A 72,089-nucleotide genomic window follows, 5' to 3' on the forward strand; every position below is an offset into this window, starting at 1 on the left:
ATAGTATCTATTGTTTTATAAGATAAAAGGAAGAGTATCTTACGGAGATTAAGCAAGCAGACGACTGCTAGTGCTAATTTATTACTTAATAAAGGCAAAAGGCCGAAGGCTTAAGGTTCTTAAGATGAAATAAGAGACGACTAAGATTCTTAAGATAAGATAAGGTATACCTAAGGACCTATAATAGATAAAAACCGATAGAGTAGGGCAATAGCTTAGTTTAAAGATATATAAATAAGCTTGGGACAGAGTTTCCTATAGGCATAAGATTCTTAAGAAGAGATAAGTAAGATTTAAGACTCTTAAGATAGGATAAGAATACCTAAGCCTAGTTAGACTAAGGTAGGAGTAAAGCTTAAGATAGAAGCAAGCTTAGAATTAAGAATCCTATAGAACTAAGACTTTGAGACATAAATAAGGACTATTAACAAGATTAAGAAGTAAGAAGGCTTTAAGGATCTACTTATAAGACGCGAAAAGAAAGAAACCATAGAGGAATTTAGAGCAAGAATTACCTTATAGCAAGATTAGAAACTAAATAAAAGATTTAGTATACTAAGCCGTATAAGGGATAGAGCACCCATATAAAGAATTACTAATAGGCCTAGGATAGGTATATTATAAGCTAAATAGCTTACTAAACTGGAATAAGAAGAGGATCTAGGGATTTTAACTAGATTTAAGGAATGATATATAAAGGGCTATTACAATATAGTAATAAAAGGTTACTTCCTTACGGACAAGCCGTATACACTTAAGGGGTTATACTAAAAGTGGTATAGACAACGATATAACAACGAGTAGGAAGATTTCTATATATAGTTAGATAAAAAAAGTTGTCTAAAACCACCCAATTATAGAGAAGGCCATAAGTTATATTAAAGGAGCCTTAATTATAACATTAAAGGATTTAGAGGAGTAATTAGAGGACTAGAGGAGCGAAAGGCAAATTTTAGTATCTGCAAATAAAGTCGTAACACTTAGATTAATATAAGAACGGTTTAAACTTAAGGATAAAGACGAACTAAGAGTTAACCTAAAACACTAAGTATATTACATATTAGTATAGATTGCGTATGTAAATAATATATATAATATATATAGAGCACTAAAAGATAAAAACCGGAAGTACCTAATAAGGATATATTAGGCACTAGATAAGGCAAAGTACAAAAACGCTAAGTATATATAGTAGTAAGTTCTTTAATTAACGTCTGATACGGATCCTATCTAGGCCCACGCAGACTACTCCGTACACAAGGGAAACTTATAAATTGACAAGAAGAAAACCCTTGTTGATGTAGGGGACGGAAAAACCCTATGAGCCACCTCAGTAGGATGAAAAACCCCTGTTTTGCCATGTCCGTCCGTAGCGGCGGCCCTGCGGGCCAACGGCTACGTCCTGTCCTCCTTAGATGTTCGAACTCCTTGGGAACCACTGCTTCCTTCTCTAGCTTATCCAAAGCTAAGGTTCACTACGTCCTAGCTAGGCCTTGCTATTCGATTGCTGTACTGTTGTTTCCCATATCTTGACCACCCCCTGTGTACTATCTCTTGTTGACCATTGCCATATACGCCTTGCCTCCCCCCCCCCCTAAGGCCTATCGAAGGCGTAAGGGGGATTCATCCGTTCTACCATTCTAATACTAAAAACAAAAGCGGGATGTGTGTGTGTGTGTATCTGGGTATCGCTAAGTATATATATAGTTAGCACCTAGTAGAAGTATAAAGCCTAGGGGACTTAATACTTTATCTAGGAAGATTCCTTACGGAAGAATACCTAGATAGATAATAGTAATAGGAATGCCTAGAGAATACGTGTCTATAGTATATTAAAGATAAAAAGTAAACTAAGTATTAGCTAAAGATGGACTAAGTATAAATAGGATTAAGCAGCTAATAATTAGGAAAAGTAGAGGCCTATAGGACTAGAGGGAACTAGTAGTAGAGCCTTAAACCCTTAAAGGAATTTAAGGATAACACTTAAACCTATAAGTTAAGTAGTAAGATTAATAGTTTAAAGCATTAATAGATAGTAGAGCAATAAGGAACTATATATTACTAATAGCAGTTAAAAGAATGGGATTACCGTATAGGAAAAAGGAGTACTTTTACCTATTAGTAATAATTTTAGGAGACCCGATAGCCTATAGAGGAGGCATTATTAATCTTAAAACAGGACCTATTTAACTAACTATTAAAGGGAGATAAATTAAGATGTCTTTTAATATATTACTATTGGGGAATAATAAGGCAGTATTAGAAATGCCTTAGTTACAGGAATATAATCTAAAGATTAATTAGATTATAGGTTAAGTTAATATTAGGGATACTTAATGGCGTAAGATATAATAATAAACCAAGTTAGTATAGTACTAAGTAGGAGCAACCTATAAAGAAACAGAAAAAGGACTAAGGTACGTACTAAAGAGATACTATAAGTATAGCAAAAGACTATAGTCACCAGAAAGTAAAAAGCTATTAAAATATATAATATGGGATTATAAAATAGAATTAAAACTAAGAATAAGTTTAAGGTTCTTTCCAATTTATAAACTTACTAAAGAAGAGGGTAGAGCGTTAAAAGAGTTTATCTAGGAAAACTTATAAAAGGGATATATTAGACTATCGCAGTTATTAGCGGGTTATCCAGTACTGTTTATACTAAAGAAGAATAGCAAACTAAGGCTGTGTATTAACTATAGATAGTTAAATAGCATTACTAAAAAGAATAGGTATTCTTTACCCTTAATTAGCGAAATCTAAGATAGGATAGGCAACGTATAAATCTTTACAAAGATAGATCTAAGATAGGCGTACCATTAAATTAGGATTAAGGAAGGCGATAAATAAAAGGCAGCCTTTAGGTTAAAGGAAGGACTATATAAACTATTAGTTATATAATTTAGGCTTATAAACGTACTAGCGACGTTCTAGAAGCGTATTAATAATATATTAGGAGAACACTTAGATAAATTTGTTATGGTATATCTTAATAATATTATTATCTACTTAATAACTAAGGGAGAGTACGGAGAACATATTAAATGGGTTTTAAAGAGACTATAAAAAGAATAGATGCTAGTAGCAATTAAGAAATACGAGTTCTTTACTAGGAAGACCAATTTCGTTAGATTTATTATTAAACTAGGCTATAGTAAATTGGCAAAAACTAGAGAACGTTATATAGTTAAGATTATTTTTAGGGTTTTGCAATTACTGCAGAAGGTTTATAGCGTAATGGTTAAAGGATATTAAACTATTTACGCAACTAACAAAGAAAGAAGAACTATGGGTATAGGGAGAAGAGTAAAAAGAGTTATTTAAAAAAGTTAAGGAATTATTTACCTAGGAGCTAGTTCTTAAAATCTATTAACTAGGACTAGAGATGGTTGTAAAAATAAATACATTAGACTATATACTAAGGGCGTGCTTTATGCAAAAATATTAGGATAAATAGCACCTAGTAATATACTATAGTTAGAAGATAATACTACTAAAGTTAAACTATAACATCTATAATAAGGAGTTGTTAGGTATAGTTATAGCACTAAAGAAATAAAAAGCGTTTTTATAAGGTATAGAAAAACTATTTATAGTTAAAACGGATTATAAAAACCTAATAGGATTTCTAATAATAAAGGAACTTAACTAAAGGTAGGTTAAATAGGCAGAGATGCTTACAGAATACTATTTTAAGATTTAGTATACTAAAGGTACAGACAATATATAAGCAGACGCTCTAAGTTAAAAGGCTAAACTATAGAACAATAAAAAGCTATTAGGGGCTTTACTGTAAAAAGACATAGATGGACTAATTAGGTATAATTATCTAAAAATTATAGTAACTTAAGAAGAACTAAACAAAGTTTATAAATTACTAGAAAGCTTTTAGGTACAAAGAATTCTAGAGGTATAACTAGAGGATCCGCAGATAAATATATACAAGAATTAAGAAATAAAGTATATCCTAAGAAGTATAGCAGAACACTTTATAGAAGATTTCTATAAGGGACTAACTTAAGGACATAATAGAGCCACGGGCTTAGTGTTAAGACTCTAAAAAGAGTATATTATTAACAAAACCTAGGGCTTAGCGCGAAAAGTCACTAAAGAATATTTAGATTGCTAGAGAAATAAACTAATAAGGTATAAGCTATATAGAGGGTTATAACCTATTAAGATACCAGAGAGACTATGGGAGGTTATATTATAGGACTTTATTATTAAGTTACTAGAGTTAAGAGACCCTATTACCGGATAAGATTATAACGCGATTTTAGTAATAGTAGATAAGCTTATAAAGTAGGGATACTTTATAGCATGCACAGAAGAAATATTAGTANAAGATGTTGCTAAAATCTATATTAAAGAAGTGTTTATAAGACACGGAGCACTAACTAAAATTATATTAGATAGAGATCTAAGATTTATAATAGTATTTTAGGAGGTATTCTTAGCAGAATAAGAAGTTAGAGCAGTAACTTTTACTATATATTATCTATAGACAGATAGTTAAATAGAAAGACTAAATTAGATACTAGAGTAGTATCTAAAACACTATATTAATTATGTATAAAACAATTAGGTATTACTGTTACTAGTTATATAGTTTATATATAATATAACACTACAAGAAGGAATAGGCACATTACTATTTAAGGCGAATTATGGATATAAGCTAAGGATATTACTATTACCACAATAAGTAAAGAAAACGAGTAGTATAGCTAAAGAAAGAATAAAGATATTAATGAATCTTTATACAGACCTTATAGAATTAGTAAAAAAGGTATAAGAAAGAATAAAGAAGTACTATAATATTAAGAGATCTAAGGGACTAGATCTTAAGAAGGGAGATAAAATGTAGCTACTATATAAAATTTTTAAGAGTTAATAACTAAGTAAGAAGTTAGACTACGTTAGACTAGGACCTTTTAAAATTAAGTAAAGGATTTTACTAGTTACGTTTAAGTTAAACCTATTAGCTAAAATAAAGATTTACTCTATATAGCACATCGCGATACGAGAGCCAGTATATAGGAATATTAAGCTACCGGTTTATAAAGCAGACACGTATAGAGGATAAGAAGAAGACAAATGGCAAGTTTTAAAGGTTATTAGCTATAAGGATATTGACGACGAAATATAGTATAAGGTTAAGCGGATAGGCTATAATAAAACTACCTAGGAGCTACTAGAGAACCTAGAAAATACTATAGGAAAGGTATAGGAGTATTAGAAGAAATTAGGTTAGGTAGTATTAATAAAAAAGGATTATAAAAAAATAAGTCACCTAAGGGGGACTTAAGAAGAGTAGTTGCCGAGCTACTTAGATCTATTTCCTTCTTAGCTAAAAGAGGATCCGTTCTTTTATTACTAAGTTCCTATAGACCCTATTTTATAAGTTTCTACTCCTTAAAACGGACCTTCTTATAAACCTTCTTAAGACAGAGCAATTAAGCAGACGCCGCGATACGGGCTTTAAGGGCTTTCTATTCTATATTACGAGAACGTTTTAATTTAGTAAGGGCTTAAGACAGTTTACTATCTAGCTATATAGTAGTAGATTAAACATAAGACCCTAAGATAAGTTAATTAAGGAACTAGACGACTATTAAGAGTAATAGGTCGCGTATATTTAGCATTAGAGATAAAGCGAACGTTATAGGATGAACAAATATTTGCTTTAGTGCACTCTAAGCAAAAGAACAGTTATCGCGAAGATAGGTTCGCCAGCGTAATACAAACTAACCCCTCTTTTAAATAGCGAGAATATAGAAATAGTATAATCTTACTAAGAGATAATATCGCAGCAATAGTATAAGCACGACGTTACGCCTATAAGGAAGAAGGAGCTTTAGGTATAATAAGTAATAATATTAACTAAATTAATTAGACGGATATTACACCTCTAGTAAATAATTTAGAGATATTAGGAATCTTTAAGGACAAAGATAGAGAGGAGGGAGATAGTGTTACGGACGCTTTAAGTATAATGTTATAACTACTAGGAGAAGAGTTAGAAGAAGCTAGTTAGTTAATATAAGCACGGTCTAGGATAGATCCGATAGAGCTATATAATAAGAAATAGTAACTAAGGTTATATAACGTTGTACGCAGTATACGGAGTATACGAAGGGAACGTACGTATAATACGTATAACACGTATATTACGTATAAGGAGGATTTTATAGGAGTACGGTTGTGTATTTAAGGACCCTTAGTCCCTACCTANATAGTTNCTTCCTTATAGTAATTCTTAGAATATAATTAGAGTTAATCTATTAGGCAACCACTCCACTAGTTATTATTACGTTGTTGACTTTAATTTACATTACCTACACACCTAGCCTAATAACGAGCCCATCGTAGTACCTGCTACAAAGTTCCGTTACACTAAGACACTAAGTATATTATATATTAGTATAGATTATATATATAGATAATACGTATAATATATATAGAGCACCTAAAGACAAGAACTAGAAGTACCTAATAAGGGTATATTAGGCACCAGATAAGGCGAAATATAGAAATGCTAAGTATATATATAATTAGCACCTAGTAGAAGTATAAAGCTAAAGGGACTTAATACTTTAGCTAGGAAGATTCCTTATAGAAGAATGCCTAGACGGATAATAGTAATAGGAATACCTAGAGAATATATATCTATAGTATATTAAAGATAAAAAGCGAACTAAGTATTAGCTAAAAAAGGACTAAGTATAAATAGGATTAAGTAGCTAATAATTAGGAAAAGTAGAGGCCTATAAAACTAGAGGGAACTAATAGCAGAGCCTTAGACCCTTAAAGGAATTTAAGGATAACACCTAAATTTATAAGTTAAGTAGCAAGATTAACAGTTTAAAGTATTAATAGATAGTGGAGTAATAAGGAACTATATCTCTCTAGTAGCGGTTAAAAGGATAGGATTACTATATAGGAAAAAGGAGCACCCTTACCTATTAGTAATAATTTTAGGAGATCTAATAGCCTACAGAGGAGGTATTATTAATCTTAAAATAGAACCTATTTAGTTAACCATTAAAGGGAGATAAATTAAGATATCTTTTAATATATTACCATTAGGAAATAATAAGGCAGTATTAAAAATACCTTAGTTACAGGAATATAATCTAAGGATTAATTAGATTACAGGTTAGGTTAATATTAGGGATACTTAATAATATAAAATGTAATAGTAAGCTAAGTTAGTATAATACTAAGTAAGAGCGACCTATAAGGAAACGGAAAAAGGATTAAGCTATATACTAAAGAGATACCACAAGTATGGCAAGAAACTATAGTCACTAAAAAGTAAGGAGCTATTAAAGTATATAGTATAGAACTATAAGATAGAATTAGAACTAAGAATAAGTCTAAGGTTCTTTTCAATTTATAAGCTTACTAAGGAAGAAGATAGAGCATTAACAGAGTTTATCTAGGAAAACTTACGAAAGGGATATATTAGACTATTACAGTTGTTAGTAGGTTATCTAGTACTATTTATACTAAAGAAGAATAATAAACTAAGGCTATATATCGACTATAGACAGTTAAATAGCATCACTAAAAAAGATAGGTATCTTTTACCCTTAATTAGCGAAATCTAAGATAGGATAGGTAATATATAAATCTTTATAAAGATAGATCTAAGATAAGTATACTATTAGATTAGAATTAAGGAAGGCAACAAATAAAAAATAGTCTTTAGGTTAAAGGAAGGACTATATAAACTATTAGTTATATAATTTGGGCTTATAAATGTACTAGCAACGTTTTAGAAGTGTATTAATAATATATTAGGAGAACATTTAGTTAAATTTGTTATTGTATATCTTAATAATATTATTATCTACTTAATAACTAAGGAAGAGTACGGAGAATATATTAAATAGGTCTTAAAGAAACTATAAGAGAAATAGATGCTAGTAATAATTAAGAAATATAAGTTCTTTACTAGGAAGACTAATTTTATTAAATTTATTATTAAACTAGGCTAACTTAGTATAGATTTAAAGAAGATTAAAGCTATAGTAAATTGGTAAGAACTAGAAAATGTTATATAGTTAAGATTATTCCTAGGGTTTTGCAATTACTGCAGAAGGTTTATAGCGTAATAGTTAAAGGATATTAAACTATTTACGCGACTAATAAAGAAAGAAGAACTATAGGTATAGGGGGAGGAATAGCAAAAATTATTTAAGAAAGTTAAAGAGTTGTTTACCTAGGAGCTAGTTCTTAAAATCTATTAACTAGAACTAGAAATGGTTATAAAAACAGATATATTAGACTTTATACTAAGGGTGTACTTTATATAAAAATATTAAGATAGATAGTACCTAGTAGTATACTATAGTTAAAAGATAACACTACTAGAGTTAAACTATAATATCTATAATAAGGAGTTATTAGGTATAGTTATANNANTAAAGNAATAGANAGNATTCTTATAAGGNATANANAAACTATTTATAGTTAAGANNGATTATAAGAACCTAATAGGATTCCTAATAATAAAGGAACTTAACTAAAAATAGGTTAGATAGGCAGAGATGCTTATAAAATATTATTTTAAGATTTAGTATATTAAGGGTATAGATAATATATAAGCAAATACTCTAAGTTAAAAGGCTTTACTATAAAATAACGAAAAGCCATTAGGGGCTTTACTATAAAAAGATATAGATAAACTAATTAGATATAATTATCTAAAAATTATAGCAACTTAAGAAGAATTAGATAGAGTTTATAAGTTACTAGAAAGCTTTTAAGTATAAAGGATCTTTAAAGTATAGCTAGAAGAATAGTTAGAGTATCTAGGAGAAGAAATACTATATAAGTATAAAGAGGTAAAGTATATCCTAAGAAGCATAGCGGAGCATTTTATAGAAGATTTCTATAAGGGAATAACTTAAGGATATAATGGAGCTATAGGCTTAGTATTAAGACTTTAAGAGGAGTATATTATTGATAGAATTTAGGGCTTAACGCGAAAAGTTATAAAGGAATATTTAGATTGCTAAAGAAATAAACTAATAAGGTATAAGCCGTATAAACGGCTACAACCTATTAAAATACTAAAAAGACTATAGGAAGTTATATTATAGGACTTTATTATAAAGTTACTAAAATTAAGAAATCCTATTACCGGATAAGATTATAACGCGATTTTAATAATAGTGGATAAGCTTATAAAGTGGGGATACTTTATAGTATATATAGAAGAAATATCAGTAGAAGATATTGCTAGAATCTATATTAAAGAAGTATTTATAAAATATAGGGTACTAAGTAAGATTATATAAGATAGAGATCTAAGATTTATAGTAGTATTTTAGGAGGTATTCTTAGCGGAATAAGGAGTTAGAGTAGTAACTTTTACTATATATTATCCGCAGACAGACAGTTAAATAGAAAGATTAAATTAGACACTAGAATAGTATCTAAGATACTATATTAATTACGCATGAAATAATTAGGTATTATTATTACTAATTATATAGTTTATATATAATATAACACTATAAGAGGGAATAGGCATATTACTATTTAAGGCGAATTACAGGTATAAGCTAAGAATATTATTATTATTACTACAATAAGTAAAGAAAACGAGTGGTATAGCTAAAGAAAGGATAAAAACACTAATAAATCTTTATATAGACCTTATAGAATTAGTAAAAACAGTATAATAGAGAATAAAAAGGTACTATAATGCTAAGAGATCTAAGGGACTAGATTTTAAAGAGGGAGATAAAATGTAGCTACTATACAAAAATTTCAAGAGTCGACGACTAAGTAAAAAGTTAGACTATATTAAACTAGGACCTTTTAAAATTATATAGAGGATTTTACTAGTTAGATTTAAGTTAGATTTACTAGCTAGAATAAGAATCTACCCTATATAGTATATTGCAATGCTAAAGCTAGTATATAGGAATATTAAGCTATTAATTTATAAAGTAGACACGTATAGAGGATAAGAAGAGGATAAATAGTAAGTTTTAAGAATTATTAGTTATAAGAACGTTAATAACAAAATATAGTATAAAGTAAAGTAGATAGGCTATAATAAGACTACCTAGGAACTACTAAAGAACCTAAAAAACGCTATAGGAAAGGTATAGGAGTATTAAAAGAGATTAGGTTAGGTAATATTAATAAAAAAGAATTGCTAAAAAATAAGTTACCTAAAGGGGATTTAAGAGGAGTAGTTACTAAACTATTTAGATTTATTTCCTCCTTAAATAAAAGGGGGACCGTTCTTTTATTACTATTCCTATAGACCTTATTTTATAAGCTTTTACTCCTTAAAATAAACCTACTTATAACCCTTTTTAAGACGGAGTAACTAAGCGGACGCTATAATATAAGCCTTTAGGGCCTTCTGCTCTATATTATAAGAACGTTTTAACTTAATAAGGGCTTAAGATAGTTTACTATTTAGCTATATAGTAGTAGATTAAATATAAGACCTTAAAATTAATTAATTAGGGAACTAGATAACTATTAAGGATAATAGGCTATATATATTTAGTATTAGAGATAGAGTAAACGTTATAGGATGAACGAATATTTACTTTAGTGCACTTTAAGTAAGAGGACGGTTATTACGAAGATAGGTTCACCAATATAATATAAACTAACCCCTCTTTTAAATAGTAAGAACACTTGATAGCATAATCTCACTAAGAGATAATATTGCAGCAATAGTACGAGTATAACGTTACGCCTATGAAAAAGAAAGAGCTTTAGGTATAATAAGTAACAATATTAACTAAATTAATTAGATGGATATTACACCTCTAATAAACAACTTAAAGATATTTAAAATCTTTAAGGACGAAGATAAAGAGAAGGGAAATAGTGTTATAGACGCTTTAAGTATAATATTATAACTACTTAGGGAAGAGTTAGAAGAAGCTAATTAGTTAATTTAGATATAGTCTAAAATAGAGCCGGTAGAGCTATATAACAAAGAATAGTAACTAAGGTTATATAACGTTATATATAGTATACGCAGTATATAGAGAGAACGTACGTATAATACGTATAATATATACATTACGTACAAGAAGGATTTTATAGGAGTACGGTTGTGTATTTAAGGACCCTTAATCCCTACCTAGATAGTTCCTTCCTTATAGTAATTCTTAGAATATAATTAAAGTTAATCTGTTAGGCAACTACTCTACTAGTTATTATTACGTTGTTAACTTTAATTTTCATTACCTATACACCTAGCCCATTAATAAGCCTATTGTAGTACTTACTATAAGGTTCCGTTATAATCGTCAAATTGCTAAACGAGTGTTTAATTTCTTCCTTTAAGTTCTTACCTAAATCTACTACTTAGTTATGCCCCCTTTAGCTGCAATTATATCGCGTATATGTTGCCTTATAAATACAATAAGTTGGTATAGATCTTCTTCCGTAATCTTATCCTACTTCTTTTAAATTACCTATTGCATCTACTCCTCCGTATAAGGCTTATTACGACGCTAGGTAATTAATTTCTTTATTATCTTCTAAAGAGCTTTAATTGGGTTAAGATTAGGGCTATTTAGAGGCTAATTAAGTAGTTAGATTTAGTTAGCCGTAAATCTAGCTATAGTGGATTAAGCTCTATATATAGGTATGTTGTCTATTTATATAATAAATAGGGTAGGATTAAATAACTAGGGGGCGTTAATATATATATAATACTCCCTATTATAGTATTTATAGAAGTTTTTTAGGCTTAGGTAAATGTGATCTTAGAAGCCTTAAGCCATAATATTACCCCATTTCTGCTTATTTTAAAAGACTAGAGGCCCTTTCTTAACACCCGTAAAGTAAGCCTAAATTATTATATAAGGTATATTGTGGAGTCTTGGCTAAAGGTAGTGGGGGTAAAATTGTTTATAAGGCCATTAAGTTATAAAGATATACTGGTGGCCACTATGGTATATCATAGATTCGTCTGTCCATATAATTTTAAATTAGTCTTTAATTATTTATAAGCTTACCTAGTAGGTGAATATAAGTCGCTCTTAGCGCTGCCTTTAGGTTAGCTATGGCTTTAGGTAAGTAATATATTACCAAAAGCCTTCCTTTTTTAGTAATTGCCTAATTATAGAGTTAGAAGCGTAGAGTCCTATTTTAGCAGAGAGCTTAATATAGGTAGTAGTACGCGCCTAGTTATAAGATTTAATAAAGTTAACTAAGCGTTAGCGCGTAGGCGTGTTATACCTAAGGCGATTTCTAAAGTCACTATATCGCGGAGTTAATGGCTTGTTATAGATGGCGTGTATAGTTAATAGAGGCTCTTATAAAGTAGTCGCGATAGTAGTAAAAGGCATAGAGATAATGTTTTGGAAGGCCTTAATTACGTACTGTATTTTATATAGTATGGAGCTATATTAGCAAAGATCGCGTACCCGTATAATTACGCTTTGCTAATACTTATTAATATAGTGGTAGTGTTACTTAATCCTTTAGTCTTTATATTATAACTCTCTCTAGGCTTTATATAAGGTGTTCTAAATAATTTAATTATAAGCTTAGCGTTCCTAGTAATTAGGCGTTAAAGATGGAAATATTTAAGGAGAAGGAGATAACTAAGGGGAGGAAGAAAATGGTGCTGTAGATGCATCTAGCGAGGCTATATTGGGTATTGTAGTTATATTAAAAGTAGGTCTAGTAAAGGCCTAAAAAGGTAAAATTAAACGGAAGATAATATTGGAAAAGCTAAGTAGAGCTCTTTAATTTGGCTAAATATTGCGTTTAGTATATAAGGGAGGAAGGGTAGGAGAATATGTAGGGAGAGGCGTACTTAGGGGTTAATTTTCGTCTAAATTCTTATTAGAGGCTATATCTAAAGAAGTATATATAGATTAGTGTTGGAAATAATTAATTTTAGTATAAAAAGGACTAATTTTAATAAGAGTAATATACTGTCCTCTTTTATAACCTTAAGCTCGCTATACCTGCTAAAAGTTATTTTCTAAGTTGTCCTCTAAGTCGTCCCTCTAACCTAATTGCTTACCTAACTGCTTACCACTACCGTTACCACCTCTCTACTTGATTATAACCTTTACTATTACGGATAAGGCCGCTTAAAGAGGCGTATAAGTTATTCTATATAAAGAAACGCGTTAAGTATTATAAATATTAGTTAGTAATATAAAATTAAGAAGAGCCTTATTATAACCGTACTAGGAGAGCACCTCATTGTAGAGCTAAAGGAAATGAGTTAAAGGCGTTAAAGGCGTCGCGGTCGCATTACGAGTTGAGGTTGTTCGGATATTTCCATTTGATATCGGCGATCGATCTGCATACGGCTAGTAGGAGGCTTGATCGACACGCACTTACAACGAGATATAACAAGGTGGTGTAGTGTTTTAAGACATAATATTCCTTTTTAACTACTAGGATTTCTTTAACTTTCTATTCTTTATCCTCTATAATCTAGATTAGTAGTAGGGGGTTATTATACTGCCTAGGTAGTAGATTATCTATAGCCTTTTATAGTTAGTTTAGGGAGAAAACAGGGTAGATTCTTATTAACTCTAATAGCTTAACTTTAAAAAAGCGTCCTACTCTTTAAAGAATCTTATATAGGCTAGCCATCTAATAGTCTAGCTTATATCTTAACCTCTAGGTTTTCTAGTTCTTTATTAACACCTATACCTTATCTCCTACTTAGAAGTCTACCTTATAACAATATCGGCTTATATTAGACTTCTTCTTCTCTTACGCTTTTTTTTTAATAATTGTTTAAGCAGTCTTCTAGGCTCCGTATATTCTCTTAGTAAATACCTAGGCCTCTTTATATCTAAGGCGTTCGCGAGCTAGGGTAGGTTTAATAGGCCTATCCTAATTAAAGGACGTTTATAGTGCATACCTATAGAGTAGTTTAAATAATAATATCCCTATACTATTATAGGGGAGGATAAGCTGCGCGTAGTCTATTATAGGTAGTAGTTCTAACTAGTTATCCTAATAGTAGTCTATAAAGGGACCTAGTCGCTAGTTAAGGTACTACTTTATAATTTTAGTTTAGCTATTAGTCTAAGGGTAAAATATAGTAAAGAGCTTAATTTTAATCCTAAGGATATAGTAAATTTTGTTTTAAAAATCTAATATAAACTAGGGACTATAGTCGAAGATAATTAATTTAGAGGCGCCATAAAATTAATAGATGTTGTTAATATAGAGGCAGGTTATATCCTTTATATAATCGGTTAATTACTATAAAGGCCGTATTATAGCCGTAGGCGTTCTTTAGAAACGACTTAAAGTCCATTATAATATATTGCTAAGGGCGTTCTAGAACTAGTAACGGTTTTAGCCACCTAGAGGTGCGATCACTAGGGGTATCTACACGCCTATAGGCGTAATAGTTTCTTATAAATTAATTTATATCTAATAAAAGTCCTCGCCAGTAGTAATAGGGTATTAGTAGTTAGTGGGTCTTATCTTAACAAGAGTATGCTATTAAGACTTAACAGTGGGCTTTATAGATTCGCTCTATTTATAGGTTATTAATATCTATTATAAGTTATTCTTAGTATAGAAGTAGTCCTTCTTCTATTTCTAAATTAGGGTTACTTTTTATAGCTTAGTTACGGAGGGCCTTTAGAGAGTCAGCTGTGTAGTTTATAGTTAAAATATAATTAATTAGCCCTATTAGTTCGTCTAAGACTTCTTCTATGGGTGCTAAATTATTCTACTTAGAGTCTAGCTCCTTAAGGATCCGTAGGTTAAGCTATTTAGGGTAAAGGAGGGCGCGCGTCTAGTATTAGGCCTTTAGCTTATCCTAGAGTCCTATATCTTATTTCCTTTAGGTTAATATATTAGTCTTAAAGTTTTACTTATTAGAATAATATATAATTATAAAGAAGAATTAAGAGAGTATTTTAGCCTAGTAAGCTTATTATTTAGTAAGCTGCTTTATAGTTATAAAGTACTCTAAGGCTTTATAATCTATATATATCTTAATCTAGGAGTTTATACCTTTAAGCTCTATACGCTATTAGAATAGTAATTAAATAATAGCTAGCATTTCTTTATTATAAACTTTATAGTTACATTTAGCTAAATCTATTATTTTTAAAAAGAAGGCAATAAGGTACTATTTACCGTCTAGATATAACTGTAATAGGATTCCCGCTTTAACTTTATTAGAAGCGTCTATTTTTAGCATTAACTTAAGGTCCGAGTTATAATAATAAAGAATTAAAAAAGAGATAAGCCAATCTTTTAACTCTCTAAAGACTTTTATATAGTTATTATTAAAGATAAAAGGTGTATCTTTCTAGGTAAGTTATATAAGAGGCTTGACTATAACTTTATAGTTACAGATAAACCAGTAATAGAAATTATAAAAACTAAGAAAGGATTAGATCCCCTTTATAGTATAAAGGGGCTTCTAGTTATGGATTACTTTAACCTTTTTAGAGTTAACTTTAATTCTATCTATACTTATAATAAACCTAAAGTACTTTATACATTTAACCCTAAATTTATATTTCTTAATATCGGCTTATAAGCCCGCATTTTATAATATCTTTAAGACCTTCTTAACGTAAACCTGGTACTTAAGTTTATTATTTAAGTATATAAGAATAGTATCTAGGTATACTGTGCAGAATTAATTAAGGTAATTAAAAAGAACATTATTTATATACCTTTGGTATATAGCCGGTCTATTTATTAGTTTAAAGGGAAGAACTTTATACTTATAGAACCTATAACGGGTATAGAATATTATTAAGTCTTTAGATATAGGGTTTATTCTAATTTGGGAGAAAGCTTAGCGGATATTAAGTCTGGTAAAGATCTTTACCTAGCTTAAATATATAAAGGTCTTGTTAATTAAGGGAATAGATACTAATTCTTTTAAGTAATAGTGTTTAGCTTTTAATAGTTAATATAAAAATAAAGGCCATTATTAGGCGTTTTTATAAATAGAATAGGGGAGGTAAAAGGGGCTTAACTTAGCTTAATAAACCCTTTATTAAGGTTATTAATTAAGTACTACTTTATTGCCTTTAGATTACCTATTAACTATTATTAAAGAAGAGTATAGCCTAGTAAGTTATTATCTTTTAATTAAATCTTATAATTATATATCTAGTAAGGGGGTAATTTATCTAAAGCCGCCTTTAAGAATACGTCCTTATAATTTATATAGAAAGTAGGGGGAAGACGTTTAATTAGTTCCTTATTAGCTTCCTTAGCTAGCTTTTCCTCCCTATCCTTAATAATTTGGCTAATCTTATATAGGCTTATTATAAAGACTTTATTATCCTTCTAGTATATATTAAAGTAGAACACTATAGCGCTAATTACGGTAATATTTACTATAGGGGGGTACCTAATAATAGGGGCGTATATAACTTTAGGGACCTTTAGGGTATTAGCGTTATTGTTACTCCTTTTAACTCCTATTGCATTTTTTTTTAAAAGGTTATCCCTTATATCCTATTAGTACGTTCTTTTCTATACCAGTTAAGTCTATGCAATTTAAACGTTATCTATATTACTATCTATCCCACTTCTATATATAGAGTCCTCTTTAAATATAGCGCTTTAGGAGAGTATCTATATTAGTATAAAGTTCTCCCCAGCTCTATAATAGGCGTTTTTTTTTAGGTAAAGGCTAGGTTACGGGCCTAAATATCCTACTAGTAGGTAGGGTTAGCCTTTACGGCTAGTATTCTATAGTTGGTTTAGATTTCCCTAATATGGGGGGGGGGTATCTTTAGTCTATCCTTCGGCTAAATAAACTATCTTTATTATATATTTAGCTAAATATTAAAGTAGAACATCTATTTTTAGTTATAGATTATATTATAGGACCCTAAGTCTAGGATATAAAACGGGATACTATATTAGCGTTGTCTATTAAGAGAAATATATAACTTTAAAATATAGGTAACTAGTTAACCTACTTAGCTATTATAGCCCTTTACCTAAATAGGCTTCTTAAGTAGGGTAGCTTTTATATTTAGAAACTCAGTAATATTAATTATATAGGTAGTATTTATAAAGGCAAAGCTATTTGCTCTAGTGTTAATAAGGGTAGTTATATTAACTCTATATCTATTTTAAAATAATATATATAAAACCATAAAATGTCTTTTACCTATTAACTAACTAAGATTAATCTCCTTAAAATTAATAGGGTACCCTAGGGGGGAGTTTTTCCTTAAAGTTCTTCTTTCCCTAACTCGTTAGACGTTTCTCCTTCCTCTATTTCTTTAATATCGCCTATATTCTTTAGCTCTAGGCACAATAAGGTAAAGTAACCCTTCTTATTATAGTTATAGCACATAGCTAAGGTAGGGTTAATTAGGGTATTATAATAAGTACTAGTTAGGGGTGTAGTACATAGCTAATTAGGAGAGGCTTATTAGTATATAAATATAAGCGGTTATAGCCTATCTTCCTCTTCTAGCTCCTATAGGTATAGCTAATAAATTTAAATCACTACGGGGTTGCTTCTACCAATTAGGGTAGGTATTAATTCGCTTTAGTTCTAAATTTAATAATAGGTAATAAGTTGCGAGTTTATCATACGTTGGAAGGTTATTTAAGGTTATATCAATCTTCTCTTATAGCTGGATTATTAGCTTATTAAATAGGTCTAACTAGTAGTTCTTAAGGGGAACTTAGCCTTCTCCTATAAGGTATAGGAATTAAGTCTAAAATTTAGTAAAGAGTTAGTTTAGTTTTATTATTAGGCAATTATAGTTATACCAGGCATCCTATACTTTATTTAAGTTAATATAAATAACCGCTAGGTGCCGTATTATCTTATTAATAGATATACATTAGATAGGGAACTCGTTCTTAAACTTGGCTTAAAGGTGCTATTAAGTGTCCCTAGTGGTTTAACCAAAGAGGTAGAGCATTTTGGCTTCTTTAAAAAGGAAATGGTTGTAGTTAATATAGAGCTTTCCTTATACTTAAATCCTCTAATTCTTAAAGATAGGGTTTATCCTATTAGATAATAGTTAGAGATTAGGGAGCTTAACGGACTTTAATTGCTTTATTATTATATCTATACTCCCTAGTATATTACATTTAGCAAAGTAAATAGGTTAGCTAGGATATTGGAAAGGGGAAGCTAGGCTATTTTATAGAGTCTCTTATATATTCCTTAAATTAAAACAATTAGCTTTCTAGCTAGCTATAAGGGCGGAAATCTACTTACGTACGTCTATAACGTTATTATTGTCTTTAATTTCTAATCCTAATTAGATCTTAGGTCCCTCTTAGGTAAAAGCAGCTCTCTTAAATAAGCTAGCTTTAGGTACTATTATTAGCTTCCTAGGGTTTATTAATATTATACGCTTTAGTTTTAATTCCGGGGGTATAGGTCCAGTCCTATCTAGCTTATAAAGTAGGATATTACTAAGGCCTTCCCGGGTAATATAGAGTAACTTTAGTGTTTAAGTATAATGTGTTAACGCGTCGTTACAGACAAGGGTCTTCTTTTGGGGTAGGATATTATTAAGGCCTTCCTAGGCAATATAGGGAGAGCTTAATATAATATAATGGCTTATATAAATACCTCTAAACCAAAGCTTATAGATTGCTATCCAATAAAGATATTAAGCTAAAGAGAAGGATAGGGGGTCGCTAGGGCTGGTATAAATAAATAATTAGCGCGAGCCGCTAAGGCGCTAGTAGTAGGCAAGCTAACAGTAGAAAATAGTACTAGATAGTATGCGACAATATAAGACAATAGAATAAGTGGCAGAATTTGGCAGGTAACGCGTTCTATCATTGTTATAAGTAATATTATATCTAAGTAGATAAGGGGTAGTAAGTAGTAAGTTTTCTCCTCTATCTCCTTCCTTTTTATTACTACCTCCCTACTAATCTATTAACTCCTTATTAGAATATATTCTTTAATTCTTATAATAACTAGCTAACTAAGAAATCTCTAAGCTTAATTAAACTCCTCTTCTAACTCGCCTATAAGAAAAAACCCTCTATAATCTTTATTAATAAAATTAACTCCCTTTATAGTTCGCGCTCGTCTTCTACTATATCTGCCCTATACCTCTCCGGCTTTAAAACCGAGCTGCTTATCTAAATAGACGGCGTTAGTAATAATAACATTAGTATCCTTATTCTTAGTGCTATAAATCTCCCCTAGACGCTTAATCCTACTATTTAAGAGCGCTTTTAGAACAAGATATATATTTTATTACTAGATAATAAGGTTAGGAGATAGTTATTTAAGCGGGCGGTAGGGAAAGTAGGTTTAAAGGGGCTAGAAAAAAAGGATTTAAAGATTTTAGAATAGAAAATAAAAGGGTTTTTAGGGAGTAATTTAGCGGGTGTTATATAGGAGGCGTTAATAGTGCCTATTAGGAAGGTTAAGGCTACTATATATTATAAATAGGTAAATCTAATAGCAGTATCCCCCTCTTCCCTCTTTTTTACCCTATTACCTTAACTAACTAAACTAATAAAACCTACCTTATAGGTTAAAGCTAATAATAAAAAATACCTTACTTTATGCTCCTTAGCTAATTAAGGCGTAACAGGAATATCCTAGCGCAATGTACTAAGACATATACTTAAGGAACTAGATATATTAGTTAAAGACTTATATATTATATTAGTAGTAGTAGTAGTTCTTTGATTAACGTCTGATATAGATCCTATCTTGGCCCACGCAGACTACTCCGTCATAGGGGGGAAAACTTGTAATTTACATGAAGAAAACCCTGCAGTTGGGGGAGGAAAAACCCTATGAGCAGCCTCAGTAGGATAAAAAACCCCGATTTGCCATATTTGCACGTAGCAGCGGCCCTACGGGCCTACTGCACGTCCTCCTCCTTAGATGTTTTGAACTCCTTAGGAACCACTGCTTCCTTCTCTAGCTTATTAAAGCTAGGGTTTACTACGTCCTAGCTAGGCCTTGCTAATTAATTACTATATCTTATTATCTCTTTATATCCCATATCTTGCCTATCCCCTGTATGCTATCTCTTATGTAGACCACTGCCATATACGCCTTGCCTCCCCCCCCTAGAGTTATTGAAGGCGTAAGGGGGATTTATCCATTCTAACCACCGTAATACTGATAAGCGAGCGGGATATTATGTATTTGGGTATCTTTTGTGCCTAGGCCCCAGCTAGGCCCTCTCTAAGGGTCACTACTCTGTTAAAAGGAGATAGGGAAAACCGTGGGTCGCAATCCAAGCTGCTAGGTAGTATTTGGTAGTTAAAAACGGCAAGTGACCGCATGCTCCGCGGGCGACTGCCCTGGGGGTTAAAAGGGCAGGTAGTTATATATTAGCTAGTAATATAGTAGAGTTTAATATACCTACTTATCTAAGCCTCTACCCTAGTTTTCTAGTGCTTTAGTCCTAGTCTATAAGCAGTTGGCTACCACCACTACTCGTACAGGGAATTTCACCATTCTTTTAGATATCTTATAACGGGTTATTAGCCTAAGTACTAGTCTACCCCCCAGCAGTCTATATAAGAGTCTTCTTCTAGAGTTAGTACGCTTTTGTATAGCTTGGGAGCCTTCTATAGCCTCTAGTTTTACGCCTTTTCTATTATTTCCGCCGGCATAGGCATAAGCTGCCATTTCTAGGGGTCGTAACTCCCGTCTTACGCGCCTACTGGCGTAATCCTATAAAGGTATTGTGGCTGCATCCTATAATGTAGACTTAGGCGCACTTTTTATAGTTAGGCCTAGCTAAAACCTTCCTGCCTAAGTAACTCCTGTTTACTCCTTAAGTATATCTCACTGGCGTACCGCCCTAAAGACGGACGGTTCCGTCTATTAATATACTAATACGCGTATCCGTTCTCTTAAGCTATATAGTAGTCTCTCCGGCTAGGATATAATCCTACCTACCTACTAGGTGCACTAAGGGTTAGAGCTTAGCTAAGGGGTAAGGTCCTTAGAGCCAGCAGTGGCTACTACGTACTACGCCCCGCGGGAGGTTCCCGTTTCGCGTTGCCTATAAGAGTCTCCTTATAATAGGCTAACCGTGTCTTGTAGGAGAGGGGCCGTAAAGACACTAGGTCCCGCACCAGACGACCTACTCCCCCCTCTCCTACTAACTAAGCTTATGTCCCCCTCTTTTATAAGCTGGCCTGTGTCTTTAACTGTTAAGACCTTGTCTAACTAGCCTGTATTTCCCCTATAGCCTCCCCCATATATATGCATTAGGTTATATACACCACGCCTATTAAGACCCTCCTATAAGTTGCCTTATATATATACGCATTAGGTTACGTACACCACGCCTATTAAGACCCTCCTATAAGTCACCTGTAAGTCGACTAAGTCGTACGCCATAGGGCCGTTAAAGCTAGCCTGTGTTTCCGCTACCTAGAGCTTTACCCGTGTTTCCACCTCGTTAAGCCGTCTAGTCGCCGTTACGTCGCCATCGCGTCGCTGTCGCGTCGCTGTCGTCCAGGTCGCGCGCATTACGCCTATTAAGACCCTCTTTTAAGTCACCTGGGTATACTAGATACCAGATAGGCCCTTATAGAGGGGCCTTAATAAGTTCTCTAGGTAGGGCCTTAATAAGTTCTTTATAGTAGCCTTAGGGCCTTAATAAGTTTTATATAAAGTATCTACGACGCATTAACCTTAACAAGTTCTTATAAAAAGAGGTTCCCTACGCCCTCGCTATATCCTCTTGGTCTTAGAGCTAATGCAAGCCTAAGGGTATCCTGTTATACGCCTAGGGCGCGTTTATATTAACTAGCTAAATAAGGCTAGTTTTGGGCCTGGCTGCGAGCTAGGTAGTTATACGTTGGGCGGTTTTCATATCCCAGTTTCCCTTAATGGCCCCCCTAGATGGTATGGTAGGAGCCCTAAGTAGGGGCAGTAGGACTTCTGGTGTTGTTGAGGGTAATATATGCGTCGTAGGCTTAACACCACAGAGTCGCAACACTAGCGCGCTGCGCGCGCTGCGACGGCTCTCCTCTATCGCCTCTGCACTTAGCCATCATAGGGAATGATTTCCCGATGATGTTTCCACCCGCGGCGACGTAGACGCGTGCAGTAGGGCTTCGCGGGCTTATATATTATATTAGAGAAGGCGAAACCGTTAGTTATATAGGAGGATATTAATAAGTGTACTAAGTAGACGGAGAAGTTTAGGAGTAAGGGGGGGGAGGTAGGCGGAGAAATGGGAGAAGGGCTATTTATTAAAGCGATAGTATAAGGGGCTAAAAGGATAGGAGGGGTAAGTATAGAGAGAATAAGGGACCGATATATAGTTGTAATAATATATATTTATAAGTAGGCGTTACAGCCCTTAGTAAGGCACCTTGTATGCTAAAGTATTTACCCTTTTATAATATTAAGAAACCTAAAGTATTATATACAATTCCTAGAGATAAATAACTGCAGCTAGTCTAAGTTTTAAAAGCCCCTAGTATGGTAAATAATAGGTCCTAAGTCGACCCAGTAAATTTAATGCCGTAGTGGCGCATCTGGTTTAAATCCTTTTCTAACTATTTTCCCTACTTATTTAAAGCGCGCGGCTTTTTAAACGATAACAATTGGACAGAGCTATGGCTGATGCGACGGCGACCTGGTGGCGGGCCGTGGTAAGGGTAGTGGCAACCACACACGCCCTAAAACGATTTTGATGCCTTAACGTAAGACCTTAGGAAGCGAGATATCCCCCTCCCCAAGCGAGTCACTTAACCCCAGATGCATTTGTATTAATAATAAAATCAATAACACCTTTATATTAAATCTAAATGGCCCAAATTAAAGCGATTACACTTCTTATTATAAAAGAAAACGGCTTAGAAGTTTCCAAGTACGTTATAGGCGTAATTTTGCCCCTAACGTTAACTAATTAGATAGCTTACCACTATACTCTTTTAAGCCTCCCCTCTAAATTAACTCACTACCAAATTCCTTTACAGGCTAAGGATTATACTAAAAGACGTATATAAAGGTTGCCTAGTCTTAACTATATTTACTAGGATTTAATACAACTCTAGTGTATAAAGTAACGTTAAGCTTTAATAGAGAGGTCCCTTCCTTATACTCCTTTTAAGCTAACTTTTGGGCAGCAAGCTCCTATTTTTATAGATCCTCCAACTTTAATTAATTAACGTCTTCCTAGGTAAGGACTCTGCCCTTACTTAGAAGTCTCCTATTACTTTTCTTATCCATTTTATACTTCTAAAATTACTTATTCTCTTCTCTCTATATTTATATATTAGTAGTAAAGCCAATAGTAGCGTTAAATGGCTTTTTAACACGTTACTAAATAGGGGTTTTAAGCATACTATCTAGTTGCTTAGTAGTCAATTCGGTAATCTAATTTCGTAAAGACTTAAGGTCCTCTACCATTCTAAAGGTCTTTAGGGTTTAACAGTCTATAATCGCGATTAACTAGCTTATTTTAGGGCTTGCGGAGGCCTCTATATATAGTAGAGTCTTTAAGACAGCGGTAGGATTATATAGTAAAAGACCTATAGCTTTCTAGGCGCTACAAATCGTCTTATAAGTAAACGCCTTAATATGCGCTATAGGGTAGAGCTTTATAAAATACTCTTTGTTAATTTCTATATAGCTATAATAACAGAAGTTGTCTACCTCTACGCTATAGTAGTACTAAAGAGGTCCAAAACAGCTTACATCTAGTAGCTAAAGCTTATCCGTTAAATAAGGTAAAAGTATAACTAAAACAATCTTATGCGACAGCGCATATTTAATAAACTGCCAGGTAATGTGGCTTAAGTAATTATCCATTATAAGTATACGATAGCTTTAAATATCGCCCTTATCGTCCTCCATAAGATGTCGCGTATATATATTATAGTGTTTAATATAGTATAGGCTTAATAAGTTATCTAGCCTTTTATTAAGTTTACATAGGTATACCTATAAAGACGTTTATTCTACTTAGTAATTTAATACTAAGTCTTCTAGTATTATTACCCCTTCCAAATTATAAACGGAGGTAGGTAAGAGCTATTAGCGCTAATTATCTTAATTATAAAGACTAGCTCTCGTATTTCTGGTTATTAAATAGTCCAATTCTTTAACCTCTCCTTACTAATCTTGCTATCTACAATTACTTAGGCCAATGCTATAAGGCCTAGCATTACCCCTTATTTTATTAAAGTTATACATAAATTTAGAGTGCTTAATTAAGTGTTTATCTTATACGCTTTAAAAGAACTTAAACTAGTCGCGAATAATAACTAGATTATTATTCTAGGCTCTTTAGCAATCTAATTAACAGCTTATAATACTGTAGAGCTCATAGCGTTGCATAAATCTCTCCCTCTAATATTTACCTATAACTCTACCTTCTATTAAAAACAAGTTCGCAATTATAGAAAGCATATTAACTCTTCTTAGAAAGCCCCAGGACTAACATTTATATATCTATTTAACAATTTAATCCTCTTAATAAGTATACAGTAGGGTTTTATAGGCTAGGTATTAAGGGAGACGCCTAGTAAGACAATAGGCAACGGTAGAGGGTGGTAATACGCAAACGTTAAAGGCTTTGCAAATTAATAGCTCAACGCCTAATTTAACGTCTTGTATAGCTTTTTATATGGAGGCTTTAGCTTTATAAGAACTAAATTTAGGAAGGGACATAGTGATTTGTGCTAGAAATTTTCAATTTAGTTATAATTTAGCAGGGGAAGAAGAGGAGGAGGCATAGGCGTGAATGGCTCGCTAGGGGGGGAGTGTCTCGCTTCCTAGGGTCTCACGTTAATCTATTACGAAATGAATTAGAATCCTTAGCATACAGATCCCTAATTTTTACACCTAACCTAATGTGTAAAACCGTGATATAGCCTATTTCTACATTAAACGCGCTTTACCGTCGATATAACGTCTCTACTATTAGTTAGTAAGTTAAAGCCAACGTTACCCTACTATTTGCCCTATCTTAACGCGTTTCCTAATATGCCCGCGAAGAAGGCCTGTGACGGCTTAAACTATTATACAAATGCCTTGACGGAGGCTTAAATAAATACTTTAAAGGTGAAGCGAATAAATGCTGTATTACGAAGATATTAAGCTAAGGAGTAAGAGAAGGTGCTAAGGCCACGTCTATATACACACGCCAAGTCTTAAGCGAATCCCTGACTAGGTAACACGCTCTAGCGCCGTCATAAGGCCATAAAGCAGGCCTTAAAAGTTAACGCTATTAATAGCTCCTCTAGCTGGCAGCACTCGCTTTATTAGCAATTTGTCTATTATAAAATGTATTAGAATTCTTAATATATAGATCCCTAATTTTTATACCTAATCTTATATATAAAACTATAAGATAGCCTATTTCTATATTAAATACGCCTTATTATTAATATAACAATAATTAGTTAGTAAGCTAAAGTAGATATTACTATACTATCCGCCCTATCTTAACGCGTTTTCTAGTATTATAGTGCCTCCTATTAACCCTACTTATTATGCGGATATAGTTTATCTACTTAAATTAGTTTAATGGCTAGATGCTATTATAGAACAGCTATATATTAGTTAAGCTACTATATATAATATAGCTAGCCTATTAAGCCTTATATACAGAAGGCTAGTTATTAGCATTAATTAAAGCTAATAAAGAGGCTCTTTTAAACTTCTACTCTATAATAGTTAAAAATATCTAGATAAAATTTAGTACCAGCCCTATTATAAATGTAATCTTAACATTACTTATATTATAATCTACTATACCTTTTTTTTTTAAAAAAAAAAGAGTAGTTAAAGGAGGTAATTAGGTATATAGTATAGGGCCATTACTTATAGCTAATGGAGCTCTATTATAATAATATTAGGCGGTTTTTGGTAGGTATTATAGTATTTCTTAATAAGGCTATTTTTAATAAATAAAAAGCTATCTAGTAGATAAAAGGGCAAGCTCTAGTTAATAAGAAGTTATACTATTAAGGCGATTTTTAAAGAGGTAATACTTAGAGTATCTATATAGCTATAATAATTAATAGTTAGGTTTACTATTAAGCTTATAAGGGCTACTTTAATATTAATAACTTTATTAGGTAGTTATATAGCTATCTATTTTCTATACTTTATAAGCGATATTTAAATTAGACTATAGTAATTATAATAAATAACCTTAAGATTTACGTTAATATATAAGTTCTAGTTGCTATTAGAGAGAAGAGCTGTATTATTTGCTATCTACTACTATGCTTACTAAACTTTAATTTAATTAAGCTTATATAGGCCGTCTTAAAGGCGTAGATCTGTCGCGAGCACCTCTATACTTAAGAATTCTACTATAGTTATAGTAAGTTTCTTAAGCAAGCTATCTGTAAGAGTAGGTGCAATTTCTTTACCTAGTAGTAGTTTTAATATGCTGTAAAATAAATAGGCTAAGCTAGAGTATTTATATTATTAATTAGAGTAATTTAAGCGTAGTATTAAGGTTTAAGGGCTAAAGAGGTTAACTATAGAGAACACCTCGTTCTATCTAGTTTATATATCCTTTACTTATATATAAAGCCTTCTATAGGTCCATAAGGGCATTCGCTACTATAGTGGCCTTTTACTACCTATAATATACTTTAAACTTATATATCTAGCTAGCTATATTACTAGCAGTACGTATATAAGAGCGAGTACTGCTAGTAAAAGGAGCCGTTAATGGCGTTAATGTTACTAGCGTTAACTTTAAGGTCTACTTTACAGATCGGCTCTAGCTTACTAACTAATAAACGTTATATTAATAATAGGGCGCGTTTAACGTAGGAAATAGGCCATTTTACAGTTTTATTAATAAGGCTAGGTATAAAAATAGGGGATCCGCATACTAAGAATTCTAATATATTTCGTAATAGATAACTCTTATATATATATATTCTATTATAGCTATATACTATCTAACCTAGGTATAGGCTATTACTAAGCGTTAACTAGAGTAAACTAATATAAATTATACCTGCTTGTTACGGGACGAGGGCAGTAGCTATAGAGCGTATGTATTTAAGGAGTCTATAAGACATTACGCGGTCGATCGTAAGGGTTAAGGGCGTAAGGAGGTAATATACCTACGCGTAGCTAATATAAGCTATACGTAAGGTGTATATAAGAGCGCGGGGCTCTCCTATAGAGGCCCCTACGGTGGGGTTCCGTAACACTACCTCCCCTTCTATAGAGGTGGAGCTCTAGTAACGCTGTGGTTACTATATATATATAAAAAGGACACTTAAGGTATAAAAAAGAAGAAAGGAGGGTATTACTAAAGGCTTAAAACAACGTTATATAATAAGGCTTAGCATCTAAAAATCTAACTAATTAGACAACTTTAACCGTCGGTTAAAGTTCCTAGACATCTTAACGATATTCTAGTTATATAATTACATTTTGCCGCAATCTAACGGCAATTTAATAGCAATTTACCCTTATATAGTAATATATAACGGTTTAACTCTATAAGGGCTCCTATAGAGGATTGGGTATAAAATCTCTACTTAGGCCTAGTTTCTATAGGTTCGCGTAGTAAAAGTTGCTAATTAAATCCTTTGCATTTTTAAAGTCTTTCTATAGTTACTATTCTGGCTAATCTATATTAAATCCTATATATATAGCTCTGTAGTAGAGCTATTTTCCTTTACCTTTGCTAAAGTATTTAGAGTTAATAATTTGTTTAACGGTCTACTCCTTATAGTTCTTATCTTTATTCTTATCTTAGATTAGTACTAGTAGGGGGTTAGGCTATATCCTATAGGTGGCTAGAGTAGTCGGGAGTTCTAGCTTATATACGGCTCCCCTATTAATAACTTATTTAATTAAATAGGGGCTAAGGTTCTTATAATTAAGTAACTTTATAGGCCTCTGCGTAGAGATATTATATATATTTAGCTATACCTAGTCGCCAACACATATCTCTAGTAGTAGCGTTCTATAATAGTTAATAAAGTAGGCCTACTTTACTTAAGCCCAGGCCATTTCTCCCTTATAGTAGTTAAGTAGATTTTTTTATAGTTTATATACTGGTTAGTAAGTAGTATCTTAAGGCGTTTTCTATATAGCAGTTTTTTATTAATAGGTTCTAGTGGCTCTATGCCGGATTAGGGGTAATAACCCTTATTTACAAAGAACGGGGTAAGTCCTATAGTGGTTAAGACGTAGTTATTTACTGCGAATTTACCTAGTGGAGGTAATTTACCTAGTTATCTTAACTATAGGCGACTACCTATTGTAGGTACGCTTTTATACTAGCATTAGCGTTTTCTAGTTACCTAGTAGTTTTATAGTAGAAGGATATAGACATTTTAATAGAGATGCTAAGGCGTTAATAGATTCGTCTCTATATATCGGAGTTAAATTATATGCCTTAGTTAGACGTAATCGAGTTAGGTAACCTATATAGTTAGTATATTTTATAAAGGAAAGCGTTAGTAACGTCGCTAACGGCTACACCTTTAGTTAGGACATAGTGGCGCTCTTTTATAAGTCGGTATATTATTATAAGGATATTCTTATAGGTACGGCCATGTCATTTATAGGGTAATAGGTTAATAACGAAATCTATAGCGATATCTGCCTATTATTATATAGGTACTAATAGAGGGTATAGTAGTCCTTAGTACTTTGTATTAAAGGCCTTAGCGCGCTTATAACTATAGTAGGCGCCTATAAAGCGTTTAACTAAGTATATTATTTTTAGCTAAAAGTAGTATCGGCTAAGAAGCTTGTAGGTTCCTTCTTTACCTAAGTAGCCGCTTAATTAGAGGTTGTGGGCCATTTAGATTAGTTACTATTATAGATTTTCTAAGTTATGGATAAATAGGCGGCCTCTATAATAGAGCCTATTCTCTTTTACTTCTAAAGCTGCTATATTAATCTAACCTAAGCTTTAAAGGTTAGTAGGTAATATCTAAGCGCTAGCGGTCTTTACAGTAATAAGTTAATACAGTAATAGGTTAACAGAGGTATTATATACCGTAGTAATAAGCTTATTAATTTTGGGAGGTAATTTTAGTTCTATAGTATAAAGCTAAGGTATAATTAGCTCTATTATAGGTAGTATATCTAGGGCCAAATTTTATACTTTTAGGATTGTTTATTATTAGAACTAATTATAGGGGTTATTTTTAAACTAAGGAAGGTCTTATAAGCGGCGTATTAGGCTATTAGGTTTAGTACCTTATACTTCTAGTCTATATATAATTTTAAAGTTAAAACTAGAGAGGAACTTATTCTAATATACTTGGCGTTAGTTTAGCTACTTTATAGTTATAAAGTACTTAAGGTTACGATAGTCCGTAAGGACTTTAGTTAGCTAGTTAGGCTCTACTAAGGAGAGTTCTAGTTAGAATTCCTTAAACGCTTATATAATTGTAAGGAGTTCTTTATTATAGATTTTATAGTTATACTCTTATAGTATAAGCTTAGATAAGTAAAATTTAACTAGGTAAAGGAGACTATTATTACCTATTTAGGAGAAAATACTTACGTTAACGTAGTCTAAGGAGTTAGTTTTAAGATAGAGTTATTATCCTAGTGTAAAGTAAGCTAGGATAGGTACTTTAGTAAAGGTATTTTTAAGGTCTTAAAACGCCTTCTCGTATTTAGGCGTCTAGGTAAAGCGTAGGTATATTTTTCTTCCTTTTATAAAAAGGCCCTTTATTCGCATTATTGCTATAAGTGGTACTATTATACCTAAGAAGTTATATATAAATTTCTAATAGAAGTGAGCGAAACTAAAGAAGGCTTATACGTCCTTAATACAGTTAGGGGCTTACTATTTAGTAATTATATATACCTTCTTAGGGTTTATACGGATACCCTTAGTAGTAATAATTAGTTTAAGGTATTTTACTTCTATAACTAAGAATTCGCATTTCTTTAAATTAATATAAAGTCCTATGTCCCTAAGGTGCTATAGGACCTTTTAAACGTGTTTAGTATACTTAAAAGGGCTATTGCTATAAATAAGTATATCGTTTAGGTACGTAGAGTAGAAGTTATTAAGGTAGTCCCGTAAGGCGTTATTAATATAGCTTTAAAAGGTGCCTGGGCCGTTATATACGCTAAAGGGTATAATAGTATATTTAAATTGGCCGAGGCGCGATGCAAATACGGTTTTTTATTTATTACCTTCCTATATTTAAAGATAGTTAAAGGCGGCGATAATATTAAGCTTAGTATAAATTTTAGCTTAACTAAGCCGCTTAAGGGTCTTACGTATAAGCGGTACTAGGTATTAGTTTTTAATTATAATAGCGTTAAGTCCTCTATAGTTAATATAGAATTAAATACCTCCTCCTAGCTTTTTAGTAAGAAGGATAGGGGCAGCTGCTAGTAATATGCTAGGACAAATAAATCCTTTATTAAGGTGCTTATTAATATACTTTTTTATAACTAGAAGTTTGTCTTTTAATATTAGGTAGGGTCTTTTATAAAGTAGCATTTTTCCTTATTTAATATTAATGGCATAGTTATTAGTTTAATATAGAGGGAGTATATCTGCGCCCTTTTATAAGCATATATTAGTAAAGTTATAATACCTCTTAGAAAGGAGATTATAGAGTTCTTTATTAGTAAGTCCTTTTTTAAGCTTTATAAACTTTTTAAAGTCTAAAGGTAAAAGTCCATAAAGTTCTATAGGGGCGTTATCTTCTAAAAGGTTAATTATATCTATCCTATTACTATAGAGAATATAATCCTATTTTTTTATTAAGCTTATATAGTTATAATTAGGAAGCTATAGTAACGGTTTAGCCTTTTCTATATACTATATAGTAGAAGGCTAGGGTACTTATATAGTAGTAATTAGTTATAGGTAGAGTAATAAGGGGTTCCTTAGGTTAATATCCTAGGGAGTAAATAGAGGCGGCTAGGCTATACCCTAGGCAAGTCTTTTTGCAGTATTTTAAGTTAAAGGTTACTTCTCTCTTCTTCTAGTTAATAGCGGGGTTATATTATTTAAGCTAGTTTATTTTAAGGATAATAGAGTAGTTAGTAAGTGGTATAATATAGGCCTAGAGTTTTTTCTGGTGCCCATTTATATCTAGGTAGAGTTATACTATATAGGTAATCTTCTATATAGTATAACTACTATTGGCAAGTTATAGGGCGCGGGCTTTAGTAAGGGGTAAGGTAAATAGGTTATAAGTACGCACAAATTAGGTATTTATAAATTTATTAGTAGCTTTACAATTAATTATAGAACGGCTTTTATATTATTTTTTAGTAGCAGTTCCTATTATAGGTAAAACTATCTATTTCCGTCTATTTATCTTTACTAAGTTATTTATTAAGTAAGCTAATATATAGATTCCTCCGTTATTAGGGCGTTCTAACTTATAACTTAGAGCTAGGACTTAGCGTTTTCTACTTCCGTATCTAACTCTATTGCTATTACTGCGTTTTTATCTTATATAATAGTGGTATATAGCGACGTATTTAGTATTTAGGGTATTAGGTTAGGTATTAGGCGGCGGCTACTAAACCTAGCTATTAGGCAGTTTAGGTTATCGCGATAATAGCCTTCTTAATAGTATTTATAGCAGCGTCCTAATTTTTAAAGTAGCTTATACTCTCTATCTAGGAGTTTTTATAGAAAGGTTAGTATAGAGAAATTAATATTGGCTCTGGTAGTATTTAAGGTAGTTAGCGTTAGTAGCTTAGTATATATAGGTTTAGTAGGCCTAGAGGGCTTCTATAAAGAGGTTTTAGAGTAAAGGTTAGTAGTAGTAATCTAATTTAGTTATTATTTAATCTTCTATAGAGCTGCTACTATATTATAAACATTATTATAGTTATAGCTGGCGGCTACGTAACTAAGGCGATAAGTAACTTTTTTAAGGAGGTCCTCCTAGTTTTTAGTATTATCTTAGGTAAGGGCTCTAGTATATTTCTAGAATTTAATATAGAATTTATTAAATAATTTAGTAGGGCTTATCTTTAGGGTATATAGTTTAGCTTAGTTAGTGGCTAATAAGTCGTAGTTGCGGTATATTAAGTTAAGATTATTAAGGACTTTCTAGTAGGACTGCTACTTTTAGGGGCTATTAGTTTCCTATTAGACGAAGAGTCTATTAAATAGTATACCCTTTATTTACCCAATAATATAATTAATCTTAGTATCTTTTATAGGAAAAAGGTAGGCGCTCTAAGTTAGTTTTTTACGGATTTATATCTTTTAGTGGCTATATTCCTTGCGGTCTCTTTAAAAGATTAAAGGATTAGGGTAACGTGTATTAGACCCTATAGTAGCAGCTTAGGTTTAGTTATTATGGCTTTTATTATCGCTGCTTTAGTAGGGGTTTTTATTAGGTGAAGTTACTAGGGGCATAAAGACTTAGGTGGCGTTATATATAGTAAAGAGGTATCTAGCGTTATTATAAATATGCTCATTAAGCTAAGATTATAAGTGTTTAGTTATGCTATCGTTTTTAGTAACTATAGCAATAAGTATTATTTTAGCCTTCTTTAACTATTAGATATCGCGTTTAGATATATAGAGGTCGTCTTTAGTCTCTTAGCATATATTATTAGCGAGCGCCTTACAAGCTTATAGGTCTTAGATAGTATCGCAATTTTAGGTAGTATATATCTCAGCTTATATAGCTTTAGGTGGTAGTTCTATAGAAGGCGGTAGTATTTATTAGGTTCTCGTGCTACCATTTATATAAACACCTTAACGTCTTATATTTTAATTTTAATAAATAGTAGCCCTTTTATTTACTTATCTGTAGTTATATAATTAATAAAGGATAAGACATTATTAATGTCTACCTTATTAGGGTTATTATAATCTTTTAAGCCATTAGGCTTCCCCTTAGGGGTTAAGGCTAAGGCTAATAAATTAAATTCTCTTAGGGTTAATTGGCGGCGTAGGTTAAGTATAGGTATTAGATTATTCTTTAGGTTTAATATAGTAGCTAGTAAGGAATATTGTCTTACTATTATAGGTTCCTTAGAAGTATAGAGTAGAGTAATTTATAGATATACTATTCTTAGTAGCGCCTACAGTATTATAGAGACGTAGAATTAGTTATAGGCTAAGTGTTAGTAGTAAAAAGGCGCAACGTAATGTTATGGGACGAGGGTAGTGGCTATAGAGCGTATGTATTCGAGGAGTCTATAAGACGTTACGCGGTCGATCGTAAGGGTTAAGGGCGTAAGGAGGTAATATACCTACGTGTAGCTAATATAAGCTATACGCGAGGTATACGCGAGAGCACGGGGCTCTCCTATAGAGGCCCCTGTGGTGGGGTTCCGTAACACTACTCTAATTTAGTAACTAACTATAAGGGCCATTTCTCCTTCCTTTAGCGCTGTAATTAATATAAGAAATAAAAAGAGAGCGTATAAACCTAAGAGATAAAGAGCGCATATATATGTCGAAATTTTATCCTATAAACTGCCTATATCCGCCTATACCCTTAAAGAGCGCCTCTTTAGCCACTATTACCGATAACTGTAATAGCTGCTTCCCTTAGTAGCAGTTTACTAAGTTATATTATTTTTAAACGGCCTAATACTAATAAGTAGGTTAAAAGGGCGGCGGCAAATATATATTAAGGCAGGATCTACAATAAAATATAATAGAGGATAAGGATGGGGACCCAGTTACCTACACTACTAAATTATAAGATTTCTATCCTTCTTTATTCTATATACTAAGCACTTATAGTATAAGGCTTATTATAGGTCCTAGTAGTTTATACAGTATAGGTTTACTATTTTATACTAAAGATAACCTTCTTAGCTATATATATTGCACGTATTAGGTTATATATAGTCTCTAGCTCTATATTTAAAATATACCACTAAAGTGCATCGCTCTTTAAATAGCGATACTATAATCGTATCTCTACTAAATAATATACTATCTATTCTAAGAAGCTTCTCTATATCCTTCTTTATTACTACCTTAACTACTACTAACGTGTACTAGCTACTGGGCCTTAGTCTTCTAAGCTATCTTATTATATATACCTCTATCCTATTCTCCTTCCTAAACCGCTCTATAGCTAACTTACTTACTTTCCTACTATTTATATTTATTACTAAAGACCCTTTAACTTAGTCCGCTTTAACTATATACTACTTAGATCTAATAAGCTTAGCCTAATAAATATACGGTTTAAGCTATTATATAGCTATTTACTAGAATGTAGCCTCTTTATTCTTTTCTACTAAGAATTTAATAACGCTTATATTATTATTCGCTCACTATACTTAAAAGCCCTAAATTATAGCGCCTACTAGTCTCTTAATATTACTTATACCCTATATAATAGTTTGTTTTACTACCTCCGTATTTACTACCTTCTCTATTACTTCCTATCCTACTTAGCTTTTATTAATTACTAGTTAACTATTAGGCTCCTTATAGGGATTCCTAGTACTTATTATTTGCAAAAGAGTTATCCCTTATCTCGCTATACCTCTACTAGTTATAACTAATGCCTATAATTATATTAATGGAGATGATATTAAAAAATTATTAAGCTACGTTTAGAGAGAATAGATCTTCTCTTAGAGTTTGACCTATTAGCCCTTAAGGCTCTACTATTCTAATTTAATCTCTATACAGATATCGCTAATAAAAGTTCTTACACCTTCTTAATTAGGAAATTAAGCGACTACACACGCGCAATTACGAGTACGTAGCTATCAGACTACCCTACGTAAATTTAGATACGATCCCGCTACAAATGCGTAATTTTTAACACTGCTGCGCGGGCCGCAATACCGGCTGCGTAAATTATAGCACTAATAAATTTTAATAAATTTCAAGTTATAATAACTACTTTAATACTATTAATCACATAATATTGTTTATTTAGAATTTATATAAAGCCTATAAAATTATATATAAAAATATAAAAATATAAATTTATTAATATACTAAGAGAGTTAGCAAATCAATTTCCTAATTAGGAAGGTGCAAGAAATTTTATTAGCGATATCTATAAGGTCGGTTCTAACGCCTTTAATAATACTATTCTGGTTTATAATAACGCTACTCTACTATATTATAATTTCTTTTAGATTTATAATAAGCCTCGCGATTTCCCCTAGGTTAGTACTTCTTCCCTTATATTAGGTAAGATGGAGACGCTTACGGTAAGGAATAGGGGTAATCCATTCTGCGTTAATTATGCCGCGATTATTTGTGTTTTTAGCGACTACTAGGCCTCTAGCACCTTCGCGCTCAGTTTCCTTATACGTCTTCTTAGTAGAGCTACTAGCGTAGCTAGAGGTAGTATTACCAATACGCGTTTAGGAGTTAAAGCAACCATTAGGGCTTTAGGGCTTTATTTAGTGGGCTGTAAGAGCCGCCTTATAGCGGGAACTAGATAAATAAAAGACTAGGATTTGATTATAAGAATATCTAAGATATATATCCTCCTCTTTTAAAAGTTTTAATTTATCTCAAGTACATAACTCTTATATAAAGATATAGCCGGTACTGGTTGGCCATCCTCCCTACTAGCGGTAGTGACATTTACACTACGGTTATTACCGAAATAATATAGCTAACTAGGAAGCGAGTTACCCCACAAAGTGGGCCACATAAGGCAATACCTACCATTTTTTATTTTATAGCAAATTACACCGAAATTAAAAAGCCTTGGCATATTATACGATGCCAATTTAATCTTTACCCTTTTGTAAAGCCAAGACCACTATATAAAATATCACAGCCTATATAACCTCAAGTGTTCCCCCCCCCCTTAATATACGCAGCACAAACACCTAATTTCGCTACGTTTGCAGCTAAATTAGTATATAGAGCTAGCAGGAAGGGGTATAGTACGCGGCCAGGGCTTAAGCTAAGGCTTACCTTGATTTTAAAGCTATTCTAAACTCCTCTCCCTTGCTAAAAGTTATAATATCTGTTCTAGGTCGTAGTGTTATAAAGCTTCTTTCTCTTATTAATATAAGCTCTAAACGCCCTGCTTCTAACTCTACAGGTAGTCCCTCTAGTCGCCTACTTACTTAGTGATTCCGATTCTTACTAGTACTGCCTCCCTTAGCGATTGGTTATCTACCTCCTTTTATATAGAGCTTAAGTGTAAGTATGGTTATAAATCTTCCACCTATATATAGTAGCTAACTTAATACGCAGCTTAATTATAGTATTTAGCATATATTATAATAGGTTTCCTATTTTGCCGTAAACGAGCTTAATAAGATCCTAAGCAACTCGGTAGCTATTAAAGAGCATAATAATAAGGAAGTTTAACACTTTTATCTACTATAAAAACGGAATATAGTAAGAGCTCTATAGCGTATAAATATAGCTCCCCCTATACTACGAGGTTAACAGTATGCTAAAAGGCGTTAATTACTAGAGACTCTAATATCTAAAGTTTTGGTAAAGGAGAAGGAGAAGGAAAAGGCTTTAAGGCTTTAAATAGAGTAGGAGGAATATATAATATAGCCTTTAGGTAGAGGCTCCTTCTTTAAATATCGCCTACTTATATTAGTAAAGGTTGCGAAGCTAAGTCGCTTAACTTTTATATTGGCTTATATATTTCCTAAGGCTTACTTTAGCCTCTTAGTAATATATAATCGCGAAGTTCTTTATAGAATTAATAAGGCTTTATAGCAGAAGTTTGCTAGCTATACTTTTTAAAGGAAGTTATATAATTACTACTGTAAAGCTTACCAGGCGATTAAACTCTATTAAATCTACGTTCTAACTTAATCGAAGCTATATAATTAATTAGATTAATCTAAAAGAAGAACTCTTAAAAATAGCGAAAGGGTATTATAATAGCGATAACGGCTTAAATTTAAACTCGCTTTAGAACATATTAAGACAATTAAGCAGCAAGCTGCTTGTGCTCCTATCCGTTCTTCTATAGTATTATAATTAGCTCTATAATTAGCTCTATAATTAGCTTTATAATTAGTTCTATAATTAGCTCTAAAACCCTTACAAAGCTCTCTGCCAATAATGTTACAACCTATAAATAATAATATTACTACTTTCTCTACGATTCCTAAAATAAGCTTTATAAAGGTATCTTAACAATAGCAATATTGTAAAAACTGCGGAAGTAGCTAGTGCTAAGTATATTAATAAGTCGACTATGAACTAATATAGGAGAACATAAGAGAATAAAGTCGGGCGATTAATTAAGGCCTTATTACTAAATATACTACTCTGGTTAGCTTAATATAAAAGCTTTTAGAGAGAAAGATGGGTAATAAAAAGGAATAGCTTACCTTTAAGGCCTTTATACTAAGTACTCTAGGCGTTATAAATTAGTTCTATATTAACCCAATTAGCAGTTACTATAGACGTCTATCTATACCTCTAGCAGCCTCGCTTTTAGGCTTAAAGTTATTACTAATTACTCCTTTACTATGTCCTTAAGGCATCAATCAGCTTATAATTTTATAAGAGTATTTTAAGTGGCATAAAAAGGCGGTAGAAGGTTTAGAGGCCTAAAAGAGAGATATTAAAGCTACCTACTAAGTTACTTTTACTAAGCGGTAGGATTTAGAGATAATTAAAGACTAAAAGCTAGATAAGTAAGACAAAACGCTAATTAAGGTAATAATTAAAGCAGGCGTTCTAGAGGTAATTGCTAAGAGATTATAAGTAGATATTAAGGAGTGGAGAAGCTTAAGAGGCGTACTTAGTAGTAATCTAAAGAGCTTAGGGCTCGACTAGTAGTAAATTTCTAACTTAAGTATACGCCTACTTATAGGCACCTATTATAATATACTTTTTAGCAGTAATTCTTATATAATAAAAATCTCATTCCCCTCTACTAATATACCTGCTATAGCAGAAATAAGCTCTTACACTATTAGATTTACTTCCTATAATCTCTACATACTAACTTAGAAAGCTATTACCCTATTACTCTAGTGCCTCTTTCTATATAATAAAGTATTATTAAATAAACTCCTCTAGCTTACCAAAGAACCCCTTAATTAGATTTAAATTGGATAAGTACGCGGGTAAGTATATAATCTTTACGCTGGCCTATTTAAAATTAAAAAAAGAGCTAATATAGGCTAAGTAATAGAAGCTCGCGTTATCTATAACGACTACTAATCTTAGTACTAGATAAGGATTACAGCAAAGTAGAAGGACGTACTTAATCCAGTAGTTATAGCCATTTAAATTCGTTAAGCTGGTATATACTAACGATATTAGCACGCCCTAAATACTGTAGGCGGGTAGTATATTAACTTGCTACTTACTATAATTATATAGTATATATAGAACTAGTATAACTTTTACTAATAACTAAGACGCCTTTTAATTACTTATTTTAGAGTTAGCTCTAAATTTGTCTATAAACACCAACTAATTAATAATAAATTATAAGATTGTGGCCTAGGATAAGGTATAATCCTCCTAGCTTCGCTTATAGGCGACTTAATAAGCCTTATATAATTAACATCTTCCTTATACACACCTATAAAAGCTTCCTTATTAGCTTCCAACTCTAGCTAGCAGATTTTAGTTCTATACTAATTATCTACCTACTTATAACTACCTAAAACCAATTATAGATAAAGTATATTATCTCGTTAAGATATAACTTCAGAGCCTTATCTAGTCGGTAAAGCAATGCAATAATTATCTCGTTACTTAGTATATATCTTAACCGGCTTGCAGGTAACAGCCCCTAATAGGCCTATCCGACAGATAGGTTGTCGGGCCAATAGTATTGCCAATAGTCCGACAGTAACACAACAGCTTTTCTAAAAATAGGTATTACCTAAAGATTCCTCATTAACATATTAATACTAAAAATATATTATAAATAAGCTATATGTTTTATTTTAAGGGATATAAGAGTGGATTTTCTATTTATACGATAAAAATGCTATAAGGGAATGCTTAGAATCTCTTAATCTTCCTAGTCCTTTACATATTTAGTTACTTTAAATATTTTTATACTTATTATTATACGATCTCATAGAATTTAACATTATAAGCTTAAGAATACCCTCTCTGGCTTATTGCTTATTTTAGGAATTAAGAGAACCTTAATTATAAGTAGTAAGAGCCGCGGAAATTTAATACATTAAGCTAATTAACTCTACTAATTAATAGCCCTTATACAAGGCTTTAACATAACTAGATTCTCGCTAATATAACTCTTAAACCTACCCTCGCTCTATAGACGAGTAGCCTTTAAATTTTGCTTATAAATAGCCTTCCAAAAGGTAAAGAGCTCTTTATTAGAGATCTCCAGCCTATTTTTTTTAGGCATTGTATAACAGAGCAGGACCTATAAATAGTGTTTTCGTATAAAATCTCTCCTAGAGCTTTTATACGATATAGAGCTGCTTCTCCCCAGTAGTAGTTAACTTTAAATAGTTGTTCTTATTCTTTAAAAAAGCTATACGGCTTTTAGGATTAAAAATTTTAGCAGCTAAATAGTAAAGAGATTTCGCGAGCTTCTTTATATACTTTTTAAGCTTTTCCTTAGCTTATATAAGGCGAGGAAGTATAAAGTTATTCTTACTTAAAGAAGCTAATTCTTAGTATAAAGAATTAGTAGTAGAAATATAATAAGGAGTTATATAACTAACCTATACCTTTTAAATAATGCCTTAAAGAGTATTAATTAATTCTAAAACTGTTTCTAGTATTATATAATCTCCTTAAAGAAAAAGAGTTGCCTTATAGAAAGCTTAAAGAAAGTCGTAAGTTATATAAAGCTAAATCTAGTCGTCTATTATAAGAACGTCCTCTCTTAGAATATCCTTCCTATAGTGCTCTACGTAGAGTTAAAGTTTAGCCTTAATTTTATTTTTTTAGAGCTATAAATAACATATTAAACCAGCTATTTTATCTTATATAATTATTAAGAGGAATAATTTTTCTAGCTTTGCCCTTAAACTATATTGTATAATTTATTAAAAAACGGATATAGATAATATTATTATAAAGCTTTCCTATTAGCCCTATAATATCTTAAATATATTTACGCCTTTTATCCAACTTACCTTTTATAGATAAAGGTTCTCTATTAGTTATTTTTTTTATCTTTACTTTTGCCTTTATTAGGGTCTCTATTTATTATATAACTTCTTTTTCTAATTTTACGGCCTCCTTTCTCTTCCTTTCTCTTCCCTTAACTAGCTTAGGCGTCTTCTTTACCCTTCTCTTTATCCCCCTCCTAATTCTTCTTCTCCTCTTCCCCCTCCTCTTCTTCCTATTTCTAATCCTTCTTATTATATAACGCCATAAGCTTCTTATACGTCTTTAAGATAAAAAGGAAGGCCTAAATAATAGGATTAATAATATGCCCCTAATAACAAATCCTTTAATACTCTGCATTCTAGAAAATCCTATACTTAAGCTAGAGCTATATAATAATTATATAATATAGAACATTATTTAAGCCGGTATTATCGCCAACGAGAGCTCTAATCTTTGTTATAATTTTACATAACTTAAGAACTAGTTAAAGGGCATTTTATTAATCTTTACTACTTTAACTATATACTATATAAAGGCCAATTAAGACACTTTAATAGTAATCCTAGATATTAAGGAAGCTGGCGCAAATTTTAAGTATAAGAAAGTAGTTAGGAGAGGCCTAGATATTAACTATAAGGTAAATATTTGTTTTTATAGATTAAAGAACTTATTATACAATATCCTAGATTTTAGGAAAGTGACTATAAATCTATTTTATAATTATTAAGTAGTATATAAGGATAATATTAGGGGTATCTACTTCTTAATTTAACGCTCTAATAAAAGTATAAAACTCTAGCTATTTAACATATAAGAATGGAAGCCGTTATACAATAATAAGATCTAGGAGTATTTATCTAATAGCACCCTTCTCTACTATATAACGTAGAACCTCGCCCTCTAGCCCCTAAACCTCTTCCTTTATAAGAAGCTTTTTATATAGGGCTTAAACTAAGCTCTTTTTTGCGTCTCGTGGTGTTATATAAGGCTCGTTCTCTTATTGCGTCCAGATAAGTTTATATTTAGTTAAAAGGTAGCGACGAAGTCCATCTATTAAGGTATAATACCCTTAAGTATCTTTAGGGGGACAGTATCTACAGAGGTATTTCTTCTTCGTACGAGTCTTGTCTACTTTAGTTACAGTACTAGGACAAAAGTCTTCGGTCGGAAGCCTTTTTACACCAAAACTCACCTAAAACACTTTAAGATTTTATGCACACCACAATATTTTACTAAGCTAAAATCAAAGCTATTGGTAGATTTTTACTATAAATATAACTTTCTATTAGTAGTATTTTATAATAATAACTAAGGTTATTATTTTTAACTTATATAAGCTTAAGGCCTTCCTTTAAAGACTATAGGTATTATATTAACTTTAAAATAACTACCTCTATTACCTTTAGTATAGTCTCTAGATAAAGGATTATATTTATATACTAAGCTTAAGCGTACTTATTATTTAGTGGGGGAGGATATATAAGAGAGTATAGGATGATCGCCTCTATATAGCAAAGTGGAGGTGTAAATAACTTAATAAATATAGGCTATTTAGGGTAGCGCGTAAGGGCTTAATTTAGGTTAAAGGGAAGGAGGTCTATAGCCTTAAAGACGCTCCTAATTATCTCTAAAGTATATACTTATAGCTAAGTCTTACTAAGTATATATAGAAAGTAGTCTTTATTAATACCGATAATACTATAAGCCGCGAATTTTAACTTTAGATAAATATGGGTGCTTAAAAACTAAAAATATAACTAAATCTAGTAGCTATAAAAGGTAGGTTAAATAAAGGGAAATGTATTAATATAATCCTCTTTAATTAGTAGAACTTAATAAACTTGATATAGCTACTATAGCCGTCTATAATTAGGAGTTAATAGCCATTATATTTACCACCACCCCCGCCCCCAGCTACCCTTTTCTATTCCTTAGTTTATTAAATATAGCGCCTAAAATACTCTAGCTATTACACGCTAAGATTATTATTTAACTATCTATTCTTACTTCGCAACGTCTTGACTTTATTACATAGTTTATATACGTAGCTTAACAATGTCTACTTTGCTATATATTATCGTCGCTCGTACTTGCTCCGTGATAGAGAGATAAGAGTTTTCCCGTTAAAGAATAAGGCAGGCAATTGTCTAAATTATATAGAATTAATATAGAAACCTAGCTTTAGCAAGATATATATAGTATAGAATAATCGCCGCCTCGCTAGCGAGAGTAATATAGTATTGGTTAGTATAAGCGACTCGGTAAGATTAGTGTTTGCTATCCCTTAACCCGTCAAGGGATAGAGTCGCTTTTAGAAAGTAGTGAGAGGAACTCTATAGGCACCCGCGTAGGCTTGGGGCGCCGGGGGTGGATACGGTAATTTAGGTAATTAATTAGAATGCGTATATAAAGACGTAATAGCTGTACTAAGTTTCCGTTAGGGCTTACCCTCCTAGTAAAAAAATTTCACGATACTACTACATCGCTACGCCCGCGCTACGCTGCCGTATATACATCTCTATGTTTGCTCTAGTAGTCTATTAACACGATCCTAGTGGAATACCAATAGTACTGCTACGTTCCCGAGCTCTACCGCGTGGAAGTGCAGAGGCCGATTTTATGGACCCCGGGCAGATATTATCTCTATAACAAATACCTATTTATGATTATTTAATATAAAGATTTTATTTACAATGGCTAGTTACCTATATTCTATCAAGGGGCTTAGTATCGCCATTTTAATTAAAATCCTAGGCTACTATTTTCGTATAATTGCGTATATAAGGGAATAAAATTTTATAAGTCCTGTTTAAGTACCTAATTAATAAGCAGGGCCTTATAAAGGTAAACAGGCTAGGCGAAGGCGGAGCGCGTAAGACTAGCTAGGAGGTTATACCAAGGTTTTTCCCCGCTAGGAATTTTTCCTGCAAATAGAAGGTAGAAGCTTGCATGGACCTAGAAAAGGGACCGAATCGGGCAATAAATAGAACAAATAATAATAAGCAGGGCCTGTGTAGGAGTCAATTGCCATTTATATTGGGGTGTAAATTGTTTTAGTAGCTTGCCGTTTAATTGGTCGGTTAAGATCAGTAAAGGGGCACCGTATGCGAGCGTAGCTTTTCGCGCGGGCTTATAACACCGGATTCGAAATCTGCGATAGCCATTTGTAAGTTCTGCTTATTTTGGTCCATATTGACGAACTCGTTGTAGAAAAAATAAGTTGACAAGTCCTCGACATGATGCTGATAGACTTCCAGGCTCGAAGATCCAATGAACATAGACAGCAATTAATATCTTATATCAACAACCCCTTCAGAGAAAGTGTCAAAAACGCATATCATCAGCCTCGAACAAAATCCCAGATTCCCATTTCAAGATCCCACTCAACGCCAGGCCATTACACAAAGCCGGACCTACCTTATTCAAAAGTCTTATCTCATCATTCATCTAAACTCGAGCCACATTCTTCGCAGCCCTTGGCTCACCCGAGCTCGTCTCTTTAGGTATGCTAGGAGCCTGACACGTGAAAGGAACCGGTGGGAATGGTTTCGGGCTCGGAAGTCTCTCCAACACCAGCTCCTTCACCAACCTCACCGCCTCTTCACACGCCTGTATGCTCTCGCAGAATTTGCCTCCTAGCGTCTCGATTATCTGGCACCGCTCTTGCATTGTCAGAGCGCGTCCCAACATATTCTGCGCACCCTCGCCATACGCCTCCCACCCATCCCGGATGTCGAGGAACCAGACGCCGCTGCCATGCCTCCCACCCATCCCGGATGTCGAGGAACCAGACGCCGCTGCCATGCTGCGGGCTCTCGTCATCGTCGACGAAGCAAAGCTCCACCCCGACTTTGAGGATCGGCTCGGCGCAGAAATCCTTCTCAGAGCATTGGAAATTCCAATAGATAGGATGCTCGTAGAGGTCGGCGCCGAGACGGCGAAGACGGCCGCAGAAAGTCGTTTCCTCTGGATCAGCCCAATTGGCGGGAGTAGAGGTAAAGCGGGAGGTGTTCAGGTACTCCATTTCGACGGGCGTAAGTGTCTTGATCCAAACGCCGTGGTCGCGAGGCCAGCAGGCGACATGGTTGTGGAGGACACTGGCGCGTTGGATAGGCAGGTAGTGGTCCGGGGACGGGGGGTTGGGGTGCAGGGAGCCGTCAGGGTAATGAAGCGTGGGCTTATTGATGAGAGGTTTAATGCGTGTGAGACCGAGAAACGGGAGAACACCATCGACGAGGGGATTGAATTTACTTTGGAGCCAAGTTAGGGTGAGGAGTTGAAGGAAGCCGATTGCGAGGAAGAAGAAGAGTAGTGGACGAGAAGGACTTTTGAAAGTGCTTAGGATGCGTTCGTCTTGGGGACTAGTTGCGATGGCTCTGGGAGGATCTGAAGGTGACGAGCCAGCTGCGTCCTGAAGCTTATCGACGCCTAATGTAGTCAACATTTTGGGCGTTTGGCAGGAAATATGTCAAGAGTCTTGAAGAATGAGACAGATTTTAGAGATGTCCGCAAAGAAATGTGGCCGGTGTCTGATGTGCTGTGCCACAACCTCGGGCTAGATTGTTAAAACAAAGGTTTGGGACGCCGCGTTTCAACAATGAGGTCGCGAGCCTGCTTTTGGATGATAAATTTAGCTATTCCCGGTGAGAGCGGTTGTGCCGTTCCTGCAAATCGATTGTCGTACCTCGAAGTCTATCAGCCAAAGGGCTTCGTGGGCTTAGCGTTTAGAGGATGAGGCGGTGCCGCCAATTATGTTCACCGACGTCCGGCTCAATACGTGTTTATTATCACCCTTTTTAATTCGCCATTCTCAGGACTAGTGGGGTAAACTTTCTTGGTAGTGGGCTAAATTAAGCGAGACTTAGTGAGTTTTTAGCGTGGCGGGGTGGCCTCCTATCGTTATGTACTAACGTCTCGAGCCTGACCCTTTCGCAGGCCCCATCCACACGAGTTATGAGAAGTGTCAGCCGATCGATCCGATAGGTGAACAGACGGAAGGACCATCTAGATATCCTATCAGTGGACCTTATCCTATCCACGTATCCGGTCCGAACCATCGCAACACTCAGCCTGATTCTCATGCCGACCATGCTAGCCTTGGAGCTTAATTTCAACATCATCAGGGACCTACCTACCATGATATTTCAGACTCGCCGTAATCAATTCATCTATCCTCCAATGAACAAACTACGCTCAGCCGACGGCAAAGGCAAAGAAGACCTTTGTTGCTGCAAACGGTACTGGCTTGCCGGCTGGCATCTATTAATAGAGAAGTAGGGCAAGGCTGAACGAGTCGTCGGCCTCTCCCTATCTCAAGGCGTAAGTTTTTTTTGGTTGGTTTACTCGGTGCGTCAGCTGAAAATTCCTATGCATGCTTTGACCTCACCTTCGTCGGCCAATTGTCCCAGCTTTTCCATTCACCTGCATCCCTCTCGCTCATCCGATGGATAGGCAGTTTCTGCATGCATAGCTTCTACCCCCTGCAAAGTCTACTCCGAACCAATGGGATGATCTCATTCTGTTTCCTGTACCGTATTCCGCCTATGCGTTAGGCTATAATTTCGCCTGCAGGATTTCACTCTGGCGGAGAGACACGATCTGCGTTCCTTGGCGAGATTTGGGGGCGGATATGTCCTCTTGGGACAATGTTTCTTTTTATTCGCAGCTCTGCACTATCAAGTGTAAGCCGACAGCCACCTTCCTTAGATTCAAGAGTTTCCGCCAGCTCAGCGATTCAATCCCCGCGCGAACAGCATCTAAACCATTCTTTAACATCTGAAAAGATGATGAATTGCATCAAAACCAAGTGGTCCAAGTCGCCAGATACTTGGTTTGCCGAGGCCTCTGCTCTTTGCATCAGCGTTTGCGCTCTAGCGGGCATCTACGGTCTTTTAAAACACTACAATGGAAAGCCTGTCGTTGCATGGCACCAGGTTACCTTGAACGCTGCGGTATCCACTCTCGCAACCCTGGCTCGAACGTTAATGCTTCTTGCTGTAGCTTCTTGTCTTGGTCAATGCAAATGGATATGGTTCAACAAACAGCTCGAGCCTCTTCCCGACTTCGAGCTCATCAACGAGGCCGCCCGAGGACCGTCAGGCGCATCTCGGCTCCTGCTTAGAACCATACTTAAAGCCACGCTTAGACCCAAACTTCTCACGTACTTGCTCCCCAGTTTTGGGAGGAACGGTGCTAATACGTTGACAGATCAGTTGTTACAATAGGATGCTCGGTTACCCTCCTTGCCCTAGCCTTCGATCCTACGATTCAGCAAATCGTCTCCAGCGACCAGACTATCTTTTATGCTAAAAACGAGAGTACTGAAGTGCCTCTTGCTCATCGCTGGAGTGATGCATACATCGCAAATACGTTCTTGGGAGTGCTGAACAGTCAGTAAGATCCAATACCAGGCACCAACTATGGCTGACCATTGACAGACGAGTTCCGCTACTGGGACGATATCGTGTCCGGGAACAAAGCACATGTCAAATTCGGCACCCAGGCTGCGATAATGACAGGGCTTACTGCGAATTCCGATAATATTACACAGCAGCTGCGGCTTTCTTGCGATAGTGGGCACTGTAGGTGGGAAAAATATCAATCACTTGCAGTGTGTAGCAGATGTGAAGGTAGGCATTTTTACGTAAACCTATGTCCCTGCAGAACAGTTGCTAAGAATCTAGAGATATTTCATCCAACGTTACCAAGGGAAACCGATCCCAGGTCGCTGATTTGGCTGCTTTGTTCAGAGACCCCAACGGCGTGCAGACCTCTACCAACATTACGTGGTATCTTCTGCCACACGGACTGAACATCAACAACCCGAACGACTATACAGTAGCCAACGGTTCTAAAGAAAGAATCACCATGACCGGCCAGGCAAACTGGAATGCGGGTCACACGATCAAATTTAAGAACAGCTCTACACTACTTGCGACCATGTCACTCCTATGGGCTGACTTGGACGAGAATGATGAATATCCCGATTGGCCGAATGCTAATATCAAAGCCACAGAATGTGGTCTCTATCTTTGTGTAAAGGAATTTCAAACCAACATGACAAATGGAACAATATCGGAAACGTCGAAGGAAATATCTTCAAGCAGGGATCCTAGCTCTTATCTGCGGAAGAAGGATGGTCCGCAAGACACTGACTATCACAATCTCTTGGACAACCCTCTGGACGTAGAGAGAACGGACCTTGAAATCAAAATGCCGGACGGCTCGCCCCCACATGAGCCATTCCGTATGAACCAAGCTGGAGTTTGCGGTCTGATATACTACGTCGCCAAAGCGTTTGACGACGGCACTCTGTGGCTTACGAAATCAAACGAGACCTCAGAGACGATCTACAATGTCCAGATCCTCAAAGGTATCAACGGAATGGCGCGGTTGATGCCGGACAAGAAGATGCAATTCATGCCGGACAAGAAAATGCAATTCATGCCCGAAATAATGGAAATATTCTGGGAGAACAGAGAGGGCGACGGACTCTCCACCCTTTTCGCAAACATTGCAGCTAGCTTGACCAACAACATCCGGATGACTTCCGATAACCAGTCCTCCCGGCTATCCGGCGAAGAGGGCAAACCCACTTTCGTGTTCAAGATTCGTTGGGTTTGGATTATCCCAACCGTTGTTTCCATCATCTTGGCCATCATATTCCTGTTGCTTGTTATCTGCTTGACCAACAAGTCGAACACACCAGTGTGGAAAGGCAGCACGCTGGCCATGCTCTTCCATGGGCTCAGCGTTGATGTGAAGAGAAGCATACCGCCACAAATACTCCAGAGCGAAACGGACAAGGGAGCAAAACATGTGCTCGTGGAGCTGAGGGAGAAGGACGAAGGCCTTTGTCTGAGTGAGTCCTTGATTTTCCATGCGTGGCGGCGGCGTCAGTGGCTAATGTGATGTAGGCGGACCAACGACAGAGGATGGTGCAGATGACCCGCGGATGTCACATCTGTATAGCACGTCATCATCCACTGCGGAGAATTCGGTCATGGAGTCACTGTTGAAGCTGACCTCGGACGTGGATTAATAGGACGGGCTGGGGGCCCAATCTGCGGGCGCGGTAGCAAGACAGGTATAACGCTGGTTATGGTGGTGGGTCATGTTCATTACCATGTCTGTCTCTCCTCCAGGGGCAAGGGAGGAATGGGAGACAATATAGCTTTCAATAATCGATGCAACTAGATCATGGAAAGCTCTTTACAGCTCATTTCACGACCAGTTCATTTGAAGCCTTGTATGATTACTTATGAAAGGTATCGATAGGCGGAAATGGAGACAGGCTTACTTCAACAAGGCTGAGCCAGAGTTCTCGCTAGGCACAAGGCTGTCCCGCATTCTCTCGGGCCAACCGCGGTCGATTGGAAAGCTGAGAAATGTGGCGGCGCTTAAGGCAGACCTTTGTATTGCGCCCCATCTGCATAACGTAGGCCTTAAGTTTATTAAGATCCGTTCCGATAACGGTAATAGGTAAAACAATATCATTCCTAATCCTCTTAACTAGTAGCTTAAAATTGGTTAAATCCTTTATCTAACGCTTACTAAAATTGCTTTTAATTTATTCTCTATAACGTAGTCGGTAAGCAAGTGGGCCATGCAAGCATCCGGGCCACCGCAAAACCCCACCAAAAAAACCCAAAAATCGGTCTTTAATATCTTAACAACGGCTTAATAATAAATAATAAAATTTTATAATTATACTCTTATACTTACTTTAAGACCTCTATTAACGTTTTAAAGTATTTTAATAAGTAGTTCTTAAGATATAATAATTTGGCTTAGATTTAAGAGCTAAATCTTAATATATTAATAATGGCTTAAGTAATTACTCCAAAACTCTAATAGAGGTCTTAAAGTAAGTATAAGATTCTAATTATATAATTTTATAAATTATTATTAAGCCGTTGTTAAGATATTAAAGACCGATTTTTGGGTTTTTTAGTAGGGTTTTGCGGTGGCCCGGATGCTTACATGGCCTACTTACTTACCGACTACGTTACTAGTAATAAGCTCTATATATAAACAAGTCGTTAGTTAAGCTAAAAAGATCGTTACTAATAAGTGTAATAGACTATTAACCAATATAATTAAAGTAGATTAATATTAGAAGTGGTAGCTAATTAAAGGCCTTCTATTAAGCAGTCTAATTAACTATATTAACTTTAATGGAGCTTTAACTATACTCTAGTTAATAAGCTTAAATATTAATCTTACTAGCTATAAGCCAACTACAGAGGTAGAAAAGCTAGCTTGGTAAGGTAGATTTAATAGAGCTTTGTATTTAATTAAATCTAATATAAAAATAGAGCATCTGGAGCCCTTACTACTAACCATTCTACTTACATTTTAAGCCTCTACAGGTGCAGGACGAATTTAGCTATATTTAAATACTATATTAGGTAAATTAGGGCTAGATTTTAATTGGGCAATATTTATATTTATACATGGGGGGGTGCTGCCGGGGGTCCGAAATGAAACACCATAAAGTCTATACAAATTTCCTAATTGGGACAGCTAGCTGACAGCTTAACAGCCAGCGTACGTTATCCAAAAGTCAGCGGGCAGCGAGCGATCCAATTGACGCAGTCAGTCAGCTATTTTGCTCAAGCTCGCAGCTAGGCTGACTGTTGGACACACTGTTCTTAACTTCTCGAGCCAGAGGATTTGCAAATGGGAATGTTATTACAGTAGATGTGGGCTCGAGGTAGAGTACAACAGAATCAAAGTCTTCCTAAAATAATCTAATTAACGACCAATAGAAAACCTCTGTTTCACAATCTCCTAAACCCTAAAGCCTAATTGTCGACCTGAATCGAAGTTCCTTACTACCATCGTAATACTGTCTGACGACCTAGATCGTCTATACAAACTATATCTCAGTTATCTCGTATCTTGAGCTCGTATATCTCATCAAACGTCTCATTACCTATTTCTCTTAACTATAACCTACTACATGACGACGTCGTCGTCATTGTATTTGGACCTACCTAATGTATATAAGAGAGCTTCTAGAGCCCTCTTTAATAAATAGAGTTCTTATTCCTAATCGTCCGTTTAATAGTTATAAGCCTAGGCCGTCTACTATATTATCTTTAATTCCAAAGCCTTTATTCCCATTAATTTCAATTATTATCTTAATTATAGATAACTACCCACAATAACTTCTTAATAAGAAACCCCTTCCGTTATTATATCATCCGTTATCCTTATAAGCCCAAATAATTAGAATAAATAGATTAAGGTTATTAAGTTAAAAGTAAATAATAATCGTCTCTAGAAGTATATTAACCTATTAACACTTAAGACCGATCTGCTATAGCTTAAAGAACCTATTTATGTCTTACCTAAGGATACTAATAGCTGGGGGAAGACGAAGCTCGCGGACCTAGATAAGAAGGAGAAGGAGGAGCTCCGTACGCTTAAAGCCGACTATAAGGACAATATAAAGCTATATAGAAAACAGCTGTTAGCTCTTAATACGTTACATAGCTATATTCTAAGCTTTATCTCATATACCTACCTTATCTATACGTTTAAATACACCACCACCTATAACGTCTTAGTATCTCTTAAGAAGAGAATTACTCTAACTAACTACGCCTAAAAGCTTTAAATAGCTACTTAATATATAAGGCTTAAGAAGGCGCCTTAAAACCAGAACTTTAAGGTCTAGTTATAAGAGTAGGAGAAGGTGTATACTAAGTATAAGGAGCAAGCTCTACCTAAGGTAAATAGTAATTGTTTGGTAAAAGACTTTATATATATAGTTAAATTAATTATACTAAGCTAGTTAGAATATTGGAAGAATAAGCTTAATAAGCGTAAGTAGGAGAAGAAGACGCTTTCTACCTTCTTTAAACTGGTTAAAATATACCAAAACTACTGTTGTATAGACCTTACCTAGAAGGGCAAAACCCCATAAGGAGGATCCTTTAGAGTTACCTTTAAAGATAAGTTGCTAAATTTAAAGCCTAAATTAAAGCCTTAATCGTTAGCAGATAAGCAGAAGAAGAAAAGGCAACCGCCGCTAGAGTGCCTATGCGGAAAACGTTACTACTTTAATAAGTACTGGTATATTATAGAGTCGATTCCTTACCCATTGTGGTTTAAACTAAGTAACGAAATCCAGAAGAAGGTAAATAAGAAGATTGTTAATATAACGCCTGAAATTAAGGCTTATATTAAGTAAATTAAAAAGGACGATTAAGCCAACAAAAAGCCAAAGGACAGCAGCAATTAGAGCTCTTAAGAGCCCTACGGAAACTTTGCAGTTTATTATATAGGATCTAATAATATAGCTTCTAATTATAAGCTTCGCGATAGTATAATTCTTAACTTAGGAACCAGCCTATACGTCTTTAACGATAGAGCTAGGTTTATTAGCGATATTAAGCCTATATTAGAACGCGTCTACATAGGCTCGTATATAGAAGAAATCGTAGGCTATAGTATAGCTATAGTCACGATTAATAACCTAAAAGGGAAGAGATAGATACAGCTCTTAGGAGCAGCCTTTATACTAGGCTTCTATACTAACTTAGTATATCTTAACAAGCTTAATAATAAGGGAGTCTACTAGAATAATAAAGAGAATACTCTCTTCTATAGTAACGACAAGATATACGCCTACTATAGCCGCTACTATAGTTAGAACACTATTGAATATAATAAGCCAAAAAGTAACTCACCTAAGGCTTTATTTGCGACTTAATTAAAGCCAATAAAGTATTTATTAAAGCCTTTACTAAATTAGGCAGAAGGCCATATATAGTACTAGCAATTAGGCCATATAGGAAAAGACGTAATTAAGTAACTACCTTAGTTAGTAACGGGCGCAATTATAAAAGGCCTAATGACGGTAGAATGCGAATTGTGTAGAGTAAGTAAAGCTTATAAGGTGGTATCTAGAAGACCTCTAACTTGGTCACTAGTTCCTTTTTATAAAATCTACCTTAATTTAATACCTGGAATAGTTATATTTAATAGCAATAAGTATATAGTATACTTTCTTAATAACGTAACGCGAATAAATAAGGTAGAGATAATGGCTAAGAAGTTGTCCCTTACCTAAATTGTTATTAATTATTATAATATCATTAAATAACAATATAGCTTTAAGGTAGCCATTATCCACATAGATAGAGAGACATCTCTTATAGGCGAATTTAAGAAATGGGCAGCTAAATAAGGAATTAGTCTTAAAAGATCAACACCTAATACCTAATTATAGAACGGTCCAGCGGAATGATCTGGGGGGGTAATTATATAGAAGGCTTGGTGTATAAGAATTAAGGCCTATCTACTAGAGGAGCTATATCCTAAAGTCTATAAAGTAGCTGCCTACCTACTTAATTAAACGCCTAGTAGAAGACTTAGGTGGTAAACACCTTTTAAAAAAATCTAGTCAGCTATGGGTATATTACCACTAAAACTAAATATAGGCCACCTATAAGTCTATGGCTGTAGGGCCTACCCTCTTAAATATAATATTCTACGCCTAAACAAGCTCGCGCTAAGGGCCTATATAGGATATCTAGTAAGGTATAATTTGACGAATATATTCCGAATCTATATTCCTAGTTAGAAGAAGGTTATAAGAACTAGAGATATAAAGTTTAATAAGCGGTTGCTTTATAATAACTTATAGCCAGAACTAGCGAATATACTCCAAGTAAGAACTAACTAAATATTAGAAATTATTAATATCTATTAAATACAGGATCTCTAAGATAAATTAGAATTGTCATCTAACAAAAGTAATAAGACTTAAGATAAGATTTAAGTTAATACTAAAGGGAGATAATAGGTAGAATCTAATGGAAATAAGGAAGAGCCTAATATTAAGAGTAGTAAGTAATAAGATTTAAGCTCTAAAGATAACTTAGCTTTAGGGCTTTCTACCCTAGATAAGACACTAGAACCTGACTTACTAAAGCCTCTACTACCGTCCTTAAATACCTTAGTAAAGAAGCCGTACTATATTATAGTTTTAACTAATAAAGCTAAGCCAAAGAAGAAGATTAATAGCGATGTAGGAGAGTAAAACATAGTTAAAGGAAAGAGACTTAAAGGACGATTAAAGATCTACGTAGGCTTTCTTACTAATATTACCGACTAGAGCCTTCTAGCTTAAAGATTAGCCTTTAATATAGGGCTCATATTTTATAAAAAGCTGCACTATAATTAGCTCCTACCGCCGCCTAGAAATTAAAAAGAGCTTTAAAGACATTAATATAAGGAAGAGTTTGCGGCTGCTACTTAGGAGTATATAAACCTTTAAAATTAAGAAACGTTTTAAGTCGTTAATAAGATAATTTATATTAAAACCGTACCTATTATCTGAGTATTTATATATAAGACTAATAAGATTAACCCATTTGGAGCTCTTGCTGCACCTGGCCCAAAAAGACTAAAACCAACCAAAAGAACCCTAAAAAACACCTAGAGAATCCCCTAAGATGTATATATCGCAGGGGAGGCACACGTCAAACGACGGTGGTTCGCACTCGCGCGCGTCTACCAGAACTACGCCTAGCAATAGCCCTCTATAATAAGAATGGGCGAATACCACACTATAAAGCGGAAAGACCTTTATTAAAAAGGCATTGGACAAAATATAAAGCCTATTAGACGTATCTAGTATCTGCAGTTATAGGGGAGTAACCATTAGCTATAACAAACTAATGTAGCTAGTAGAATAGCTCTGCCAGTTTAGTGAACCTTAGGCGCCCCTCTAGTAAACCCTTAATTAAATCCTCTAATAGTTAAGCAAAATTAAAAATAAATAAAACCCCTCTTTACCGGCGAACTATACCTAGGCCGCTATAGTTACGCGTTTATAGTATAGGGAATCTACCTCCCTAAAGACAACATCTGGGTATATAATTATAATATAACTAAATATAGAAAAAGTAGAGGGGCTTAGGGGATAATTAGAAATAGAAGTCCTTATAAAGATTTGCAAAGAGGTTTATAACGCTATTATAATCTAATACCTTAAGAGCGGAGATGTTAAGGTTACCTTAGGGGGCTAATAGGCAAAGGAACAAGCTATTAGGGTAGGAGATAGGCTAGGAGAACGTATTAGTATAAAAGTGCTTTATAAAGATTACCCAGTTAAAGTCCTAGCGGTTTCCCTAAGCCTTAGGGTAGAAAAGGGACGCTAGGCGGATAATACAGCAACTATATATAAGATAGTAAAACAAACGGAACGCCTTATACTAGGACTTAAGATTACCTAAATCTAATAGCTTTAATAGGAAAATATAAACTAAGTATATAATAAGAATAATAAAAGAATATAAGGGTCGCTAGAGACTCGCTAGGGAAACGCCAGTTAAACGTATAGCTCCCTTATCGTCAGCACACATATACCAGGAATGCAAAAACTCCTTATTTAAAAAGGTATTATTATAAATAGCCTTATATATAACGTAAGGCTCTATAACTATAGACTCCGCCTAGAATAATATTACTACTATGTATAATAGGGGCACACCTAATCTATATGCGCAGTATAGGTATGCTACGGCCACTATATAGGCCCCTATAATATAAGACACTACTTAAATTAAGACTAAATAAAATATGTAAACTGCCACTAAAGCATATATAAGGCGTGGGAGAGAGAAGACTATATTAAATACAGGAGATGGAAGGTAAGGGCTTAATAGCTACGGGAATAACTGCACGCTAGGTTATATAAATGGAAACAATAAGTAATAAGCTAGGGGGGCGTAGGTACCTTTCTAGCGTTTCCTACCTTTAACACTAGGGGGCTAGGCTAGCTATCCCAAGCCTTAACGGGCCAGAAGTGACGCTACGCGATATTACTAGACTATATAAGGATATAAGGGTTATAGGGGATATAAGGGAGAGGACGCCCTATAGGAAGACCCTTATAGACAGCTACAGCAAGCTTAAAACTAGGATAATTAAGAATTAGACTTAACGCGGTAAATATAATATTTATAGCCAACTCTTAAAGGGTATATAACTAACTAGTAAGAATAGGGGAAGAACTGGAAATAATAACAAATTTAGATATAGAAGCGCTAGTAGGAACATAAGATATAGAAATAAAAAGCTCTATATAAAATAAGTAGTAACTAGGGTGCAGATATAAGAGACAGAAGTTTTAAATATCTTAAAAAAAGTAAAAATAAAAGAAGCGAGGAATAATAGAGAGGCGAAGGACCCTCGCCAGGGGTCCGCTACCTATCTATTATATAGTATAACTGTAGCAACACAAACCACTATCTTATAAGGCCCTTACTAGATAGTCTAGACCCAGAGAAATACTATATCCTTACTATATAAGAGCCGTACTATAATACCTATATATAATCGACATACTGCCCTTAAAAATTCTAACTTCTATATAAACCAAAAGCAGCTATATACATATGCTTTATATTCAGCAAGACTATTAGCCTATCCTTATAGTTATAGTAGGCAGTTAATCTAGATATTGCAGTTATAACAATCTAGATATATAGAGTACCTATATAAATCATTAATGTGTATAACCCTAGGGTTAAAGGGGTCCTATAAACAGAGAATATTATATTAGTAATAAGCCTACTTAAAACCAAAGGCATAGAGTCTATCCTATTAGGAGATATAAACCTCTACTACCCGCGGTAGGGGGGTATCTATATCGCTGCTAAATAATAGGTAGAGTGCCTACTAAAAGCTATAGATACCTAGGGCCTTAAGCTAGCCACCCCCCCTAAAGCAATTATATAGTAATAAGGACCCGCCAAAAGTATAATTAACCTTATATTTATAGATAAAGGCCTATACTANAGACTTAAAAGGTNNAACCCTAAAGAAGAATAGGNACTTACNTTAGACTATATCCCCATNNAGATANAGCTAGATNTAGANATTAAGGCGTAACTAAATAGCAAAAGATACGCAATAAGGATACTTAAGGCAGACAGTTTCCTTAATATAGTAGAATAACAACTCTAAGACCTAGAAGAAATCTACCTAATACTAAACGAGCGAGGCTTATTAGCCACCCCTAAGGAAATTAACCGAAAACTAGAAAGGATCTAGGCAGTAATTAAAAATAGGCTAAAAGAGCACTGCCCAGTCTTAAGACTAGGCCCCTACGCGCAATATATATAGTCCGTATAATACGCAGTTCTTATAGCTAGCCAACGACAAGTAAAAAGGAAATATTTAAGTAGCTATAACCCTAAAGATAAGAGATAATATAAAGACATAAGAAACTAATTAAAGAATACCCTAAAAAAAAGAAGCAAGGAATAACTGGAGATAATTTATAAACAAGCATACTTTTAACCTAAGCCTCCCCTATAATAAGGGCCTATAGGCTATAGCGAAATAGGTAAAGAAAAAGGCAGGGCGATTAGTAGAAGACCTATACCTACTACCCCTACGAAGAGTAGGGGAATTATAGGCCACTAATAATAACAATAAGAAGTCAAAGATCTTTATAAAGAGGTTCTTCCCCTAACCGGCCCCAGCAGACCTTAGTAACATTATAGGTAAAGCACCAGTAACCTACCTATAGGTTAATAGCAATATAATAACAGAGGAAATGGCCAGAACCATTAGCCGCCTTTTAAACAATACAGCACTAGGTCTAGATGGGATTCTAAATAAGGCCTTAAAAACCTATAGACCACTTATAGCACCCTAGCTTACAGATATAGCTAGAGCATACTTTACTATAGGCTACTACCCACGTCTTAGAAGATCTATAACGACAGTTATCCTATAAAAAGAAGGTAAAGCAGATTACTTAATCCCAGGAAGCTACCGCCCTATTACTTTAGAAAATACCCTTAGCAAGATCTTAAAAAAGGTAATAGCGGACTATATAGCAGACACGGCTAAGGAACACGCCCTACTACTATAGAGCTAAATAGGGGCAAGAAAAAACCGCTTAATACTATTAGCACTTACGCTACTTACTACCACCATTAAATCTACATAGGCGATGCGAAGGGACTTTATAGTATCAATGCTTAGCCTAAACATTAGTAGTATCTACAATAACGTACCCTATAAGCGTCTCCTATACATCCTTAGGGCAAAAGGCTTCTTAAAATAGATTATATAATTTATCTAAGGGTTTATAGGTTAGAAAGAAATATTACTAGTCTTTAGCGGATACTAGAGCCCCCTTATTACAGTTATAACAGGAATACTATAAGGATTACCCCTCTTACCTATACTCTTCCTTTTCTTTATAAGCAACCTACTTAACTCCTTTAAGGAAGGGGCGACCTAGGGGATAGGCTTCGTTAACAATACAAACCTAATTATATATAGGCCATCAGCCGCAAAAAATTATAGAATGCTAGAGAAAGCTTATAATACCTATATAGAATAGGCAAGATAATATAGAGTCCAATTCTCACCAGAGAAATACCAGCTAATCTATTTTATAAGAAAACGCAACCAATCTACAGATCTCTAATATATAATCCACATCTAAGGCTTTAGGGGTTAACTAGTTTAGGGCCTAAGGGTATTAGGAGTATGGGTAGATAGTAAGCTCCAGTAGAGCGTATATACGGCATAAGCGGCCTATAAGGGCTAAGCACAGTACATTACATTATCTAGGATCGTTAATTTTATATAGGGCCTATACTTCTAGAGGTCACGCCTACTATATATAGCAGTTATCCGGCTAACCATAATATATAGGTCTAGTATTTAGGCCATTAGAGAATCTAAAAAAGGCCCCCCTAAGTCGCTCCTTAAACCACTTTAAAAGGTCTAAATAGCCTACCTCTGGGGTATAACAGGCGGATATAAGCAAACGGCTATAGCACTGCTTAAAAAGGAAGCTAATATTCCCCCCCTATAACTATATATTAAAGCCGCTGCAATATAAAAGGCCTAAAATAAACGTAACTCTAATATTATAAAGTATATTAAGATACGCCTAAATAAACTATAGAGGGACCCTAGGGCGCCCTATAGGAGAACAAACTAATAACCCCAAAGTAGGGAAGATATATTAGAGAAATAGGTAAAGAAAGTAGAAGAAGAATAATACTACTTTAGGGCCTAGGCCTATATAGAGGAGGAAGGGAGACGTATAAGAGGCTAGTAAAGACAATAGCAAGAGAGAGAAAGGAGCTAAAATAGAGTATAAAAGAACGCTAGGAAACTATCTACCGTAATATAATACTGGTTAGACCAACGCTAAAGAGGTATATAAAAGTTAAAGGTACAGAGGCTAACTAAGGCAAGAGGAACCCAAGCCATAGTATAGTTAACGCTATAGGGGGTAAACACTCTAGGGCTCTAAGAAGGCCTAATAAAGGCAAAAAATATAATAGTAACACTCTTAAGAATAGGAATAATAGGACTAAAAGACTGGCTCTACTGGGTAGGTGTCCTAGTAGATAACCTAAGATGTAAATATGGCTGGCCAAGACAGATACCAAAACATATAATACTATTATGCCCCTTACGCACCAACTAAGAAGTAATACTTTTAATAGCTAGCATAGAGAACTATAATATACTACTCTTAATATAAAAAGGCCTTAAGGCGGTTACCTAGTAGCTTATTAGCTAAAATATACTAAACTAGTTCTGGGTTATAAGGGAAATAGTAATAAAAAGTAGGGGGGTAAGTAACGGGCGCCTCTTAATAACTCTACAGTAGTAGAGTAAAGTTTACGATACTAGCGCGTCCGTAGGCTTATTACGGCAGCAGTGGTTCCCAAGGAGGTTAAAAAGCAAAGTAGTAGGAGCACTATAGGTAACTCGTAGGCGCCTTATAGGCGCCTTATAGGCAAGTCCCAAAAGGCGGGGAGATAGATCACGGGGTTTTCTCAAATGGAGTTTTCTCCCCATATATACATAAGGAGTAGTTCGCGTGGGCCTAATAGGGATCTAAATCGGACGTTAAGTAATGAATTATTATTATATATAAGAATAATATCAATGGATATCTAACGAGATTTAAAGCTCGTTTTTACGCATAAGGTAATCTATAAGAGTTAGTTTATAAGGACACCTATACCGTAACTTTAGTAGCAAGATCGTTTAGAGCCTTAATGGCTATTATTATAATATTTAACCTAGACTGCTGGTAAGGCAACACTGTTAATGCATTTGCAAATAGCGTAATTAATAAGGTTGTGTACGTTAAGTATTTAGATAGATTTCTAATTAAGGGCAAGTACCTACTTCTCTAAAGAGCGCTCTACGGATTACGACGATCACCTCTGCTATAGCATAGTAACTTGACAATAACGCTAAAAAAGAAAGGCTTAAAGCTAGTGGCGGAGGAGCCTTACCTATATTATAACGAGTAGCTAATAGTCTTCTTCTACGTTAACGATATTATAGCTATATTTAGGAAGAAAGACCTACTTAAGCTCTAAATCTTTAAGGAGCACCTTATAAAAAAGTACGAGATAAAGGACCTAGGTAACCTTACCTAGTTCTTAGGAATTTAAATTATCCGTAATAGAAAGAATAGGAAGCTTTAGCTTAGCTAGGATTTCTATATTAACAAAATTACAATAAGCTTTAAAGTTAAAGATTATCGCAAGATATATACACTAATGGGTATTAAGAAACTTAAGCCTAATCTAGAGTAAGCCTCTAAGTAGGATACCTACGCCTATTAGAGGAAAGTCGGATCTATGCTCTATACAGCTAATATTACTTATTTAGATATAGCGAGAATAGTAAGTAAGCTATCAGAATTCTTATAAAATCCGTTACTAGTTTACAACGCAGCTACTATAAGGGTAATTGCCTACCTTTATTAAACCAGGACTCTTGTAATTAAGTACTTAAAGAAGAATATAATAAATTAAATCTTTATAAGGGCCAGTAATATATCGTTTAGCAATAACCTAGTAAGTAGAAAGAGCATAAAAGGTTACCTATTCACCTTATTTAAAGGGCTAATTAACTGGCAATCTATAAAGCAGAAGTTAGTGATAAAATTAAGCACGGAAGTAGAGCTTCTAGCCCTATCGCATACAGCTACCAAGTTAATTTAGTGGCAGCAATTCTTTAAAGAAATTGGATTTAACCCTAATAAGAAGCAAACAATATATTGCGATAACCTATAAACTATTTAACTATTAACCAAAAGCAACGCGGAGCTTAACACTAAGCTTTAACACGTTAATATCTATTACCACTAGCTCTGCCAGGAAGTTTGTAAAGGAAGCATTAATATTAAATAGGTGCCTACTGCGGATATAACAGCAGACGGCCTAATAAAGGCTCTGCCTCGTTAAAAGCATAAAACATTTATTCAGCAATTAAACCTCGTTAATATTAAGGATCTAATTTAATATAATTTAAATAATATTTAGGCAAGGTAAATATATAGAGGATTTCCTTTAACTCAACACCAAATTGCTATCGTGACTTTTTAGTATTTCTACAGCAGCCTAGAAGGCTCTGTGTAGCTGGGGGGGTGTGTCGACCTGAATCGAAGTTCCTTACTACCATCGTAATACTGTCTGACGACCTAGATCGTCTATACGAACTATGTCTCAGTTGTCTNGTATCTTNAGCTCGNATGTCTNATCNAACGTCTCATTACCTGTTTCNCTNAACTATGACCTACTANATGACGACGTCNTNGTNATTGTATTTGGACCTACCTGATGTATATAAGAGAGCTTCTAGAGCCCTCTTTAATAAACAGAGTTCTCATTCCTGATCGTCCGTTCAACACTAATTCTCTATTCGCAAGACTGATACACCCTTGACCCTTATCCGTTGAAAGCCCACAACGAAATGACTTGGAAAATCTGAATTACAGTGAATAAGCACCCTGCCAACGAAATACCAATATCAGCACGTCGAGACGCTAAGCCAACCGCCAACCCAAGTATAAGAGAGGCCATGACCGCAAGGATGGAGAAGACCAAAAATATAAACACATCAACGTTCCACTTAATAAGCAATCCTTTTTGCATTACCAGATCATTCCCTAGAAGAGAAGCCTCGAGAAACTGGGCAAACGTTGAAGCAAAGTTCGAGACGTGCGCAACCAGGTGTGGATATCGGAAGGCGGATGTGAGAGCAGGATGGAATGACATAGTACTGACTATGACCTCTTGAGGAAGTTGGGCTTCTGAATTTGGAGTTGAGAGCTATATTTAATCAGTAAATTGGAACGGTCAACGACAGACGTTACCAACACTGGAGACTGTTGCGATGTATACCGCAGGTCGTCGTAAGCCCATGCGCTGTGGAAGCTTATTCGCACGGCCAACGTAATTGACCTTTTTCATAACCCGCTGGCCACTACTCTCAATAGGAAGCGTAAAAGTGTCAAGTTTGAACGTTCCCTTTTTACTCCTTGTGAGTATCTTCCATCTTGCAATTGAGCCCTCCCGCCGAGATTGGGCTTGATCGTCCGATAGAATACGCTCTGGAGGCTCTTCCATTTTTGGGTCGAAGCCGTTAGTAGTTTCATAGACGAAGACCCATAATCAAGGCCGGCATTTTATGCTATGGACCGGGTCGAGTTTGAAGCGTGAGTCGCAAGTGCGACTGCTTATATAGACCCTAGGTGCATCGAGCCTTTGCCCACCTAGGCTTTCAGTTGGAGCGTTGAAATATGGCATTTTTGTGTCTCAATCCTGATCCGGTATTTGTGAAGCCTTTCCAACATTATCCCAGCACATAATTCCTTCTAGGTCCTGAAGTTGAGAATGAGAGCTCCGTGTAACGGACCACTTCATGCTCGCACATGGGTCGGCATCTGGTTCGTGCGCCTCACGACGTCGCCAAGCCACATCTGGTCGCGTTTGCGACCAGATCTCCAAGCTCGACCTGGCAGTTACTTGTGACTGTGGCCTCCATCGCACCCTCATCGGACTGAGAAGTTCATATCGATATATCACAATCTGCACAATGGAGCATTACTCGCCATTTGAGAGATGGTTTTATTGCCTAGGAAAGGAAGAACCATTTCCTACTTTTGAATTTAAGACCCTCCAAGGGGCTTGGTGGAGACTCGGGTCGGAAGGGTGCAGCACTGAATCCGTGAAGGCATTGCATATCAACTTCACTGCATCTAATCCAAGAAGAGCTCCGTTGCTGATATCGTCGGTTTCGTCAATTGTACCTTACTTGGTACCCTACTCACCATGTCCAGATCTTGCAAGAAAACCTCTGTTTCAGTATCCACTTCTTCTGTTTCAACGGAAAAGGATGTTCGTATCGAGCCTAATGCCGTTACTGTCGTAAGAGCATCGACACTTACTGTTTGTGATGCCGAAATATCTGAGATCGCGCCTTTCAACCTTTCGTTAGAAGATAAAATTCTCGGCTGTAATGGGGAGTATTCTAGTCCAGTGCAACAAGACGGTGTTGTGAAGCATCCGGACACTTATGGCGCTTCGAAGAGAAAAGGTCAATCGGGAGATTTTTTCAGTAGCAAACGTGGGAGAAATGGCAACCCCGGATCGCCCGAAACCGAACGCGACCGCTATTGGGCGTGTCCGTTCCCCAAACACAATCCTGAACGATATGAGGAGGTGTACAACTCGTGTACGAATCGACCAGGATTCAAAGAATTGAAAAGAGTGAAGTAAGAAACCCCCTTTCCGACCCGGAACGGTAATTGATTGGAGACAGTGAACACCTACACAAGGTACATTCTCCGGAGCATTGCTGCGAAACATGTCGTAAAAGGTTTTATGATGCTCAACCATTAGTTAAGCATCAATCCTCGAATAACTGCAAGGAACGGGGAGAGAGCTTGAAAGACCCTGAATGGATGACTCCAGAGCAGGAAAGGGTGTTTGATAAGCGATTCGATGTCGGCACGCCGGAGCCAGAGAGGTGGCGGGGAATGTATCAACACCTTTGGCCAGACGATCCCAACGGCGCCATCATCAGCCCATGTGTGTTCCCTTACATGACGAACTGTTTCTCAATGTACTGACTTTAGACACTGATTACGACTATTGTCTCGAGAAGCACAAGTTACACAAAGCTGAACCTGAACAGGACCAGCGTGGAAAATATCCGGAACCTAGCCCTATTCTGAACCAGAAAGGCATTTTACCATTTGGTACAGCTGATATCACGAACCTGATGTCACCTCCAGATATCCAGATTCGAAGAGATTCGTCATTCCACGACTCGGATTACCAGTCTCTTGTCGAAGAATGCACAATCGACCCCTCATTGTTAACCGCTTTAGTCTAAGGGGTTGATACTTGCCGAGCAACATTGCGAAGTAGCTATAGCATCTCTTCAGCATTGTGTTGCTGAGCCTTTCCTGTGCTAGGGGAAACGGAAGTCAACTAAAATGTGACTTGTGCAAGCGGCTGACATACGAAAAAGGGCGCTTTGTTGGGGGGGGGGGGGTAGCATCAAGACACGCTGACCAGCATGAACAACCTGGCGTTGGCGTACGGGAATCAAAGGCGGCCAAAGGAGGCGGAAGAGCTGGGGGTACAAGTAATGGAGACGAAAAAGAGGGTGCTTAGGGAGGCGCATCTAGACACGCCGAGCTAGGGTTGCACATAATCAACGTAACCGTAATCGGCCTATAGATTTTGATTATTATAGAATCGCCCCATCTGATTCTGATTGATTATATTGATGTTATGTATTAATTTCCTAATTAGGATTAGATTGATTAGGGTTTAAGAGAAGCTCTATAAGTTGCACGCACTACTTGATTCTCTCATCTACTGCCTTATTTGCATCCTATTTATTTACCGCGTTCCTACCCGTAATACAGCTCATCGTTTTATCATTCTTATATTTATTAATAATAAGAATAATTAGTCTAGCCCCCTTATTATAATCTAGCTAAACTAATACGGGTATGGTAGTAATTATAAGAGAATAGCTTAATAATTAGAGGTAGTATATTACTAGGTTCCGTACTTATATTAGGGACATTCTATCTAGGTATATTTAAACCCTTAATAGTAATGAACTAGGTACTAGCTAAAATATTAGTAAAAGCTAATAAGGTTTATACCGCCTAAGACTTAATATATAAAACTATAAATACTTAAGTATCTTATACCTAGAGCTTATTCTATAATATAGGGAGTAAGATATCTATTATCTATTTTCCTTCTCCTATTTTAAAGCCTTTAGTATAGTTTAGCTGCTACAATAGTCTATTAATAGGGTTATTTCCCCCTAGCTTATATTTAATCTTAAAATTAAATTATATAAGCAGTATAGCTTGCGTACTTAAGGTAATATTGCTACTATTTAAAGCAGTTAATTATAGCTAGTAGTTTCTTATTGTGGATATAATACTTAATTTTAGGCCCTTAGAATTTTCTATTATAAAATACTACTAGTCTCTAGTAGAGTTAGGTAGCATTTAAATACTTATTAAGTTATAGTAGGATACTAATAAGGGTAAAATTTAATATATTAGTAATTATTATTAATAGCTAATCTAGGTTAAAATGCTATAGTAATAAAGCTTTTATGAAATTTATATATAGCTTCTAAAAGGCCTTCCAACCCTTTTTAGGTTATAACTATAGTTTATACTATTTAGTTAGTATCTTTTTAGTTTTCTTTTTTTTTCCGCCTTTAAGCTTTTTACTTTTTAGGCTAGGTCTTAGAAAGCTTCCGTAATATAGTTAAATAAGTATTAGGCGACGTCTAAGTAGTTATAAATAAAGCGCCTATAGAAATTGGTAAAGCCTAGAAATACTTAGATATCCTAGTAGCTTTCTAACTCTAGCTACTTCTAGACTATCTATACCTATAGGCATTATAATATAACCTAGGAACTTAACCTACTTAGTATTAAAGATATACTTTAACGCCTTAGTATAGAGGCCCTAATTATCTAAACGTTCTAGTACTTTGTGGATATATTACTTATACTAATTCATATTTTTTTTCAAGTAGATTAGGATATTATCTAGATAGATAATATATATATGGTTAACTAGTCCCCCTAAGGCCCTATAAATATATAACTGAAATATTATAGGCGTATTAGCTAGCCTAAAAGGCATTACTAGATACTTAAAGTTGCTATATTAGGTTTTAAAAGCGGTCTTCTACTTATCCCCTTTTTTAATATAAAACCTATAATAGGCGTTTTATAAATCTAGCGTTATAAAGATTTTTGCCCTAAATAGTTAATCTAATATTTTACTAACTAGCAGTAGTAGATAACAGTTCTTAATTATAATCTTATTAAGGCCGCCATAGTCTATATATAGCCTTATAATTTTATCTCGTTTTAAGATAAAAAGAATTAGTACGCCTATTAGGAACTTATTAGGCCAAATCTACCCCTTTTCTAGTAAGCCATTAAGGTATTTCTATAGGATCTTAAGCTCTTTATAAGAGAGGGTTTAGATAAAAAGGTTTAGCGGTTATTTACCTTCTTCTAAATTAATTATATAATTATATTTTAAGTTCTATAGAAGGACTTTAGCTTACCTACCTAAAAATACCCTTAGTAAGTTATTTAATCCTAGTGGAATATTTAATAGATTAGGGTCGCGTTTATCCTCTATATTATTATTAAGTAGATTTTAGAGCTCTCTTAAAATACTTATAGGCAATATTGCGCGCTATAGTAGTTGCTTATATATAGTTATAACTATATATTAAACTGTAGTATATAGTAGCTAGTAGAGGGTAGGGAATTCTTTAATGTAACGTTTAAGGTGTTGTAGTATACTCTTTATATATTGCTTAAGCTAGAGTAACCTATAGCGGTTAAAGTATCTTATAAGATCCTTAAGATTACTGCCTCCCTATAATATCTCTATAACTTATTTAGTAGTTCCTTATATAGTCTTTATTATAGGAGGGTTGTTGCCTATACTAGACTTTATACCTATTTTATTATAAAATAGGGGTTAGATCTAATACTCCTTTAAGTATAAAGTATATACTATTTTACCTAGAGCTATATCCTTTAAGATATCTTTTAAGCTTATTAGTAATATATACCCTTCTAATTTTTTATTATTCTACTATTTAAAGGCTCCTATCTTAAAGCGTATTTTAAAATCTACTTTTATAAGCTAAGGGTATTTAAAGATAAGGTTATAACCGATAAAGTTAGCCGCCTAAAAAGGTTATAGGCTAACTACCTTAGTATAGTTATATATATTAGCTACTAATACTATAAGCTTATAGGCACTATATAGTTTAATTTAATACTTATCTAGAAGCCTATAATAGGTTTTCGCTACCTTAGCAATAGAATAAGTTTATACTCTTTTACTAAATTATATTATATAAGATTAATTTTAGCGCCGCTATTATATAATACTTAGAACCAATATACCTTACCTATAGAGAGTACTATTTTTAGCTTAATAGTAATATAAAGAGTCTCTCTTTCTATATCTTGCCCTAGTTATAGCTAAAAGAAATTCATAACTAGAGCTTTTTTTAAAAATTATTAATACGGTTATCGCTTTGCTTATTTTTCTAATAAAATCTACCTTTAGAGTATTTTTTTTTAACTTTTTAAAGCATTCCTATAAAGGTGCCGGATAGGTATTAGGTTAGCTTTAAGAGTTTTCCCCGTTACTTAAGGCCCCTAACTTTAACCCTTTTAAGGTTCTTTTTAAGAACGGCTTCTTTAAAGGTTAGGTCTACCCTATATTACTATTAAAGTACCTACGCTTTAAATACACCCCTAGCTTTCTACTAGAAGAGGTCTAGTTCCTTATTATATTTTTAGTGTTTAAAACTACTTATTTAAAATCCGTATATATAGTAATCCACAATAGGGCCCCTACGCGCTTTATTTTACTATAAATTACTAGCTTAATTTTAGCCTAGATAAATCTAATTTTCTTCTTCTTATAAACGCTGCTATTCTTATTTTTAAAGGGCTTTAAATCTATTTATTATATATAACTTTCTATAAAGTTTATAAACTAGCAGAAGTTATAGCGGTTAAGCTATATCCTATTTTAGAATAGCTCTATATTATTATATTATACAATATACAGATTTTAAGTCTATTTCTTTAGAAAAGTTTATAGCTATAGCTATATAGTAATTTGCTCTTTATTAAGCTAATTAAGAGCAATATAGTTTAGCAATTGGTCTTTAATACTACTAATAATCCAGTATATGCGTTCTTTAGTATTATCTTATATTATTAGTATCTTAAAGAAGTTATCTACCTTATAACCCTAATTATTTAAATATTAGGCGCTAGGTTTATAATAGAGTTCTAAACTACTAAAGGTCTTAGCTAGCTAGTTTATATCCTTTTCTATTTATTATATAAATGTCTCTTTAAGTCTTCTATACCTTCTTAGGTAGGTATTAAGTACCTAAAAAGCCCTTAGCCTTAGCTAGGTTATAAAAAATATTATATAGCCTAGATTAAACTCTACTGGATCTAGACCTACCCCTAAAGGTTTTTAATATATTTATTAGTAGCTTTTTCCTATATAGCTTTTAAAAGTCTTATAATAGCTTCCTAATATCCTTTCTAAAGAAAATTAGTATAGGGCTCTTAACTTTTTAACCTTAGGCTTAGGGAAGCTCTAGCTATAGGTAATATTAGCACTAATAGCTAGTATAGACTTCTTAATATGGCTTAGGTTCTAAGTTAGTAATTAAATTAAATTACTTAAAGGGGTAGGCCCGCTTAGCTTATAAGCAGTTTATATACTACTACTATACTAATTATAGGCCGGTAGTCTTCCGGGAGGGTTCTAGTTAAATCCCTAGTTAAATATATTAGTATATTTCTTTAGCATTTTTAGCTTAGGGAAAGATCTTAAAGTTATTTCTAGCGCTTAATCTTCTAATTAGCCTAGGTAGGGCTAAAGGGGTTTTAGTTACTTTCTAGTAGCGTTATAATTATTATAAAGGGTATCTATACTTTTTTAGCAGTAACTATAGGTATATAAAAGTCTTTAAGCTTCTAGCGTATTTAGGTATTAGGGCTTATTCGGCTATCTTACCTAAAGGTTTATATTATTGTAATCTCTTACTATTAAAGGGACCTTTCTACCTTAGCGTAATAGCTTTCTATAAAATGTCTGTAGAGTTTTTATTTAGATTATTATAAGATTTTTAAAGGAGAATAGTAGTTATAAATTGTTGGTTACATAAGGTGATATCATGTAGCTACGGTTCGTAGATAGTATAATAATTGTTATTATATATATCCTTCCTGCTTAAGGAAGGGCGAGGAGCTTAAGGCTCCTCGCCACGCTAGTGCCGCGGCGACACGTGACGGCAACTTGCCTATATTCCCAACACTAGCAACTCTTCTTTTGCGGTTACTATCTATATATATATACCGCTTAACTAGCATAATAAATATTAATCCTCCTTACTTACTATTGCTATTATAATATAAGTCTTACTATCCCAAAATTTACCTCCTAGTACGTGGTGCTTTCTTACTTAGGAGTTATAGGTAGATATCTTATTTAGAGGGCCGCTAAGGCGCTAGTAGTAAGCGAGCTAATAGCGATTTTCTATCCTGGGGATAGAAAATCCTAATTAGCTAGGTTAAGTTAGGGTTTATAGAATATTATACTCCCCCCTCTAAAAAAAGTCTTAGTAAGAGAATCTAACTAATTAAATAACTTTAACCGCCAGTTAAAGTTCCTGGATATCTTAAGACCTTACGTAACTAAGAAATTTCTAGGGACTTCCTTTTAACCTAACCTTTAACTTATATATATAGAGTATTCGTATTAATAAACGTCTCTAGTACCTTATTTAGGTTCGCCTTCATCATTATATCTACTAGATTATTTTAGCTATTAATCTATTAAATTTTAAAGAGTTTTTAACACTTATAGGATTACTAAAGTGCTATAATATTAATTATAAGGCGCTTCTCCTTTATAGTATTAAGCTTAACTAAACACTTATAGAGGGAATATAAGTTAGTATATATAATTATAGGGATAATAAGAAGTGTGAGTTAATCTATAATTATCTTTAGGGTAGTTCTAATTATAATTGCTATATTAACTCCGCTAACTATTCTATATATCTCTAATGTTAAAACACTTTAGGTAACGTGCTTGCTCTTAGTTAAGCTCTAATAAATAAGATTGCTATAGATTATAAAGTTATTCTCTCTAGTAAATTTATTTGTAATAATAATCTTATATCCTAACTAGGAACTAAAATCTTTATTATTTATAAACGATTTATTAACAAATATAAAAAGCTTAGCGGTAAGAAGATTAATAAGCACGTAGAGTAGTCTCTAATTAAGATGGTTTATTTACTAGAAAAGACATTTATTTAGGGCAAGAATGTTATCCTTAGTTAGTTCCTAGTATTAGGTGGCAATAGAGAGATTAAATAAAGCCTTAGGTTAATAGATAGAAGCAATATAAGCTTTATAAGCGCGTTGCTCCATATATCCTTACTTTAGGGAATTAATGTTAATAATATTAATCTTCTTACCTTAACCCTTCTGGTGCAAAGTAATAGAATCCTTATTTAGGGAGAGAATGCATCTATTAAAAAGTAATAGTATTATTAAATTAAGCTTTTCTTTTAGCTTTACTATAAGATTTGCCTTTACTAGCTTATCCTCTTTAAGAGCTAAGAATTAGTCGTCTCCTAAGATAATTATATTATTAGTTTATATACCAACGATTCTGAATAGGGTTTCTGTAGTTATAATAAGGAAGTAGGGATTAAATATAGAAGTAGTTATTAAAAGCTTCTCTTTATAGTGCTTGCTATAGGTAGCCCACTAGTAAATTCCTACCTCTGCGATTCTATATAATAGCTTAAGTATAACTATAATTATATCTTTAGGATACTAGTGGCGAATTTACTCCGGAAGGTGTGCTAATATTAAGCGCTAAAGGTGCGTCTCTAATTAAGTATAGGCTTAAGTAATATCTCATAAATAAACCGCCATTCTATTCTTTATTAAGGAGGGAGCTAATATAATAATAACTTGCTAACTAGCTCGTTAAATTATAGGAGATTATATAAGAATTATCTCTTTAACATTATTATTATAACCTTAGATAATAAGCCTTAATTTCTTAAATAGGGCATTAGTAGCTTTGCCCTTAATCTTATTAACTATCCTTAACTTAAAGATGCGAACTTTATTAAACTTAGTAGGGTTATACTTCTTAAATTTAAAGACTTCTCTTGCGATAAGACCGTCGATCTCCTACTTATTAGATGCTTAGAAAGGAGCTCCTAGGGTTATAATACGACCTTCCTTTTAGAGCTATTTTGCGAGCTTAAAGTTAGCCTTTTCTTTAGCTGTTATAAAGGCCATTAATAACTTAACTTTATTCTTAATAGTAGCAACAAATTATTCTTTAAAATTAATAAAATATTAGCAATTTTATGATCTCTTTAGGCGACCTCTACCGCGTTATAGTTATGGTATATCTACTATAATTATATTAGGATTATAGTCGCCTTTTAGAGCACGTTAATCGTAGTTCTCCTTTAGGGCATCTTCTAGGGCATCCTGTAAAGGCTTAAAATTATTATCTTTATAGTAAGGCTTAATAACAGTTAAATGGAATTAAGTAGGTCTATAAGGCATCTAAATAGTATAAGTTTAGCTATTAATTATAATAAGTTAATATAGGCCTAACCATCCTCCCTTTTTACACTATATATATACTTTAGACTAGAGTAGCAAATCGAGCGTAGTTAAGGTGTTTAGGCCATTTCTTATTCCTAGTACGTTATTAACCTAGCGTATAGCGTAGAGACGTTATACCTCCTTTATTGCTTTATAAATAGCCTTAGCTTATTATATAATAGAGGGAGGTAGTAAAGAATTATTAGTTATTTAAGGGTAGGCGCTAAAGACTAGTAATGTAGGTATAAGTCTATCCGGGCTAACAGAATTGTTAATAGCTTTAACAGCTATTTACAAGGTAAGTTCTTCGCTAGTATCCTTTAGTTTTAAAGAAATAATCTTATATACGCGGCGTAATGGCGCGTAATATCGTTGTTACGGACGCTTTAAGTACAATGTTACGACTACTAAGAGAGGAGTCGGAAGAAGCTAGTTGGTTAATGCAAGCACGGTCTAGGATGGAACCCGTGGAACCATGTGACGAGGAATGGTAACTGAGGTCACATGACATACTACGTATTAAACGAGAGGAACGAGAGGAACTCACGTACCTTATGTATAAGACGTATATTACGTATAAGAAGGATTTTATAGGAGTACAGTTATATATTTAAGGACCCTTAGTCCCTACCTAGATAGTTCCTTCCTTATAGTAATTCTTAGAATATAATTAGAGTTAATCTGTTAGGCAACTACTCTACCAGTTATTATTACGTTGTTAACTACTATCTTTGCATTTCCTATATACCTAGCCTATTAACAGAACCTATCGTAGTTCTTACTACTAGGTTCCGTTATATAATTACTACCTAGTTATAGTATTAAATATAGAGTTAAACAACATGCCACTAAAAGCAGCTACTACGCCATTAACGGCGGCAACTACTTTAAGGTTAGAGGGTGACACTAGTATAGCGGACACTGACTCGCAATAACCTGTGACGGTAGGATAATTATAAAAAATAGTGGATCGATTAATAGAAAATAATACGGTACTTAAGAATAGACTTAACGGAATTGGAGCAGCAAAGGTTAAGTTACTATTAATTAAATAATTCTTAGGAGAGAGATTAAAGCTTAAAGTATTTCTAATATAGATGCATTTTAAAGTCATGCAAGAAGGGGCTAAGTTAGCTACGATAATGGACCAGATAGCCTATATAGGACTATTCCTAATAGGTCGGGCACTTAAATGGTTTAAACCCTATTTAATAGAAATATAGACTAATAGGATGACTACTGCTAATTAAGAAGTATAATTTGTATTTTCTAGCTAGGTAGGATTCGCGGAACGATTAATATAGATATTTAGGGACCCGGAAGCAATAACTATAGTAGAGAGAAAGCTTTAGAACCTAATATAGCGAACTTTAGCAATTAAGTACACGATATAGTTTTAGATACTTATAATATAAGTTAAGTGGAATAATAAGGCGCTTATAGTACAGTATAAATAAGGACTTAAGGCTAAAGTCTAGGACGTAATTATTCTGATAGAAGATGCGGACACCCTAAGGGAATTAATAAATTAAGTAATTAAGATCGATAATAGGATCTTCTAAAGGGAACAGGCTAAGAAGGGCTAGGATAGAGTTCTATAGTTATAT

General features: G+C 34.2%; 3 protein-coding genes across 3 annotated transcripts; 2 read left to right on the top strand and 1 right to left on the bottom strand.

Moving 5' to 3' along the window:
• Window positions 1-43,075: 43,075 nt before the first annotated feature.
• Window positions 43,076-44,674, bottom strand: K441DRAFT_692960 (uncharacterized protein). Its single transcript, XM_067652608.1, has 2 exons — window positions 43,678-44,674; window positions 43,076-43,631 (listed from the first exon to the last, which is right to left on the bottom strand). The coding sequence occupies exons 1-2, from the start codon at window positions 44,359-44,361 to the stop codon at window positions 43,365-43,367; spliced, it is 951 nt and encodes a 316-aa protein (XP_067508900.1). The 5' UTR covers window positions 44,362-44,674; the 3' UTR covers window positions 43,076-43,364.
• A 389-nt stretch (window positions 44,675-45,063) lies between these two features.
• K441DRAFT_652915 (uncharacterized protein) lies at window positions 45,064-48,171 on the top strand. The gene is made up of 7 exons (XM_067647439.1): window positions 45,064-45,236; window positions 45,369-45,598; window positions 45,701-46,077; window positions 46,125-46,306; window positions 46,355-46,546; window positions 46,603-47,778; window positions 47,834-48,171. The coding sequence occupies exons 2-7, from the start codon at window positions 45,563-45,565 to the stop codon at window positions 47,956-47,958; spliced, it is 2,088 nt and encodes a 695-aa protein (XP_067508901.1). The 5' UTR covers window positions 45,064-45,236; window positions 45,369-45,562; the 3' UTR covers window positions 47,959-48,171.
• A 13,577-nt stretch (window positions 48,172-61,748) lies between these two features.
• On the top strand, window positions 61,749-63,281 carry K441DRAFT_652917 (uncharacterized protein). Its single transcript, XM_067647440.1, has 4 exons — window positions 61,749-62,011; window positions 62,062-62,496; window positions 62,544-62,812; window positions 62,866-63,281. Exons 1-4 carry the CDS (start codon window positions 61,818-61,820, stop codon window positions 63,117-63,119), a joined length of 1,152 nt encoding a protein of 383 aa, XP_067508902.1. The 5' UTR covers window positions 61,749-61,817; the 3' UTR covers window positions 63,120-63,281.
• The last annotated feature ends 8,808 nt before the right edge of the window (window positions 63,282-72,089 follow it).

The sequence above is a fragment of the Cenococcum geophilum genome (genome assembly GCF_001692895.1).
Source record: "Cenococcum geophilum 1.58 unplaced genomic scaffold K441scaffold_4, whole genome shotgun sequence".
In the NCBI taxonomy this organism is placed as follows: Eukaryota; Fungi; Ascomycota; class Dothideomycetes; order Gloniales; family Gloniaceae; genus Cenococcum; species Cenococcum geophilum.

What these genes read in the sequence shown, in the direction of transcription:
- K441DRAFT_692960 (XM_067652608.1), bottom strand. Translation starts at nt 44,361, where the DNA reads ATGTTGACTACATTAGGCGTCGATAAGCTTCAGGACGCAGCTGGCTCG. An exon ending in ACATCCGGGATGGGTGGGAG is followed by an intron (nt 43,632 to 43,677) that starts GCATGGCAGCGG and finishes GATGGGTGGGAG; the next exon opens with GCGTATGGCGAGGGTGCGCA.
- K441DRAFT_652917 (XM_067647440.1), top strand. Translation starts at nt 61,818, where the DNA reads ATGGAGCATTACTCGCCATTTGAGAGATGGTTTTATTGCCTAGGAAAG. An exon ending in AGAGCTCCGTTGCTGATATC is followed by an intron (nt 62,012 to 62,061) that starts GTCGGTTTCGTC and finishes CACCATGTCCAG; the next exon opens with ATCTTGCAAGAAAACCTCTG. An exon ending in AAAGAATTGAAAAGAGTGAA is followed by an intron (nt 62,497 to 62,543) that starts GTAAGAAACCCC and finishes GATTGGAGACAG; the next exon opens with TGAACACCTACACAAGGTAC.
- K441DRAFT_652915 (XM_067647439.1), top strand. Translation starts at nt 45,563, where the DNA reads ATGTTTCTTTTTATTCGCAGCTCTGCACTATCAAGT. An exon ending in CTTAGACCCAAACTTCTCAC is followed by an intron (nt 46,078 to 46,124) that starts GTACTTGCTCCC and finishes ATACGTTGACAG; the next exon opens with ATCAGTTGTTACAATAGGAT. An exon ending in GGACGAAGGCCTTTGTCTGA is followed by an intron (nt 47,779 to 47,833) that starts GTGAGTCCTTGA and finishes AATGTGATGTAG; the next exon opens with GCGGACCAACGACAGAGGAT.